This window comes from Sinohyriopsis cumingii, chromosome 12 (assembly GCF_028554795.1).
Source record: "Sinohyriopsis cumingii isolate HCF-2022 chromosome 12, ASM2855479v2, whole genome shotgun sequence".
NCBI lineage: Eukaryota > Metazoa > Mollusca > Bivalvia > Unionida > Unionidae > Sinohyriopsis > Sinohyriopsis cumingii.
The window spans coordinates 94,769,114-94,841,202 of record NC_142972.1 but is presented as its reverse complement, the minus strand read 5'-3'; the positions used below and the strand labels follow the sequence as shown (position 1 = coordinate 94,841,202).

Sequence of the window (72,089 nt, the reverse complement as noted above, 5' to 3'; positions counted from 1 at the left end):
CACGCCGACGTGTCCTCGACGAACAACACATTCTGTTTACTAAACAGTGCAGTAGAGGCTCCGAGAATTTTGGAGGAACCTGTAACAGCATCGCTTATGTTCGCAGTTAATCTGCATCAAGACGTTTGGGCTCATCTGCACTAAAGTCCTGATTTTCTTTTGCAAAAAAGCCATCAATACGCAATTCCAGAAACACGAGAGATCTTCATGAGAAGATACATAATTGTTTTCAAAGACTTTCCTGCACTCGTAAAGATAAGGCCTCTGAAGCTTGTTGAAAAAACGCAGCTTGTGCGTTAATCGTGAGTCCTCTGTCGCCTCTAAGCTCTATTACCGTCTGTCAACTTTGCAATCCATAGATTTTCAGTTATTTTATATTTGACGGGTCGGTAGAGGTGTAAAGAGATACGTGACGGGTGTGTTCCAGTCATGGAGGGGTTAAAGTTTCGTGCTGCTGACCTTGGACGCATTTGGTATCACATGAGTTTAAACAGTCCAACTTACTTACTCCTCTAGTCTGCCTATACTTTATCTGGCAGATACATTACAAATAGAACGAAACTAACTGGGACAGATGCAAACGTAAACGAAACTGCAGAATATCGGTAGCGAAAGAGTACGCACTCATAGAAAGCTCGATAACTCGCCCGCTAGGTTCGAAGCTCGAGATGGTTTTCATGAGGTCTGTGATGGAAGATATTCAAGAGCAGGTTAATGAAGCAAATGCTTTGGGATTGTAAGTATAAGGATGACATTGTTACTCAAACACTTCGTTGTTTTGGGACACCACAAATGCCAAGCAAGCTGCCTTGGAAAATACGAACACTGTGGCAGATCATGCCATTATGAGTACTGTAGGACACACGCAAAAATACGTAATGGCCCGGAGGTACTACCATGCTTGAAAAGTACCATCGGAGCCAAATCACGTAATCAATTTTGGCCCTCGTGTGGATCAGTCCTTGAGTACTATTGATTACGTAGACAGAAATCAATATTCTTAACGCTGTGGCAACCAAATTATAAGCACAGTATGATCCTGAATCTTTATGACAGCAGCGTCGTCATCGACACAATTGCAAGGGGCATTGCTAAGATTCTCCAATCGCTCGAAAAATGCATCAACGTAGAATCGGGACGGACGCTCAAATATATATTGCCATATCGCCCGTTTTGTTTTCCCATTTACATATCAACACCATAAGTGTGCTACAAAGGTCAAATTTTAACGTGAAGAATTTGGACTATAGTTGTTTTGAGTGGGAATTATCGGCATTGTATCCGGATACAATGCCGATAATTCCCACTCAAAACAACTATAGGACTACATAGTCCTCATAATTACCGGCAACAGGAGGATAAAAAAAAATTAGAAATGTCGTGTTTTCAGTACAAAGGACCAAATCCACACTAAATAAAATCTGAAACGCTGTACCAGGTAACGCTTTTAATGTTTTCACGTGCGACGAATGATTATTTCAATTGTCACTATCATTCATTGTTCGTCACAAATTAATTTTGATTTATTTGTTGATCCTGAGTGAATTAAACAAGAATCTGAGTCGGTTTCGCAATAAACATGGATCAATGATCTAAATCGGCCTCTTAACCGTCATAGCAGAAACAAAATTAAAACGTATGCATGTCTTTATTGATCAAGAGCGCCTCATCAGTTATGACTTGTACTGCGGCGGTATAAGTCCAAAACTACAAATAACAATCGTGGCAAAGCCAAGGAAAAAAAAAAACACCCTTAAATTTGATGGAGTGCAACGCAATATAAAGGCACCCTACATCATTTGTTCAGATTTTAAGAGTTTGAATGTGCCGTTGGATTTAGGCACTAGGGTTGGACAGAGAGTTCAAGTCGCAGAACAATTTCCTTGCGGATATTTTGTTTTGCTTCCATGTTATGGCCGATAGTTTTTATTGTGCTGAGAATGTGAGCAATCCAGGTACAGTGGGGTATTCCACAGATTTATTGAATTCACAGCGAAATTGATTCGACAACAGCTAGATTCGCCAGCATGAGTGGCAATGAGGGAGGGTAACATTTGTGAATCTGCTGCAGGCACTTACTGCTTGCTGGTATTGTGAAGAAAAAATATACTTCTGTCGAATTCACTATCTGAACTGATTCTTTAGGCTATATGCTTTTTTATAATGAGAGCCACCCAAGTCAATTTTGGTTTTCGTGCCTCCTTGGATGATCAATTTTGCGATTCTTTCTTCCAGTGTTTGTTTAGTCGCGTTCAAGTCATAAACGTGAACCAAGTAGGCAAGTGGACGTCCACAGGTACCCTTTGATTCGTGGTATGCAAGGTCATGTCTGTAAAACTCCGCATTGACTGTTGCTTCACCATTGTCTTATATTAACTTGGGCCATACAAACATAAACTTCTTTGCTCCAAATCAGGCATACGTTCGCATACAACTCAAGTTGTATTTAAGGAGCCTTTGTATCATGACACCGTACACAGTTTGAAGATATGATTGCATTATAGCAACAGACAATTATTCAATGGTGTAGTGCAACATGAAATTCGCAGACTACGTTTCAGTCATCAATATCTCTACAAAAGCTACACTTAGATCTTCAACTCATTATAACAAAAACGTCTTTCTGAAAGCAGTTTGTGCATTAAACACTGGCCCTGCTGGATCAGATAAACAAATATGTTGTAGTCTATGATTTTATGATGGTCATCCAGTGATCGGTTGTATGTGATTGCACCATCGGTCGATGTTCAACCGTATAATACTGTGCTCAATGATTTCCACAAAGTTTTGAGAAGAGGTAACAATGCCACAATTTCAACAAAGTTTTGAGAAGAGGTAACAATGCCACAATCGATTTCTTTTCCACTATCGGCGACCGCCCTACCATTGACAATTATGGATGTAAGCAAACACAATTTGGTTGTGTACGCCGATGTGTTGTTCGTGAAACAGGTTTATCAAGCGTAAATATTTTCACGAGGCTGATAAAGAAAACATTCGGACGTGATTTATTTGTCTCAGCAGATGATAATTCGTCGCATGGACGAGCATGGCCTTGGAAATATCCATTGGACACAATGCGCTGAATCAACTGCGTGAATTGTGTGCGCGGATTACTTTAACCCTTTTGATTGGGAACATCCATTTTACATGGTTCGCATTTAACCATTCGTGGGATCAACTACGTGACTAGTGTACTAGTTTTCTCACGAACAATTTGACTTGTGAGCCACGTAATTCGCGTGGTTTAAACGTGCTCTTTTAACAAATCATCTTTCAAATTTAAAAAAAATGTCCGGCCACGATACCATATAATCGTACGGAAGACGTCAAAAAAGGCGCAAAGCAATATATATGGAGAAGAAGGCCACAGCACAATCAAAAGAGCATTACAGTTTCCACAGACTGCACCAGAATTCTCACATCGGGGTTTAAGCAAACATCTCATTAATCCAAAAAGGAAAATTGTTGAATGCGCCGAAGACATTAAAGAGACTAGCAAAGCAACAGTGCAATAAATGGCAGTTCTTTCGGGAACAGACCAAGCCCATCTTCTAGGTCGTATTATAGCCAAGCACAAGAAGGATATTAAGAAAGACACAAGAGAAACTCCAGAAAAGATAGTTCGTTTGCCACAGGTGGTTGAGGAAGTCAATGAAGACGATGAGGAACATGGACAGGTCTAGAATATATTCGCCGAAGGAAACTAGGCACTTAGGTATTACGGAAAAAAGGCTCCTGGCAAAATACCAGATGTGCCACCGAGTAGGAGTCTGAGATGAAAACAATGAATCAATGTTTTAACGACGTAACTAACTCGTCAGGGAATGTTTGAAAATCCAATGCTTGTCGCTCTTGACAGATCTACCAACTGTAATGGGAATCTGACTGTAAAACAGAAAAAGGTGAAGAATTATCACTATATTCTTTTAAAAATTGCAACTACAACCGTAACAAATGCCAATGCAAAGTTCAGAGCTTCGTGCCGCTTACTTGACTAATTCCGGAACATACATAGGAAAAACTGGAACAATTATAAGCACCTGCTCAAGCACCTGAGAAATTTAGCGTGTCGCTGCTGAAACAATATGTCCGTCAATTTAGATCAAAGAAATAAAGAGACGAGTGGATAACTATGTGGAAAGTCTACACATCTTGGTCAGCAACCTTAAAATGGAGACAGTCGCAACGTATCTCCAAAGAGACACGATTTACTAGCCCAATCTGCATAAATAAAAGCTATGCTTGAACAACCTGCAGATAGACGTCCTAAGCTCATACCGGAAGAAATGGGACTGATGCGCTGCACATTCGTACAACGCACACTCAATTTGACAAAACAATTTGAAGAATATTGGACAAAGCAAGAACATAAAATATATTACCCTTGGGTTATTGCACGCCGATTATTGATCGATGATAACGAAGTTGCGAATTCACTGTCAATACTTGTGGGATCAGTTTGTGCGGTCAGCAATGCCCTAGAAATCATCGAGAGCCACTGATCTAGCTATGATGTTTCTGAAGTTTACAACTTATCATGCTGTCAGTAGAGCAAATATAATCAGCCAGTCTCGAAATCCTGATGCCGATTCTGATGCAGCTGTATAATTTGTATCGTTTCCTAATCCTGAGTTTGATCTTGAATTTGCACAGCGTCGAGCATATTCTTATGGAGACTCATTTTGGTTTTCAAGTGGTTGACATTACCTTCATGCAACATATTTGTTTTGCAGATATGCTTGCAAGGTGATTTCAGCCCAAAACTCGTTCACCTTGATTCGTAAAAGCACCTCCAACGGTGCCATTTGGCGCGATGTATTTAAGCCTGCCATCAGGTAAAGTTGTGTTGGGTGCACTGACGTTGTGAATGCACGTGTTATTGCTTTCATTGGGCACATAGTACCGCTCGTATTCCGCTTGGGAACCACATCAACAATATTGTTTTTCGCATATATCACAGACGCACACCTACCATTAGTATTACTGGGTAGTTTACCTGGCAGATACATACCCAACCGTCTTATTGCACTAAAACACTTCTCATTGTCGGTTAGCATTCAGCGCGAGATAGTGTCCGGGCAAATAATAAAATGGTACTCGACAACTTAAAAACCGCTGAGCACTCCTTGCGGTTAAACAACGAAGAACATCGGCATAAATTCTGCTTCATCAATCAGTTGCCAACCAAAATTCCCTTGCAGGTCAAAATATGTGGTCGTTCATGGACATCGAAATATGCCAAACGATTTCCCTGAATTAAATGTGTACCTCTTAGCAGATGTATTGCTTTTCACTGGAACATTTGGAGTTGTTCAGACAGTCCAACGTGCTATGTCGCTTCTTGAGAAGACGTTATTGATGAAGGATCCTGGTGAGGGAGACCAAATAACCTAGGTAAAATTCATAATTGAACCTTTAACGAATTTTAATAGTCATGTCCTACAGCAAAGTGAAGGCCGCCATTACTGGAAATCAATTTAAGAAAAGAAACTCACAATAAAAGAAATTGTGGTGTCCACTAAGATTAATTAAACTTAAAATTGTACTAGTCAGAGGTGGCGCAAATAGCGAAATTAGGAATATTTCCATTCCTTAAAGCGATTCCAGCATTGATGCCAGCGGTGGCCTCACAGGTTGCAAAAGCTTCTACGTTGGGAGCTGTCGGACCAGCATCACCATTAGTAGACTCATAAGTAAGTAAGACGCCTTCGATTACGACGTATTAGTCGTCGAGTATCCTCAGGCATAAGTCATCGATTACCCGGTCGATGAAGATCGCGCGCTTGCCAACCAAACTTGATTTCTGCGCAATAGCTATATCGCTGAAACATCTTCCTGTCTTTTTATGCAAGATGAACTTGCAACGATGACACTACACAAACGCAAATTAGGCATCGTCAATCTGGAACCATCCACTGGTCCTGGTACTCACTGGGTCGCATACATGTCAAGACCTCAACATAGTTTGCAGTTTGATTCGTATGGACTTGCACCTCCATTCGAAGTTGTAAATTATATAACTTGGGGTAATGGTTAGGCAGTGACAACATATTTGTCTACTGCTGGTTCATTCGATAATGCCTGTACAAACACAACTGCATGGTCCTGTATGCATTCATCTTGACGTTCAAGCGTTGAGTACACAGGAACTTTCACCTATCCCGAAAGCTCCTATTGTTTCACATTACAGTATGCGTTATGGTATGAATTAACTAGATATATCAACATTTACGAGCCATATCCTGCTCGGCGACATGGTGCTTATCTGGATCTGAGCCAATTTCTGAATAATTTATCCTCGTTTACCTGCCGCGTTGTATTTATTTTCGATCCATGGTAGATTTCGATTTTTCGTAACCCAGCTAGCAAACTGAAAAAAGTCAAAAATCTTACACATGCAAGATATTATTGTTAAGTTGAATGCTAACTTTGAGGTAACGATTCTCCCTAAAGTCACTAACAGCGGTAGCATTAAAGACTGCTGCGTGCTGGTTGGGTTGTAGTTATCAAAAAATATTTCGATAATACCAATGCTGCAACAAGACACAACGTGCAAAGACCTCCATTATGAACCATAGGTTTTGTATTTATCCAAGTATATCATGGATTAGGTGATCTTCGGCATGCGACATGAACATATTATTACAGTAAAGGAACCTAAGATAAATCTGCTGAAAAAGATACTCACGACCATTTGTTGTATGTACTGTCTCCTGGAATAATTTTCTTATGACCCACCAGTGATTGATCCTTACATGAAACTCCTTCCTTTGTTTAATGTATTACATGATCAGAAGATTATCGCCAGAATAAAATTGGCAAGGACCAGTAAGCGAATTCTGGTGCTAATTCGGCATATTATCGGACTGTGCATGGCGTACCTTAAAATACTGTTAAAGTCTTCATTGAATGAAGCAACTTAAAACAATGCTTTCGTTTATCCATATTTGTGAAGAAAACGTATCAGCTTCTTAGTACGCATCTATTAGAATCGGATCTAAAATATTTCCATCAATAATGGACTGCATTCTTTCCTCTGACCTACCTACTAGATTAATTAGGTTGATGTTTTCGTGCAAGAAAAGCATAATTATGTAAACCGTCTAGTACTTGAAATGAAAACTCAAAGTTACTACATTCGTAATGACATTCTACTAGTAATACAACTACAACATGTTTGTTGGAACATGACTACTTAGTCATTGATTTTGATACCATATATGGTAACAGAAGGGTGGGGAGACTGAAAATTGGCAACCTCAATATATGAAAATATAATCTGTTCAATATCATATTTGAGCAACCTATAGAAAGTTGTTATGGAACCTGTCCCATTGTAATATAAAAGCAATCAACTTTCATCAGTGTTCACTGCGTAAAAAAACACTTTGAAACAATGATCAAGGTCGTAAAGACAATATACTGACCGCTCCGGTTGCCTAGTGGTTAGAGCGTCCGCCTCGGATGCGTTTGTCGTGGGTTAGATCCTCGGCCGAGTCATAACAAAGACATATAAAAATGGTACTCACTGCTGTCTCACTTGGCGCTCAGCATTAAGATGTTAGTGTTAGGAGTGGTCGGCGTGTTATCAGGATAATGTGACTGGGTGGGGCATCATGCTACAAGTCTGTGGCATATTGCCCCAGTGATAGACATCACTATAAACTGTCACACTGCAGACATCGTAGCGATATGTCATAAAAATTGTTAAGGCTACGTTAACATTACAAATCACACACACATACACACACGCACACACACACACACACACATACACACACACACACACGCAATATACTGCTTGAAGCATTGCCGGGTTTCAGTCAAAATACGATATTTATGTTTCACACGCCAGAAAACTCAAGAAAATAACTAATTCCAGGATTTGATAGATAGATAGAAAGATCCCTGAGTTTTATAGGATATCTTATCACTAATATTTCTGAACTTAACACATAGATAAATCATTTGAGATTCACGGTGCATTTTATTATTTGTATTTCTAACATGACTATCAATGAATAAACTGCTGAACGTCGTCAAATTAGCTCTGTTAAGCTTCGATTTGAGAGTCCTTTGTTAAGCATCAGAGATCAGCATAAATGCATGAAATATCGGTTTATGTTATAGCTATGAAATGAGACTGTTGGGAAATTGAAGTGGCCCTGCTTCACTGTGTTAGTCGCAGTTGCAGGTAAAACCTACGTTATATACAAGTATTGCTGAAACAGCAATCATACAACAAGAGAGTGCTTCTTCTTAAATTGATCATTATCATTCCGCTACATAAATCGTAAATTACTTAACTTTCTATAACAATTCATAATACGTGATATAAGTTCTTACACTTTTCTATGCCAACAGACGCATTCTAGTTTAAAGTTAATTATTTAATAATAAGAGATCATACACAGATCCAAGTATTACCACAAGCCTGTAATTTTCCCAATATTATGTACAATTACTGTTGACAAGCATAGATTGATATCCCTTTCAAATGTTACACACGTCATTCGCAATCTCAAAACAAGAAGTTGGGTGTAAAACATAAAACACTATGGAAGAAACTTGACTATAAACTTCATTATAGACGGATAAAGGACTCATAATAATTGAATTGGATACTTCTCTCAACGGATCGGTAAATATTAAACGCTTACATACCGTAGTTCATATACGACAAAGGGAGATTTGGCAGCTAGATTTAAATAAGATGCAGCTTAGACGGCACCCTCGTGTAACATTTTGATAAGAACTTTGCCAACATCGGACCGACCCAGGTCAAAAGCTCTTTTTTCGGCATCTATAATATCTGTTGCAATATGTGCCATTGTGTCAGTCATATACATATCATTGTTAAGGGCTGAATCATTACTCATCAAAGAAAAGTCACTAAAGTGTTAATCAGAAAAAGGAAACTAAAGTGTTGAGAATGTCAGCCAGTTAATTACAATATCTGATAATTGATATATAATATATTGATGACATTTGCTTCATTCATCAAAATCTGATCCATATATATTATCTTGAGTTGACGATTATAATAACATGATCACCAGAGATAATAGTCATATTAGTCTATATTCCACGCTTTCTAAACATCAGATCAGAATTATGCCCTACAAAATAGTTACAAACTCACTCAGTCAAGAAGGTACATCCCATAATAAATCGTCATGTACCTTTCTCATTATGAAACTCATACCAGATCATCATGACAGTGGACCATGTTGAAATTTGATCAAAATTGGATAAAAATCGAGGTTTCAAAAATAGTGAGCTTTTGGGTAGATCATCTGAAGTCATCAATACTTTTGCCATTTCATTGGCAAATCCAACACGTACCATATGTTTATTGATTGCCTATAGCTTATATTTTTACCAATACCTGTCCTAAAAGCAATCACATTTGTAAATATGCTTCCAATTGCAGAGTATATGACTGACTTTATCTAACAAACCTAACAAGTTGATTGCAATTGTGCCAGTGCAATCGCAAGTGCCTGACCATTATGCGCTTCAGCTGTAGTTGGAAAACCAACATAAAATTCCAGCTACGTTGACGTCACTGACATTATTGAGGAAGTCGGCGGCATTGTGTCAGCAATGATCAGTTCCAGTCGTGTAGTTATTTATGTGTTCATTATTATATATACAGTGAATTCTAAATTTGGCGTTGACAATGATGGTAAAGTTATTGCTTGCACTGGTATGTTTGCGTTCTTTTGATACAGATAATAAATATCCCTAATTGCAGCGAATTTATTTTCGGATTACAACGTCATTTACCCTGCTGACAGGATCGTTGATATATCTATACACGCATATGTCGCCGCTGCGTTATTTCTGTGTGCTCCTGCATTTTTTTACCGTAATATGTAGATATATGTTTCACCTTAATGTTAAAGATATCAGCAACGCCGTCAAAAATAGCGACACCCGATTCCAACGATAGGCGAAATCACGTGCGTCGCTGATAACGAGCAGATTAATGTCGCTGTTTTAGCGACCAGCAATAAGACCGCATATACAATATTGTCTATGACGATGATTCATCTGAGATATCTTTTTTGTTTTGTCATGTGCTCAACTATGATTTCCTCCAGCTATGCCTTCCACACACATGCTTTATTGAACCAAAGGGACTGTGTGAGATTCGATATGTCATTTACTACTTCACTAAAACAGATGTTTAATCGACGAATTCCACAAACCACCAATACATCTCTGTGGATAGGGTTTTGTCTCCTGGATCCAATCTATCGATGGAACGACCCCGTGGATATGTTGTGATGGATGCTGTGTATACCGTGTTAATGAAAGAAGTTGTATAGACAATACCAGGGTAATCTGTTTCATGTTTTGGTCTCTGCCATTGAGTCGTGTGCGAATTTCGCAGAGGTTAACGTTAACAATATTTGGGTCTCCAAAGAATCTATTGTTGATTCCATTTATTTTTCTACGAAATCCGTCAAACTTGGTCATGTGATTATTAAATTCAGCTCTGAATATTACCCATCCATCAACATCGTCCAATTGTAGTTCTCTCAATTTAGCAATTCTATTTTCGCTCATGTTGAATTAACCAGTCATTGCATCGGCGGCCTTAGATCTCTCCTATGGTACCTCCGATTGATACTCTTGAGACTTAGATTTTTCTGCCATCTATAGACATCATCGATATTATTATTGGTTGTAACTTAGACTTGCAGAATAATATCGACTTATTTTACATTGTGTGTCTTCCACCCATGCTGATCTTGAGAACAACAACCTGATTTGCATCAACCCCCTGCGAGAGGCAAAAGATCAGGAAGTTTATCTCTTGTTGCGTACCCCGACAGATCAATGTCATCTTGGGCCTTGCCCTTAGTAGCTCTTCCTTTATATATCTACAACTATCAACCATTAACCTGTTTAAACCGACGGGCTGTATATTCGTGCACTACTTTCTGATGTGGAGCTGATGACTTTGAAACGGCGTTAAGTACATCGAGTACTTCTGGACCACATGTAGGTGGATCCGTTAATATATGTGTTGGTAATGTTAAATACCATAGAGGTATGTCACGGGCTAGCCATTGTATTTTAAAACTTCTTTCAGTGGCGCCAATCAATACGAATCGATATAAACAACACCGCGTGTATCAACCGCGTATGCACCCTAAGAGTACCAGCACCAGAACGGCCATCTAGAGTAATGATACCAGTTTCAACACGATTTTCCTTTTCTGGTAACTGATCACGCTTCAAAACAACTCCGGAGTATTTTATATTTGATCGCTGCTCAACATCAAATAAATACAAAATGGATATGGGGAGATTTATGGAAGTGTCTCCGGCATTCGCAGACCTTGATCGTACTACATTCTTGGTAATCTTAGATCCCGTCCGTTTCTTAGGTATTTATTCAGTGTCCTGTTGCCTAATTCGATGATATGCAGATCCAACGGCAACAACCGCAGCTGATTTGTTATGAGCTGAAGTTGAAACGGCAACCAAGGCTGGTGTATCCGCTATAGGCGGTTGTATAACTACAGTCGCTGATAGCATTCACAGAAAGATCAAGTCACACGCCAGTTTTGATTTCATGACCTCATTATAGTGTTTGTGCTGACACTCAGTAGGGATAATTTATCTGGGCCTTGCAACGCCTCTGATATCAGAGATAGTTTTGACGTGATGATAGGACATTATAATATCATGAATGAACTAATTAAATGTTTGAAAATATGACATGTTTGGAAAATACTTACACGTTTGGAAAAGATTTACTAGCTTTGTATGGGCTCATGAAAGGCTCTCATTCCTCAGTCAACATCTTCAAGCTACATTATTTTGTCTGGCAATGTAACATCACTTACACTGTAACCACCAGCTGGCGCAGGACTAACAATAGCAAATTGTAACAGGAGGTACTGCCTATTGTCAAAATAGTCAGTAGTGTACTACTCATACATTAAATGGTCGATAATTGTCAAAGTTATCGAGGCATGCATCCATTTCTCTACCATCAGTTATATTATACATGGCACTGTTAAGCAACGCCATAATACCGTTGTTAACGAAACAACATTGTTCATTTGCAGCGTATGTGTTATTATCATTTTTCACAAATTTTCCATGAACTTCAAAACACATTCCACAGCGGGAAAAATATATATCAATGTATCTTGGACTTGTAGTTCGCTTTGTCCACGATGGTCTGGTCTCGTTCTCGTCTTTCATATGAATAACGGTGATAATCACGCATTGACTCGTCTTTGAGTATACGTGCATCCATGTTCGATGCGCGATCAGATACACGCCTGAACATGTTAATATATTCGTTGTTCTCTACACCGATCAATAAGTGCTGCATCAGCAACGACGTCGAGCCAGGCCACTACCCTCTTTTATGTTTGTGGTTATCATGTGTGCATCTCTAATAAAGCTTGTATTGTCAGAGATGACCCACCAGGCAATTCTTTCAACCACTTATTTGCGGCTTGATGTATTATTTTACTGATACTGTCTGGTATCACTTCGTTGCTGGTAAGTTTTATTGAAATGCTTGCACTGGAATGGATCGTAATCTGCTGTGGTTTTCGTCGTACTAATCACCGTGAGTCTGTGTTTGGTCGCTGATAAGGCTATACCAGCAAAACCACCAGCCGTGTCAGTACCCTTTTCACGAACAACTTCGATGCTTTTCATCAATGTTTTTGCAATCGGAATAGCTGTTGCGGCTATCATAAAAAATAAATCTTTAATGACATCGCTGAGTCCAAACCAACAATCGCTGTTGTAACCGTTGGTAATTTCATCGATCAACTACCGACAAACGCTATTGTCCATGATTCCACCGGGAAATAAACATTGACAAATAGTAGCTGCTTCATTGATGATTTCGTTCGAATTGTTGCCGGCTCGTCTTTCACCAACCATATGTTCTAGTCTATCAAAATCTGCAATAATGTTATTGGGATAAAGTTTATCTTGAATCAACGGGAAGGTTTGTGTTCTACTAAATCGATCACAAGTGGTAGAAACATTTCCGGCTGCTCCTCAAGGTGAATTTTCGTGCGGTCGTGGATCAGAAAGCGCTGCTGGAGTTTCTCTGACTCAGCTTTTCCCTTTTCCTTTTTTCCAGATCTCGATTTAACGCCTAATTGTTTTCCTTTATTCTTTCTCTTTTTCAAGTTGACGCTTCAATTTTTCTTGTTTTGGTTCTTTTTCCAATTCAGATTGCGCAGCAAATTTATATACTGTATGTGTAAGATTTATATACCATTTTAGTCCTTTCTGAATTGCGAAATATTAGTAGCAGCATGATATACATCTTTGACCGAATCGGAGGATTTTTGACTGTAAACATGTCTGGGTTTTATATACTTATCACTGCTACACTCTCCAACGCAGCAATTTCAAATACTTGGCTGTATCCCTGATAACGGCAATACCTTCCGCGGTAAATTTATCTAATATGTTGGTTCTATCTCTTCCTGGTGGTGGTAGTGGTAGTTGAACTTCAGTGGTGGGTAAACGGTTTGAGGGGTTGAAGACGGTCATCAATATCATCTGGTAATGTCTCAAGAATAGTTTGTGTTGCGTCTGTTGCTGTAACATTTGTTTCGTGTTGGTTCGATAATTGGTTTAAATAACTGGTCTGTACCCTGTTTAAATTACACATGAGCTTCCTGGCGTTGTTGCAGCTGATGTATGACAAAATCATGTGCTAGAATATATTTCCTAATTACATTAAACCTTTGTCTGTTTAATTTGGCTGTAATAAATTCCATAGCAAGCGCAGAATCACTCATTATTATTACAACAAAAATATATTCATAATAGAGTCAGTGTCCGTGAAGTTAAGAGGTACCGACAAACTATCTATCGACCTGTGCAGACTTACCTTATGTTTTTTTTCCCAGTAGCGCGCGACTGACATATTGTCAGTGTTTAAGAACAGTTATTAAATAATGCAGAATGGTGCCTGCAATGGATCGATAAAAGATGAAATATCGTTAAATGGTTAATTGCAAATTTATAAAACTTAATCGAGTTGCTCTTGCCTTGGCCTCTTCCGAACCCCCAAAAGGGTATTCATTTTATAACACCCAGGTTCATATGAGGGGGCGCTTGAATACATTAATGAACTAAAACAGCCCTTTGAATCTCTTAAATTAGTTTCGCACTTCGCTATTCCTTAAGGGGTGTGTTCACACATAATTAGACAAAAAGAGCAACGAGAAAGGAACTATACAAAACTATGAAAATTCTCCAAGAACGTTATTCATCGTATAATCAACATCTATCAACCTGGTCTCAGCCATTTTCTTTTTGAACAGATTAAGAAATCAGCATTACCACAGGTAAATTTAACAATCTTACAAGCCTCGGATTGCCTTTTACATAACTGATCAGTCAACGCTGCTTTCCTGAACGTAACATTTTTGTCAAGTCATATTACGAAAACGGGATCTATTTTGTGTGTTTGTTCGTGGAGGTGGGACAAACCAACAAGTCGCCTCCCTTTTGCTGCTAGGAAACTTACGTTTGCATATGACACATTAAAACTGATCCATAGAGTGTGACAATGCAAATGGATATAATAATGCCAATCATGCAGCTCTGCGAATTTTCTCAGATGTACAAATAGTGTCTGACTTTCCATTCACTGGCTTGTATATCACTTGTTGTTAAATTACGTAACTTGACTTTACGTAAATACTGCTAAATATAAGTAGAAACAAAAACAAACAGCTGATTGATATCAAGGCATCGTTACTGCCAAATGGAGGATTAAATTGTAATAGCGATAAACAATTTTCTAATTCAATGCTATGAATATCAATTGCACATATTTACAGGTGAGACAATTTACCTACATACAAAATATGTCAAAAGATATGAACATATATGCCTAAGCAGGAGGTTGATTTTTTGAAGAAAGAGTAACCTTTTTCCAATGCATATATACTTGTTAATTTTGGCAGCAAAGATTTCTTCTCCATACATAGCACCTCGTCAATAGGTGAACGTTATATCATTATACTACTATTAAATCATTGCATATATACCGATCATCCATGATGAAAACAGGCCGAAAACACAACCACACAGTCTAGCAATCGCTCGCCATACACCCTATCTCCCACAACTCACAAATAATGGCTGCTGAAAAACACAAACACACACACAAATAACATACATACATATATGCATACATACATACATACATACATACATACATACATACATACACATTCACACATACATACAATACACACATACATACATAAATACATACATACATACATACATACATACATACATACATACATACATACATACATACATACATAAATACATACATACAATCATACATTCGTACATACATACATGTTAAAACCTATAACAGCAAGATAAACACATACATAAATACAGTAGTACGTTAGGGTTATTGTGTTACTAAATGCAGAACACTGATTTAAACAAAGTTTATAGTTTATAATGGACTATCATATATATTATTCCATCATGAGCTCTTGTGTACGATATTTTTGGACTCGAGTAACCATTAATATGTAGTTTTCTTTTTACTTACATATTATAGCATACAATGAATAGAAATATGACTTTACGTTAAGACATGATCATAATTGTTTCATTAAACGGCTTCATAATTCAAGGTTAACTTTCTTTAGGACAAGGCAGAAGTCTAAATAAGTATATCTGTCTCATATTTGTCTCTCTCTCCAGCATGATTTCATTTCTCCTTTACGTAATTTTGGAAGAATTTATCTTTATAAACTTGTGTCCATTCAATTTTTTTCCGTACTTTACTTTTAAATGGTACCGTGTGTTCCATTAATAAACTAAAAGCCAGGCACAAACACAATTTGTGGGCGACTCATCCAATCATTCTTTTCTAAAGAAACGACCTATTATGACAAGCCAACAAATCTATGAAGTTCTTTGTTACACATACTCCATTCTAACAGCACTTTTTCATTATCCAACTGAGAATGTGTTATATATAATACCACCGTTTATGTGGATAAATCAGGCTTTGCTATTGATAGATTTAAACTTCCTATTTCATTATCCGACTGAGAATGTGTCATATATAATACCACCGTTTATGTGGATAAATCAGGCTTGTATCTATTGATAGATTTAAACTTCCTAATATCTGAAGATTGGTGGAGTTTGAGAATGCGTATTGAGTTGTCTAGTTGTATTATTAGCTTCACTGACCTGATCCAAAGCAGTGATATTAACAAATCGTCTTTTTGGTACTGTGTTGAAAGGTAATTTAGTCTTTTCCAAAGGTTGTTTCTACTGGTACGATAATTGATCTTCTCTGTTGACCTGTCAGGTAAGTCTGAGACATTTTTATATGCAAAGACAAATACATTACTAACACAACCTGGCAAATTGAGGGGTTGGAACGCATGACTGATTATTAACTGCGAAAGAAAATGTGGTGTTTGAATGGTTATATCTTCTAAACATTTCGTAAGATAAATATCGCAAAACGTGTCATCTATCCACTTCACGAAAGTCACACATACAGATACAAATTATATCTATCTATCTATCTATCGATCGATCGATTCATCCATCTATCTATCTATCTATCTATCTATCTATCTATCTATCTATCTATCTATCTATCTATCTATCTATTTATCTATCTATCTATCTATCTATCTATCTATCTATCTATCTATCTATCTATCTATCTATCTATCTATCTATCTATCTATCTATCTATGTGTGTGTATGTGTGTTTGTGTTTGTGTGTGTGCGTGTGTGTGTGTGTGTGTATGTGTACTAGCTAACACAGTTTTTAACTATGTTATGTTTAACTGCCGACATTTACATTCATTATGTTATAACAGCATCATAGCTTAGTTAGGCAACTGGAAAATACATTTTCTCTAAATCATGCCGATCAGTCGATGAACTGTCTGTGTGTATATATATATATATATATATATATATATATATATATATATATATATATATATATATATATATATATTAGACAATGGAGACTACTTCCAGAAAAGGTAGGGGTTAACAGGTTGTCATGTATCGTGCTAACAGTTATGTGCTAAGAGATCTATTATCTTGCATAAGGTCAGTTGTACACAAATTCAAGTAACAATTAAAAGCCATTTTGTTATCTTCTACATTTAATTTAGTTAATGTTTCGATGAAATTATATTTTTTTATTTTTAAATCAGGTTACATGACCATTACTTTATTTTGCAACAAAAGAAGATACAATTATTTTAGACCGCCAGAAATTATCATGACACAATTAGATGGATACAAGTTGTTCCTGAGATGTGTTATTGTGTCGGATACAACTTGTCTCTATTACATTTATTCTGTCATTAAGATGTTACACTTCTTCTACATTTTCTTTGGACCTAATACATTCAATGTAGTTGTCGCTTTATCAGAAAATTGGCTATGTCCCTCCAAGATATTAGGATGGCCTTTGGTTCGATGTACATGACATTTCTCTGAGTTTATACGTACTGTGTGTCCAATCGTACTCCACTTACCTTCCTCAATGATGTCCAATATGGGATTATATTGTCTTTCAATTAGAGTGGCACGAGTGGGTGGACAAAACGTGCCTCCCACATTGACTCTGTCCCTAAGATTTCACGCTATGTTGGATTGAATTGGTATCTCATACTGACTCTGCCCTACGATATCACACATTGATTTATAAAATTCGACTCCACTTGACACTGTCCCTTACATGTCAAACTTCTTTAGATGAATTTCATATCTCATGCTGTCTCTGTTCCTAAGATTTCGCACTTGGTTAGACAAAATTTAATCTCCCACATTGCCTCTGTCCATAACATCATTGTTCGATTGATACAAGTAATAAATAAGATATAGATGTTTGATACTCCACAACATACAATTTGCCGTTATTCAATACCGATTACATTACGATCTTTGATATGTATGGTCTAATATATAAAAGACTATATGTACCACATGTCTTAATTGTTGAAATTCTGTCATGACTATTTAAATGCATAAAATTTTAGCGAATGTGACAGTTTTTAATAGTCGGCTTTTCTGAATCCATTCTCTAGTCGGTGTCATGCAAACAAGCATATGTGTTCATGGTCAATACAATAAGTGGCAATAGACAGTCAACCAAGCATTTAGATGTATAGCTAATTTAATAAGTGGCGGTAGACAGTCAACGAAAATGTTATATTGATAGATATTATAAGAATTGTCTACTGACTGTCAACCAAACAGTTATCTTCATGCCTAGTATAGCAAATAGCGCTAGACAGTCCACCGAAAAGTTCCTGGCTAATATACTAAGTGGCAGTAGGGTGTCAAAAAAAGTTTTATTCATGGCTAGAATAATAAGTGGCGATAGACGGCGACCAAAGAAACCCATGGACATGTATATTGTAAGCAGAAGAAGAAGAGGCCTAGTAGAGTGTAATTTTACTTACAAAAAAAAAATAAAAAATAAAAACGATAAAGGCATCGATAATGATTAATTTGTTTCTTCTTGAAGATGGTTTTTATGGTGATGTTGTTGATGAAGGTAATGTCGATTGATGCTTCTCTTAAAAAAGTATTAATGCTGTATTTTTCCACAAAATAATTACAGGTCAGTTCAGTTCCACTACAATTTTGTTGGTATATGTCTACGTGATCCTGCTGAATTTGTTTCGTAAATCGTACACGAGTATCTATGCAGGCACATCCTCATTGGCTACACATTACCTGCACATATTTCCTTTTGTGTAAAAGTCAACTCATCAGTGTTTACGCCCGCATTTAGATATTGACTTTATTTATTTCAAGTTCATTTCTTCTTTAACATCTGATATGTAATTCAATATTTGCTGGTTTCATACTCACGAAGGCCAAGCAGGTACTGCTGTTTTGGTGTGGCATTTGAAATTGCATTTAGCTCACATTCCTCGGCAGGAATTAGACAAAAACGCACATGACGTGCAGTTTAAAATCTGCCATAACAATTTGTTCTGAATGCTTGTACAATGGCCCTGGTGAGGGCGTTTTGTGGTCTCTTGCATCGGAAGCAAAGGGACAATGCCGAGGGCACGACCGATCTTGTGAGGATTGTTTAACAAATTCAACACGATGCTTTGCGGAATAATGTCCAGTTTTTTATGGGTTTGATGTCATCGCTGGAGTTCTTTCCATATTTGTATTTCACTGCTATAAGACGTCTGTCTTGAAACTGTCTGAGCAAAATAGTCGTCACAGAGGCCTTATGTGTGTCTTCCGTGTCCCTATGTCGAAATATTTCTTCCAAATATCCCACGAAAACTGCAGGCAAACATTTTAGCAGATTCTTTCCAAAATCAATTAACTTTAAATCCCACGAGTTAAGTAAAATCAGTTAGACGTATTTTGGTAGTTGATGAGAATAAGGTGAGTGGTATATCACTAAGATGGTTATTATGTAGGAAAAGTATCTCAAGATCGTTGTTCTTTGATAACATACATGAAACAATTGTCCATAGTCTGCATTTTGTGCAATTGATTCTTGGACAAGTCTAGTATCTTCAGAAAAGGAAAACTTCTTATAAAAGATGGTGATATATATTCTATATTGTTGGTTCTTTTTACGGAGAGCCCTTGAAACATTTTCTCCAGGAACAACTCTACGTCGAGAAGCTTTGATTCCAATTAAAGATAGGTATTTAAGTTTGCTCTGTTTTCCGTTCAATGCTGCATCAACTAAATCTGTAATGTGTATAGCATATATATAGTTTTCATTTTCTAAATGTCAGATATTGCTTGAAATAACCAGTAATCGTTAATATTAAAGCACTAGGTAGTTACACAAACATGAAATGGATCCACATTTACAAATGTAATTATTGTAGTTTGCGATGAGATAATAAATGGGGTAATGCAATTCAAAGAGAGCTGCATTTATTATCACATTGAATATCAAAAGGTTTAGTCAATGTGATAATTAATACACTAGATTAAAAAGTAATTATAATTATATATTTGCACATATATATTTTAATTTGTATATATGTATATAAAATTGGGCATATAGTATAAAACCGATATTAAAGTTTTGTTTTAATCATGAAGACTCAAAACATATTAGTTGATCTGGGACACTAATTTTGTTGTTAAGACAGTTATGATAATATAGCTTTTCTTTCGTTTTCTTGTCTGCAGAGACGAGCTGTAGAGTTTAGGAAGACCGTACGATTTTTGATTAATTGATATTCAGAGATTGTATCTATGGATGCAAATTTTGATTTGAAGTTATCGTAGATTTTGGTGTTGCTGTGGCTGTTGCTGTAAGGTGCTGAGACAGATGTAAATAAACTTAAGGTACATTGGAGACTGAATACATCCCACTGGATTACCAATTTGTAAAACGGTGAATTTTAAACGAGTGATTATCCAAAAGATCAGTCACTGTTTAGTACAAACAGAAACAGTGTTGATAAATTCAATGATGAATGTGACGGAAGGCAATCGAAGAGTATGTATAACTGCGTCTTAAAATATCTTTGACGTTGTTTGAATCACGAAGCGATAAGAACATCGAAAATGTAAATACAGTTCCAGGGCTTTTGCCTCGAAACATCTTTGCTATGATATGAGTGTGAGCTCACACACACGTCAAACTGATCAGGGCAAAGAAATATCGCACGTTTGTGTATCACTACACCATGGTGATTGTGCCTCCGTCTGATACCAATGGATGGATATTCTTCAACGGAATTTCGATTTACGCATACTGATACAAAGCCTACGGTAGATGCTCAAGTTCAATAAATAGACCTTGGTTGTAATTCTTTAGGAATGACTTACTATTTTCGTCTCACAAAGGATGTACTAGTTGGACATTAAGTTCGACTTTAAAATTATAAAGCTCTTTCGATTCCAGGAAATTCACATGGATCTAAACTTGTAAATGCATCGAGGGACGATACCAGGCCAGTAGCACCACACCTCCCGACTTCTAGTCCTACCGTTTACTACAGATGCGGAGGCAAATCGTTTTCAAAAGAGTCTAATACAGATGGCTGTACAACTGAATTATATATGACTGAGACGATATTCTTCCGGATAGGCACAGCATGTTTTAATGCAATTGTGTGTGTGATGTTATAATTCAGTGTTGCTTTGACTTATCGAAGCCATGCAATCCACTCGTGTGATTTTTATTTACGATGTATTAACAATTTATTGCGTGTTCTAATGTGTGAGTTACCGTTCTGCAAGTGTGTGGTTAAACCATTCCACAATGGTTTCATAACTATGTATGCCGACGTGTCCTCGACGAAGAACATATTCATTTTAGTTAATAGTGCAGCAGAGAATTCGAGAATTTTGGATGAACATGTAATTCATCTTTCCATTAATTGCGTAGACTGTAATGTTTCTCGGACGGTTTCTTATATGCTTTTGTATCTTTGTTTATCATATCAGTATATTTGATCTCAATCGGATGAATTGCTTTCTCCTTTGATGACCCATCAGGAAATTCATCTGCATGTGTGGGATTAATTGCATTCAATTCATGGATGAGACCTGCTTCAGCAAGTTGATGGGCACAACTATCACGTCTTGCATGGTACACGAGATCATGTCGATAAATATTTGCATCATTGATGATTATAGATGTTTCCAAGATTTGGCTGGTTTGTAGAATCAAGTTGTAAATCCATCCTTGCACAAGGCCCACGGTAGTTGTAACTAAGTCCCAGATTGTGCCACAGCCATTAATCACCAAGTTATTTGTCCCACGATACTCCGAGTAGTCTTGCTAATGTAGCTATGATTTCAATGGCTCCTATGCTTTCTCAATAAACGAGAACTTCTTTCATCCACAACTAATATAATTTTCAGTTATCACAATACCAATATGTGCTTGAACTCTAGTTGTATTTGCAGTACGAGTGATCATGCAGCATTGCACACGATAATAAAGTCCTGACTGTGTTTTTAAAAAACTGCTCCAATATGTAATTACGAAACACGAAAGATCTCCTACATGAGAAGATACCTATGTTTTCTTTCACTGTCCTTCTGCACTTGTAATGATAAGGCATCCTAAGCATGGTGACAAAACTCAGCTTGTGCGTTAATCGTGGATCCTTCCTCGCCTCTAAACTCCATTACCAGCTGTCCTCGATGTTGAGTTACTTTATTATTGAGGGGTTGGTAGAGGTGTAAACAGATACCTAACTCGAGTGTTTCAGTCATGGAGGGGTTAGGGTCTCGTGCAGCTGGATGTGGACGCATTGGGTATCAAATGATTTCAAACAGTCCCACTTACTGCTCTAGTATGCTGATATTTTATCTGGCAGTAACATTAGAAATAGAACGAAACTAACTGGAACAGAAAAACAGAACTAACACAGAACTGTAGAATATCGAGCGCGAAAGAGTGCATCCTCAAGGGAAACACAATAACTCGCCCACTACGTCTTAAGCCCGAGACGCTTTTCATGAAGTCAGTGAAAGCTGTTCAAGAGCAGGCTAATTAAGTGAAAGCTGTTCAAGAGCAGGCTAATTAAGCAAATGCTTTGGGATTGTAAGTATAAGAATGAATTGTAAATCAAACGTTTCTTGTATTGGGACGCGACAAGTACCAATCAACCTGTGTACTATTGATTACGCAGACATAAATCAAAATCTTAAACGCTGTGGCAACCAAATTATGATCAGGGGTGTCAAAGCACAAATAAAATAAACATAAATAGATGATATAATAATTAGGATCGAAGAGATCCAAGTTTCTGATCTTGACCAAGTACTAATAATACAAAAGTAAAACATTCCATCGACAAAATTTCACAACTGCAGCAGCAACAGCAACGGCAAAACAACTAAGACAATTGGTGCAAAATTTGAATACCTAGAAGAACAAGAACAATTAATATCCTTGCGATACTATATTGGTATGAACAAAACCGCCTTCTTGTTCAGGTATAAATAAACGTCATCTCGTTTCTGATATCGGTACTGAAGTAGATGGGTCTGTTGATCCAAAACGACAACAATCGCAAGTGCCCGAGCTCAAATTTCAGAAGCGTATTGGTGGGTTGGAAAATAACGTGGCCATTATTCCGCCCATCTACACTCCTGGCAAAGACGTTCGATAGCTTCTTACCAATCCGATTCGAGGTATTGTAGCGTCTAGCAAAGCAGTTGTTACGCTGGAGTGAAAGCAGACATTGTCTCAGTACTCGTCAGTCTATGCCTCTTAGTTAAGACAAGGATGGGTTTAAAATTACTTCTCCATTGATTAAATGTGGTTCCCGTATGATCCTGAATCGTTACGACAGCGCGTCATCATCGATGCAATAGTCAGGGGCATTGAAAAGATTCAGAAATCGCTAGAGAAATGCAACAATGCAGAATTGGGAGCGACGCATGAAAGATTTTTTGCCGTATCTCCCGTTTTGTAGATCGATTTACATAGCAACACCAAATTTGTCTGCAAAGATCAAATTGTTAAGTGAAGAATTTGGACAACCATTGTTTTGAGTGGGGATTTACAGAATTATATCCGGAATTAGACAATCAAAATAGTCCTCAGACGTACGGGCGACACCAGGACAAACCCAACATTGGTGATATCGAGTTTCCAGTGCAAATGACCCAAGCCACACCAAAGAAATTGGAAACACTGAACTCAGGTAGAGCTGTTAATGTTTTCACGTACGCCGAAGGATTGTATAAATTGTCACAATTATTCATCGGTCGCCACAAACGAATTCTGATTGATTTGTTGATGCTGAGTGAAACAAACAAAACTCTGAATCAGTTTCGTATTGCATATGGATGAAGGACCTATATCGGCTTCTTAGCCGTCACAGCAGATATAAAATTATAACTTTTGCATGTCTTTAGCGATCAAGAGGTCCATATCAGTCACGAAATGTACTGACGCGGTATCAATGAAAAACTATAGATAACAATCGTGGCAGAGCCTAGTAAAACACCCTTAAATTTGCTGCAGTGCAGCGAAATATAAAGGTTCCCTACATCATTTACGTGGATTATTAAAGTCTGAATGAGGCGGTGGAAATAGACACCGAGTCTGAGCAGACAAGTCGCAGATCAATTTCCATGCGGGTATTTTATGTTGTGGTTCGATGTTATGGTAAATCGGAGATGACAGTTTTTTATTGTGCTGTGAGTGAGTGTGAGCGATCCAGGCACAGAGATGTATTCCACAGATCGATATAATTCACAGCAAAATGAATTCGACAGCAGCTTAATTGGCAAGCATGCATGACATTGAGGGAGGTTAACATTTGTGAATTTGCTGCAGACACTTACTGCTTGCTGGATTTGTGGAAAGGCTTTTACAGACAAAGAACAAAGCCAAGCTGGCGATGAAAGAAAAAGTTCGGTTTAAAATGTTTGCGATCATTTTAAAATCATAATAGCAATTATGACTTTGGAGGGCTACTTGACTATGCAAAAAGTAGCCACGGCGTTCAAGTTTTGAGTAATTCTGAACAACATTGAAAAATGCATGATCTTTTGGCTTGGTCAGATTCATTTCATTGACTGTTTAGTTTATGAACTCTTCACTGGAAAAGCTACTGAGTAACCTGACAACGGAGAACTTCAAAATTACTTGTGTTGGATGTCTCGGTGTATAAATCCGTACGCTTTTGCAAACACTTCGAAGGATAATACTAGGTCAGTGACTCGGCGTTGTGGCCAGCATTCCAACTCGACAGGCAAATACAAATACCAAACAAGTTTTGGATCTGTCGGCTTGTAACGGTGCCGGCTGTGGACATAATTGTTTTAGCAACAGTAATGGCCTTCCGTCGAATTCACTATTTGTGCTGATTCTTTAGGATTGATACTTTGTATTTATAATGAGAGCCAGACAAGTCAATCTTGATTTTCATGCCTCTTTGAACAATCCATTTTGCGATTCTTTCTTCCAATGCTGGTTTAATCGCAATCAAATCATAGACGTGATCCAAGTCGGCAAGTGGACGTCCACGGATAAACTTGGATTCGTGTTATACAATGTCATGTGTGTAAAGCTCCGCATTGATTGGTGCTTCACGGGACTTGGACTGGTTCCAAGTATTGAGTCGTTGATTCAGTCGCGTACCAGGCTTGAGATAACTGTAACTAGGCAGATGCTACTCCCAGAACATTTATTCCACTGTGTCCATGGTAACTTTGTTGATGCAGTCGAGATGTCACCGCCACCAGTGACTTATTTTAGCTTGGACCATGCAAGCATAAACTTGTTTGCTCCAAATTAAGTATAAGTTCGCGTACCCCCTGATTGTTTTAACTCGAGTTGGATTTATAGAGCCTTTTTCTCACGACACCATACACTATATGAAGATATGCTCTTATTATGGCGATCGATCATTATTCAACGGTGTCATTTAACAGGAAATTCGCAGACGACGTTTCAATGATCGATATCACTGCAAAAACCACACCTAGATCGTCAACTCTTTGTTACAAAACCGATTATCTAAAAGCAGTTTTGGCACTAAACACTGGCCCTGCTTGATTAGACAAACAAACCTGTTGTTGATTATGATTGTACGATGGTCATCCAGTGATCGGTTGTACGTGATTGCACCATAGGCCGATGTTCTTATACTGTGCTCATAGATTTCCACAGCGTTTTGAGAAGATGTAACAATGCGACAGTCGATTTCTTTTCCATATCGGCCCTACCATTGACAATGTGGATGCAAGCAAACTCAATATGACGGTATACGACGATATGTTGTTCGAGATCCAAGTCTATCCTGCACACATAATTTCACGAAGCCGATAAAAATGTCGGACGTGATTTATTTGTCTCAGCAACTGCAGAAACGATAATTAGTTTGCCACAGGTGATTGAGGAAGAACTTGGAAAGGTCCATAATATAGTCGCCAAAGGAAAACAGGCCTGTAGCCAGGAGGAAAAAAAGATTCTTGGCAAAATACAAGATGTGCCATCGGAGAAGGACACTGAGATCAAAACAATGACTCAATGCTTTAATAATGTAACTCGCCAGGGAATGCACGAAAATCGTATGAGTGTCGCTCTTGGCAGACCTTCTTACTGGAAAGTGTATCTGACGGTAAAAAAATATGTAGGTGAAGAATTATGAAGATATTCTTTTTAAAATTGCAACTACAAGTTCAGGGTTTGTGCTGCTTAATCGACCAATTCCGGAACATACAGAATAAAAACAGGAACAAGCATCTATACCTGCACCAGCACCTGAGCAATTTAGCAATTGGCTGCTTAAACGAAATGTCCCTCAATTTAGATCAGACAAAGAACGAGACGAGTTGATAAAGAAACAAATAAAAGAGTGAAAAAAGTCTACATATATTGGCTCAGTTCAAAGAGCTTTTCGATTCTGAATTTAATATGGGAGAGCCCGTCTTACTAGGCCGAAGCAAACTAGATTTCCAGTATTACTCATACCTTGCCTGACCCCAATCCGTTAAAAATATAATTACAAATGCAAGATACCTCTCTGTTTTTCCTTCCCTGTGAAGCATTTTTGGATGTGGAAGGCTTGTAACAATTACAATGTCAATGCCCGACTTAGATTTTAGTGGCAGCATGGCTTTGTTCAACAGTACACGTTATATCGATGGAATGGAACTTGAATCCATTCTGGATGATGTAGACTTAGCCACAGCGATTCTCGGACTCGCCCGATATAGTGAGTATTGCACGAGAACCGCTGTTCCTACCACGATGTTTCTCAAGTATGGAACATATCACGCTCACAGTTGAGCAAATATAATCAGACAGTCTCGAACTACGGCTGGCGATGCTGATGCAGCTGTATAATTTGTACCATTTTATACTCCTGAGTTTCACCTTGAATTTGAACAGCGCCGAGCATAACTTTGTGGAGATTCATTTAGGTTTCTGTGTGTGTGCCATTTCCTTCAGCAATATGTTTGTTTACAGAGATGCTTGAAAGTTGGTTTCAGCCCAAAACACGGTCACCTCGGTTCCTAAAAACAACTCCAACTATGCTATTTGGCGCGATGCAGGTACTCTTGCCATCCGATAAAGTTGTGTTAGATGCACTGACTTTGTGGATGCACGCGTTATGCCCCTTCATTGGGCACATAGTATCTCTTGAATTCCGCTTGCGAACCACATCAACAATGTCGTTTTTCGCATATATCACAGACGCACACGTACCACTAGTATTACACGGCAGTTTACCTGGCAGATAAATACCCAACGGTCTTATTGCACTAAAACACCTCCTCCTATCTTTTAACATTCAGTGCGAGGTAGTGACCGGGCAAATAATAAAATGATACTCGACAACTTAGAAGTGACTAAGCTCTCCTTGCTGTTAAACAATCAGGAACATTCGGCAGCAATTCGCATTAACCACACAGTTGCCAACCAAACTGCCCTTGCATATCAAATTGTTCATGGACATCGGCAAATGCCAAAGGAATTCACCGCAAGACTTTCGTACTCTTTACCAGATTTATTACTTTTCACTGGAACATCCGGATGTGTTCATTTAGTCCAATGTGAAATGATCCTTCCTGAGAAGACGCTGCTGTTGCAGGATGATAATGAGCGTGATCAAATCACCTATGTAAAATTCGTCATTACACCTGTAACGAATTTGAATAATAATGTCATACCACGAAGAAAAGGTCTGCCTTACTGAAAATTAATTTGTGAAATGAAACTCGCATCAAAAACAATTGTGGATTCATATTAAGACTTTCTGAAGCAAGCTTAACTGGAAGTGTTCCTGATTGGTTGAAAAAACTCAATTCACTCAATTTAATGTTGAAAAACACAATATCGCTTCATTAAACGTAGCATTATCATAGTCAGAGTTGGCGCAAATGCAAGCGAAAGGAGGAGTATTTACTTTCATTCAAGAGATTCAAGCATTATTGCAGCGGTGGCTAAAGCGGTTTCAAACGCTTCAACTTTAGGAACAGAATCACGAATGGCTTTTACAAACGCAGTCGGTAGACGCATACTTAAGGATAAAGCCTCCGATTACGATGCACGAGTCGTCGAGTATCCTCAGTCATATGTATTCGATTACCCGGTCTACAAAGAGCGCGCGCCCGCTAACCAAACTTAACGTGTGCGCGATAGCAAAATAGATCAATCAGTTTCGTGGTGTTTTTTTTATGCGAGATGAACTTGCAGAGACGATGCTACGCATATGCGATATAGGCATCGTCAATCTGGAACCATCCACTGGTCCTAGCACTCACTGGGTCACATACCTGGCAAGACCTCAGCATAATCTGTATTGTGACTCGTAAGGACTAGCACCTCCAGTCGAAGTGGTTAATTATATATATATCGGGACGTTGTTTAGGCGCTGAGTACAGAGTTGTCTACCGCTGGTTCATTCGACTATGCGTGTACGACTACGGTTGGATGGACCTTTATGCATTCATCTTGTCGTTCAAGCGTTGCGTGCACTGGAGCCTTCAACGACTCCGAAACCTCGTATTGATTTCACATTAAAGTATGTGCTTTGGTATGACTCAACCATTTATGTTCGTTACTCTGGTCGGCAACATGGTGCCTATGTGGATCTGAGCCGATTTATCAGCAATGTGAATCTGTTTTCGTTTACCAATCGCGTTGATTTTGGTCTGGATCCATGGTAGATTGTGATGTTTAAAAACCAATCTAGCAAATTGTAAACAGCTAAAACGTATATATAAAACATATTATTGTCAAGTTTAATGTCAATTTTGAGGTAAATGAATCTCCTTAAGGTCACTAACAACGGTGTATTTAGAGACTGCGGCGTGTTGAATGTAGTTTTCAAAAACTATGTTGATAACATTAATCATTCAGCAAGACAAAACGTGCAAGATGACTTTCACTATGAACCACAGTTTTTGTTTCTCCTAGCATATCATGGTTCAGTTGATTTTAGACACAATACTTGAACATATATGACAGCAAAGGAACCTAAGATAAATCTGCTGAAAAGGATCTGCACGATCATTACTTGCATGTACTGTCTCCTGGAATAATTTTCTTAAGATCCACCAGTTAATGAACCTTCCAGGAAAATCATTATTTTGATTAATGTATCACAAGATCGTGAGATTCTCGATATAATAAAACTGGCAAGGACCAACAAGCGAATTCTGGTTTCTAACTTAGCATATTATCGTTCTTTGCATCACTTACCTTAAAATAATGTTAAGGTCTTCATTAAATGCAGCAACTGAAAACAATGATTTTGTTTTTCCAATTTTGTTTAGAAAAAGTATTAGCTTCTTAGTACTCTTTTGTTAGAATGGGATATAAAATATGTCTGTTAGGAATGGACTGCATTCTTTCCTCTGACCTACCTGCTGAATTAATCAGGTGGATGTTTTCGTGCAAGAAACAAATGCTGATTCAAACCTACTATTACTTAAAGTAAAACTTCAAAGCTAATACATTCGTAATGACATTCAACTAGTAATAAAACTCCTAAATGTTTGTTGGGACATGACTACTAGGTCATTTATTTCAACATCATACATGTGAAGAAAAGGGTAGGGAGACTGAAAATTGCAATCTCAGGTGTTTGAAGTTAGAGGCTTTTCAACGCGCTTTCATTTTCCCAAATTTGTCATCTTCACTCTAGTTCAGATGTACGGCACTTCTCTCTCCCTCCCTTCCTCTCTCTCTCTCTCTCTCTCTCTCTCTCTCTCTCTCTTTCTCTCTCTCCAATCCAGAATACAATGGCATACTTAAAAGACCTAAAGAAAGTTACTGTCCCATTGTAACATAAAATCATTCATCTTTCATCAGTTTTAAATGCTGAACCAATCACCTTTGACAAACCATTCGTTTGTAAACGACAATATACTGCTTAATGCACTTCTGGGTTTCGGTCGAAATACAATAATATTTGTTTTACAATTTCACATGCCATAATACTAAGGACAATAAGTCATTCACAGCTTTGATACAGAGAAATATAGACATATCCCTGAGCTTCATGGGATATTTGATCACTAGAATTTCTAAACTTAACACATATATAGATCATTTGAGTTTCATGGGACATTTCTAACCTGAGTAGCTGTGAATAAGCCGCTAAACTTCCTCTGCCTTCAAAGTGGCTCATTCAAACTTGTATTGTAGAGTCCTTCTCCACTCGTCAGAGATCAGTATAAATTCAAAAAATATGGGTTAAATTTTACCTATGAAAGAAGAATGTTTGGAAATTGAAGTGGCCATGCATTACCGTGTTAGTGAACATTGCAAGTACAATCATCGTTATATAGAAGCATTGCATAAACTGCAATCATACAGCAAGATAGTGTTTCTTCTTAAATTGATTATTATCATTCCACTACAGAACGAATAAATTAATTTACTTTACTTTACTCCGACCAACCCAGAGACAAAACTCATTTTGTCGGCATCGATGATAACTGTTGCAATGTGAGTCATTCTTTCAGCCATGCATATATCATTGTTAACGGCCGTATCATTATTCATCGCAGAAAAAGTGTTGATCAGAGAAAGTACTAAATTTTGAATCATAGAAAACACACCAAAGTCTTAATCAGGAAAAAACAACTAAAGTGTTGAGAAGCTCTGTCAGTCACTTACAATATCTACTCATTGACATATCAGATATTGATGATATTTGCTACACTAGGCACAGTCTGATCAATAGCTATTATCTTGTGTTGATGATCATCGTAACACGACCACCAAAGATAATAATTATATTAGTCTATATTCCAAGTTTTATAAACATCAGAGCAGACTTATGCCCTATACAATAGTTACAAACTCATCCAGTCAGAAGGTATACCCCATAATAAATCGGCAGGGACCTTGCACATTGTCAAATTCATACCAGATTATCATGCCATATGCCCGTGTTACAATTTGATCGAAATTGTATCAGGATCAGGGCTTCCAAAAGTGTGAGCTTTTGGGTAGGCCATCTGAAATCATCATTTGATTGGCAAAACCAACACGTACTATATTGTGTATTGGCTATAGCTTATATTCTTACCTATATATGGTGCTAAAATCAATCACGTTTGTAAATATACTTCCAATTGCAGTGTAAATGACCGACCTTATCTAACAAGTCTAACAAGTTGATAGTAATTGTGGCAGTGCGATCTCAATCGACCCTCCATTAGGCGCTTTAATTGTGGTTCGAAAACCAATATTAAATAATGGCTGCGTTGACGTTGCTGACATTAGTGTGGTAGCCGGCCGCTCTGTGTTAGCGTTGTGTTAGCCGTGATCTGTTCAAGTCGTGTGGTTATTTTTGTGGTCATTATTATCTATACGGCGGATGTGGAGTTGGCAACATTGGCAACATTGTTTCCTTTACTAGTATGTTTACGTTATTTTGATATAGATAATACATATCATTGGTATGTTTACGTTCCTTTGATATAGATAATACATATCCCTAATTGCAGCGAATTTATTTTCGGATATTGCAACGTCGTTTAACTCCGTTGGCTGTATGGATTATATCTGTATACACGCATCTGTCGCTTCTACGTTATTGTGCTTGTGAAATTTGTTACCGTAATATTTAGGCATAGTGTTCGCCTTAATATTAAGAATACTATCGACAAGAATAGCGACACCCGATTCAAACTACGGGCGAAATCACGTGTGTCGCTGACAACGAGTCGATTAACAGCGTTGTTTCAGCGACCAGCGAGTAGACCGCATATACAATATTGTCAATGACGATGATTCGTCTGAGATATGTTTTTCTTTTGTCATGGTCTAGTCGATTATTTCGTCAAGCGATGCCTTCCACACACCTGCTTGATTGTGGGATTCATTATGTTATATTCTAATTTACCACCTGTGGTGATTGAAAAACGAATTCCAGACATCAGGAATACGTCTCTGCGACTAGGGTTTTGTCTTCTGGATCCAGTATAATCGTTTCCTCTACATCTTGATTTAACAAGACTGACATGGTTCCGGAAACTCTATCGGAGGAGCGACGCCCTTGATATGTCGTGATGGCTGCTGTGTATACCGTCTTGATGATAAGAGTTGAATTAACAAAATCAGCGTTAATCTTTTGAAATTTTTTTGTCGATATCATCGAGTCGTGCGCGAATTTCAGAGAGCTTAATGTTAACAAGATTTGGATCTTTAAAGAATATATCGTTGATTCCATTTTGTTTCAACGAAATGTATCAAACGCGGTCACGTTATTATCATATTCAGCATTGAATATGTCCAATCCATCACTGATTGTAATGAACGAGGTCCTTATCGCGACATCTTACATTATCAACATTATCCGATAGATACGCTTGATTCTTTGATTTTTTGCGGCGTCTATAAACAAAGACCGCTGTTATCGTTGGTCGCCGACAGATGAAGCGTACAGATCAATGTTGCCCTTACCTTTAGAAGATCTTTCCCTAATTATCTACCATTACTAACCATTAATCTGCATAAACCTACGGGCTGTATTATCGTGCAGGACTTCATGAGGGTTCGCTGATGACTCTGACAGGGCGTTAAGTACTGCTAGCCCATATGGACTACATATTTGTGTACCCATTAATGCATGTGTTGGTAACGTTGAATACCAAATTGGTATGTCGCGGGCTAAGTCACTATATTTTAAAAATTCAAAGGTGGCTCCAATCCATACGAATCGAAATAAACAACGTGGATCAACCCCGTACGTAACGCAATGAGTACCTGGACCAAAGCGTCAAGTGAGAATAATGATTCCAGTTTCAACTCGGTTTGTTATTTCCGGTAACTGATCACGCATGGAAACATCTTTACAGTTTTTTTTATGTTTAACCCTTTAGAAACAGCAAGTAAACCAATTTTGGACAAGGAGAGTTTTAACGAAGTGTCCCTGGCAGACTCAGACTTGGCCGTGCTATATTTCTGGTAATCTTAGACCTCGTCCCGTTTTTAAGGTATTTATTCCGCGTCCTGTTGCATATTGCAATGCCACGCAGATCCAACGACACCAAGTGCAGCTGTTTTTGCAAGAGCTGTTGCTTCAGCGGCATCAAGGCTGCTATAGCAGCTAGAAGCGGAAATATACCGGCAGTTTTTGCTGTGTCGCTGTTCAATTCGCAGAAAGATCAAGTCGGATGCCAGTTTTGATTTCTTGGTTTCAATATAGTGTTTGAGCTAACCTTCAGTCAGCGATAATGCATTTGGGCATTGCAACGCCTCTGATATCAGAGATATTTTTGCCCCAGAGTTTATTCTTTGATGCTAATTGCATCTTTTTATCTTGACTGGGTGTCTGAGTAACGACGATGTGATGATATGACATTGTAACATCATGAATGATCTAATTGCATGTTTGAAAAAATTGCATGTTTGGAAAATACTTACACGTTTAGAAAACATTTACATGCTTCCTACGGGCTCATCAACGGATCTCATTCGTCCTCCAGCACCTTCAGGCAACAATATTTTGTCTGACAATATAAAAGCAATTGCACTGTAACCACCACAATGTCCGAATAAGTCGAGGTGTTCAGAAGAAAAGTTATAGATCCGATTCAACGTTGAGAAATCCCGCTGGGATATCTGCGACCAGAATCGACATTCTGATTACGCCCCGAAAAATCGCATCAAGCTATGATACACCCATGCAACGTTGTTTTTCTCAAAAGTTTTTATTTTGTCTTCAGATGGTTCTTGATTTCCATTTATCATCTATCAAACACCATTTGGTTCGCTGTCTCCTCGTTATACCTCTTGGCACGCCGAAATGCCACGAATATATGTCGTGGTGCTGAATTTCCTTGCTGTGATGCGATCTGCCATAAAAATGTTCCTGTTGTGCCCAGGGCTGTGTATGTGGTCATCGTCAGAAACGACAGCGTATACTTACCACCAATATCTATGAATGATAACAACCGCGTTTCTTCTGTCACTAATGGAATCATCGTTGGCATCCATAATGCTAGTCTTGTTAGTGTTACTTTACTAGCATCCATAATGCTAGTTTTGTTAGTGTTACTTTACCAGCACCACCCAATTCCTGTATGCCGAATTGTATCGTTGAATGTGGCCCTTCGAACCAGTGTAACCGTATGTTTTGCTGTGAAGATAACGTTTTCAAAATGACTGCTGAATCCGAAGATATGTGACAGTGGTATCACACAGAAAAATCTACCATCAGCATTAACCTGAGATCGTCGTGATGCAAATCCCATGCATAATTCTGGATTGGCGCTCTTCAGTGTCGCCAGATCAGCGGCGGGTCGGGCTATCACACCGGCTGGTTATAGATTAACAGATATTGCCTGTGTTAATTGTAGCATGAGGCTGTGCATATCGTCTAGGTGGTCAGTACTGTCCTTCGCGAACATCATTGATGACCCGGTGGAACGTGAATAGTCATCGGAGTATCTTACAGGGCCAATATTTGCATTAGCAATATCAAACTTATCGAGACATGCTTCGATTTCTCTACCATCAATGATATATCTGGCACTGTTAACGAACGCCCTAATACAGTTTGTAACGAATCCGCGTATGCGGCACCATCTTTTTTCACAAGTTTACCATGAACTTCAATAAATGCCGCAGCGGGCAAGAAATACCTTGATGTCACCTTGCCTTGTTGCTCGATTCATAAGAATACTACCGATAATCACGCATAGACTCATCCTTAATAATACGTGCATCCATGCTTGAACATGTTATTATATTCGTTGTTGTCTACACCGATCAATTAGTGCTGTATCAGCGACGACAACGATCCAAACAACTACCATCTATTAGGTTTGTGGTTATTATTTTTTCATATCGGCTTGTTTTGTAAGAGATGGCCCACCAGTTAATTCTTTCATTTGTGGCTTGATTTTTTAATTTACTGATACTTGCTGACATCACTTCGGTACCTTTTTTATTTGAATGCTTGCATAGGAATGCTTCACATTCTACTGTGGTTTTCGTCGTACTAATCGCTCTAGTCTGTGTTTGATTCCTGAGAATGCTTCACCAGCAAACTTACCAACCGTCACAATACCTTTCTCACGCCTAATTGCTTTAAAATCGGAATAGCTGTTGGGGCCATCCTTCTAAATAAATCTTGAATAACATCGTCGAGTCCATTTCCGTAGATAGCCTGGTAATCGTGAATTTATCACACTGACGCTTTTGAGGTCCAGGTTTATCATTGTGTATAATCATTTTATTTTGCTATAGCCGATCTAACTGATCACTCACTGTTGTAACCGTTGGTAATTTCATCTATCAGCGCTCTATAAACGCTACTGTCCATGACGCCACCGTAAATAATCGCTGACAAACAGTAATGATTTTATGTGAATTGTTGCCGGCTTATCTTCCACTAATCAAACTTTCTACTCTATCAACATCAGCGATAATATTATTGGTACAAAGTTTATTTTTAATTATCGGCGAGGTTTGTTTTTTACTACACCGATCGCGAGCAGCAAGGCCACTTCCGGCTGCTCCTTTAGGTGGTTCGTCATATGGATCTGGTCCTAGATCAGGAAACCCTGCTGGAGTGTCTCTGACTCAGTTTTTCTCTTTTCCTCCTTTTTACCAGACCTAGGTGTGACATCCGATTTTCTCCTTTATTCTTTCTCTATTTCAAAATGACGCCTTATATCCTTTTGTTTTCGTTCTTTTTCAAGTCCTGACTTTGCATCATATGTATCTATTGTTTGTTTAAAGATTTCAAAATCATGGTATTCCTTTCTGACTTGTTAAATATTAGTAGCGACAAGATATACATCTTTGAACCAATCTGTGGATTTTAGACTGTAATCATCTTTAGTTTTTTTTTTATTTATCTCTACCAAACTCTCCAAATGCAGCAATTTCATATACTTTGTCTGGATCTTTGACAGCGGTATTACCTTCCACAGTAAATTTATATATGATGTTAATTCTACCTCTTCGTGGTGTTGATGGTGGTAGTTGATATTCGGGTGGTGGCTAAAATGGTGGGGTGGTCAAGACGTCCGTCAGTATTAGCGGGTAATGTCTCAAGAGTTTTTGTGTTGCCTTAGTTGGTGTAACAATTGTTTTGGGTTGGTTCGGCAATTGTCTTAAATAACTGCTCTGGACCCTCTGTAAATTACGCATGAGCGTCATGTCGTTGCTGCAGCTGATGTATGGCAGAATCACGTACTGGAATATATTTTTTTAATTACATCCAGTCTTTCCTTAGCTAGTTTAGCTGTACTAGATTCCATAGTAAGGGCAGAGTCAGTCATTATTATCATTACAGCAACGATTTAATTACAGATCATTAAGTCAGCCAATGTATAATATTATACTACATGCAGTTGACGTATACTGATATAACATCACCGCCCGTAGAGTTCATTTGAATTACTTTAGCCAAATATTCTTAATAGAGACAGTGGCTGATAGGTTAAAAAGTGCTTTCAATCTTTCGATCGACCCGTGAAAACATACCTCATGTTCGATCCAAGTAGCACGCGAATGACATATTGTCGGCGTTTTACACAGTTTATAATAGGGTTAAGATGGTGCCTGCGATGCATCGAAAAAAATGAAATATCGTTGAATGGGCAATTGCAAAATTATAAATCTTAACCAAGATGCACTTGCCAGAGCCCCTTCCAAATCCCCAAAAGGGAGTTCATGTTATAGCACCCTGGGTTCATTTGGTTGGTGCTTGATTATATTAATAAACCAAAACAACCCTCTGAATCTCAAAAAATTCGTTTCGCACTTAGAGATTTGTCAGGGTAGAGGGTGTTCACACATAATTGGAGAAAAAAAAAAGAAAGCAAAAGTAATGGAAACAACTATGAAAACAATTACCCAAGAAAATAGTTTAACATATAATCCACATCTATCGAGCTGGTCTCAGCCATTTCTTTTTGCACAGATTAATAAATCTGCCACAGGTAAAATAACAAATCGTACAAGCCACGGATTGGCCTTTAAATAATTAATGAGTCAACGCTGCTTGGCTGAAAATAGCATGTTTTCATGACATATTACGAAAGGTGGGTTTAGTGTGTGTGTGTGTGTGTGTGTGTGCGTGGATAACCACAAAGTCGTCATTTTTTGGGGTCGCTCGACCCCCTTGTGCTGCTAGGAATCGCAGATTGGCGTATAACCCATTGAAACTGATCCATAAAGTGTGGCAGTGCAAAAGAATATTACAATGCCAATCATGCAGCTCTGAGAATTTTCACATTTGTACAAATAGTGTCTGACTCTCCATTCACTGGCTTGTGGCTAAAATACGTAACTTGTCTTAAGTAATTACGGCTAAATATGAGTAGAAAAACAAGAAAAACAGCCGATTAATATCAACAAATCGTTCCTGCTAAATGGAGGATTATATTATCACACCAATATACACTTTTCTAATTTAAGGCTATCAATATCAATCGCGCAGTTTAACAGGGGAGACGATTTACCTACACAAAATATATATCATGCAAAAGGCATGAACAAATATGCCTATACAGGGGGTGGATTTTTTAAAAGCAATAGTACCCTTATTTCAGTTATATATACTTATTTATTTTTGGCTGAAATATTAATTATGAATCAACTGTAGTAAATCATTGCATATATACTGATCAACCATGATACAAACACGCAGATAACACAACTACAGCGTCTAGAATCCACACGCCATACACCCTCTCCCCCACAACTCACACATAATGGCTGCATAAAACGAAAACACACACATAAAACATACATACATACATACATACATACATACATACATACATACATGCATGCATGCATACATGCATGCATGCATGCATGCATACACACACATACATACATACATACATACATACATACATACATACATACATACAGACAGACAGACAGACAGACAGACAAACAGACAGACAGACATAATACATAAATACATACATACACACATACATGCATACGGGGTCCCGAGTAGCCAGGTCGTCTAAAGCGTTCACCGTTGCGGATGACTTACATCTTACCTCTCTCTGCGTGGGTTCGAGTCTCTGCTCTTCCAATTGGGTAGGTGAGAAAGCTTGTCAGTAGCTTCTCGTGGGTCGGTGGTTCTTTCCGGGGTTTTCTCGGGTTCTCCCTCCACCATTTATACTGGCCGCCATGTATAGCATGTCTTGTGCTGACAAATATCGTGAAACCATCTAACAACAAGATAAAAACATACATACGGTAGTACGTTAGTGTTGTTTGTGCTAATAAATGCAGAACTGTTTTTAGTTTATACCGGACTATTATTCATATTATACCTCCATCAGCTAATGTGTACGAAATACTAAAACTCGAACCACCAAGAATAGGCGGTTTTCTTTTGTCTTACATTCAGTATAGTATACAGTGAATGGAAATCTGACTTCACATTAACATATGATCATAATTATTTTATTAAAAGGCTATATTATTCAGTGTCAACCTGCTATCTGCCGAGGCTGAATGAGTCTCTGTCTCTATCTGACTCTGTTTGTCTGTCTCTCGTTGATTTTAAATGTTGTATCACAATTGCGTTAAACATTATACACACACAGAGAAACACACACACACACAGATATATATATATATATATATATATATATATATATATATATATATATATATATATATATATATATATATATATATATAATTTATCTTCAAAAAACTTGTGTCCATTTCATATTTTTATTACTTTGCTTTCAATTGGCACCATGTATTATTATATTATTAAACTCTCTCTCTCTCTCACACACACACACACACAACTAAAGGGCGTCTTATCAACCCATTATTTTCTAAAGGCACGATCCATGACGACAACACAACAAAGCTATGAAGTTCTCAGCCACACATTCACCATTATAACAACACTTTTTCCAAACCTATTTCATTATTCAACTGCGAAACTATAGAATAATACCACCGATTATGTAGCTAGATCAGGCTTGTAGTTATTTACAGCTTAAAACTTCCTGATATCTGAATATTGGCGGAGTTTGATAATGCGTATTTAGTTGCGTAGCATATTATTGGCTTCACTGACCTGAACCAGCGCCATCCAATTAACACAACGTTTAATCTGTTGCTGTGTTGAAAGGTAATTTACCTTTTCGAAAGGCTGTTCGTACTGATACGGTAATTGCCCTTGTCTGTTGACATGTCAGGAAATGTTGAATCATTTTTATATGCAAAGGCAAATACACTATTGATACAACCTGGGCAACGTGGAGGTTGGAACACATGACTGATTATTAACTGCAAAGGAAAATGTGGTCTCTGAATGCTTATATATTGTAAATATTTCCTAAGAAAATTATCGCAAAACGTGTCTTCCCTCCTTTTGTCGAAATACACACACACACAAACACACACACACACATACACAGAGGCACACATACACAATATTATTTTTTCTAAATATGCAACTTGCGCCAATCTATTTTTTTAAAAATGATCCAGATGCCATCATTCCTGTGGGCACACTTTAACATACATTATAATTCTTGCAAACCATCAAAAACACAATATGCCCAAAATACTGTATGAAGAAGCTACATTAAGCGACAAGTCCTAAGTGTATGTATGTATGTATGTATGTACGCTCGCATGCATGTACGTACGTGTGTATGTGTGTGTGTTTCTGTGATTTGGATTGTTAACGTAGCTTTAACAATTGTTCAGTATTATCGCTACGGTGTCTGCAGTGTGGCAGTTTATAGCGATGTCTAGCACTGGGGAATCATGCTCCAGCCATGTAGCATGGTGTCCCACCCAGTCACATTATCCTGACACCAGTCCAAACACTAACCTTTTAATGCTGAGTACCAAGCGAGGCAGCTGTTAATACCATTTTATAAGTCTCTGGTATAACTCGGCCGGGAATCAAACCCACGACCTTCCGCATCCGAGACGGACGTTCTAACCACTAGGCCAGTGGAGCGGCCCGTACGTATGTACCTACGCATGTATGTATGTATGTGTGTATGTATGTATGTATCGACCTTTCCGGTGGCATAAGTGGTTAGAGCGTCCGTCTCGGTATCGAAAGATCTCGGGTTCGAACTCCATCCGAGTCATACCAAAGACTAATAAAAATGTTACTAGCAGCTGCCTGACTGTGCGTTGATCTTTAAGAGGTTACTTTTAGGACTGATCGGCCTGGTTTCAGCTGGTACATGATGCTAGATGTCTGCGGCATAATGTCCCAGTGCTAAATATCATTATTATCTGCCACAATGCAGACATCGTGAAAAGTTGTTAAAGGTATCTTACATATCTATGTCACAAACACACACACACACACTCACATATATATATATATATATATATATATATATATATATATATATATATATATATATATATATATTTATGTGTGTGTGTGTGTGTGTGTGTGTGTGTTTGCGCGTGTGTGTATATATGTGTGTGTGTGTGTATGTCTGTGTGTGTGAAGGGGAAAATTTCTGCCGATCTATGACGAACACATTAGTTGAGACCAGATTTATGGGAACAGGCGTATCAAATCGCCATACTGCCATGTTCGGTAATGTCTTTTCGAGGTGAGAATTTTATTCTTAATTAAGCATTCGTTTATTTAGCCCACATAAGACTGGTAGATACAAAATCTAATTTCGATTCCATAGTGTAAATGTCAAAACTGAAAGATCGCAGAAACGCTGTTACTCAAACTACAAGGTCAAGCTGATCACGACTTTGGCGCCTCTAAAAAAAGTCGGCATATATTATTTATTCTGATTGGTTACGCTAAATATGGGGCGTGTTTCCCACACTAAATTTCCTACTTTTAATATCGCCACATCGAATATTTTAATCAGTCTAAGCTTTTCTGCAATAGAAAATAAGTGTAGAAGACTCTGAAAGTAACTTGGGAGAAATTATGTCGGAAAAGTGTTGTCGATAAAAACCGACGAAAGAATTTGGCGGCAGAAGCGAGGAACGCTGAAAGCTCAAAGGGAGAAAATAGCTCCTGCGACGTATTTTCTCTGAGACGTATCCTTTGTCGTATATGTGAATCTATATGCTACGCATAGAGTTGAGGACCGAAAGAGGCAAAACATAGTTAGGTGGAAGGAACAGCTACAATGGAAGTGGAGTGAACTGAGAAGCAGGTTATACAATTGCACAAGGCATTGACTTCGATTGTTCACTCGATCCTATGATGAACTAAATCTATCAGTAAAACAGAGTGGCTACTTTATATAAATATATGTGTGTTCTTTGTAGTTCGGTGAAAGTTTTATTTCTAGATGCAGACTATATTCCTGATGTAATGAATTCTCACAATTGTTTTATGTAAATAATTAAATTGTTGTTTACATGTACGGGAGCTCGTGTTGGTCTGTTCTATATCTCTGCTCAGATCACTATCTATTCCACCTATAAGTTTCATCACTTATATTTGAATTTACTTGAACGGGGCAATAACACCGAGGGTGGTCAATCTCTAGATAACGAGAACCAAATTAAGCGGACACCTTGAAAGAAGGTACAAACTGCCAACCCACACACCTCTTGCAAGAAGAGGAGACTTTGTGTAAAGTTTCTACAAAGTGGACCTGTGGGTACCCTTACAATATATATTACAATATATATATATATATATATATATATATATATATATATATATATATATATATATATATATATATATATATATATATTTATGTGTGTGCTAGTTAACCAGGTTTTTAAATGTTTTCTGGCAGAATTTACAGTCATTTAAATTATAAGAATATTTCAACTTTTTGTATGAAATGGGCATGCTGTGTTAATTTAGTTAGGCAACTGGAAAAATACATTTTCTCTAAATCACGCCGATGTTAGTGGCTGATGGCGGTCAACCAAACAGTTATCTTCATGCCTAATGTAGCAATTTGCGCTAGACAGTCCACATTAAAGCTATATTTCTGGATAAAATACTAAGTGGCGATAGGCAGTCAAATTTATATTTATGGCTAGTATAATCAGTGGCAGTTTACTGATGCATCATGATTACGTGGACGCCAGACTTCTGGTTCGCCTCTTCCATATGAAACAAAATTAAAAACAACCGGCTGTAGACGACTGAATTTCTGCAAAGGGGAGGGGGACGATAGTACTATATATTTCATACCATTGCAATGTAAATTGCGGATATTTATTTCTGGATTATTGACGTAAGTGGATTTATTATATTGCTTGGTAACCAAAGAAACCCACTGAAACGTATCGTGCAAGAAAGGAAGAAGAAGTAGGCGTACTAGTATGTAATATTACTTAAAAAATAACAATGGTACAGGCAACGATAATAATTAACTGGTTTCGTCTTGAAGATGGTTTTCGTGGTGCTGTTGTTGATGAAGGTGAGGCCGATTAATTCTTCTTTTAGAGGAGTAATGATGCTGTATTTTGCCACAAAAAAGTGCACGTCAGTTCAGTTGCACTACACTTTTTTGGTATATATCTATTTTGGTATATGTCTACGTGATCCTGTTGATTTTGTTTTGGTAAATGTACAAGCTTATTTCAGCAGGCACATGCACATTGCTTACATATGTGTTTTTTTGCACACAAAAAAGCAAATCATAAGTGTTTGCAGCCGAATACAAAATTTAGACTTTATTTATTTCACTTACTTCTTCTTTAACATCTGATATGTAATTCAAAATTATGACGAGTTTTATACTCACGCAGGCCAATCTGGTTCTGGTGCCTTGATATAACCTCGGAAATTGCGTTTAGCTCACATTTCCTTCAGCATGATTTAGACAAATAAAGCACATAAAATGCTGTTTAAAACCTGCCTTCAAAACTTCTACTGAATACTTGTACAATGGCCCTGATGAGGGCGTTTTGTGGCCTCTTGCGGCGGAAGCAACCAGACAAAGCGGATGATACGACCGATCTTGGCTAAAGAAAATTGAACCCGTGCGCAAGCTAAGGTCTTTGAACGAATCTGATGCACTGAGATGCGAATCAAACTAGGTATTTTCATGATAGGTTTGTATGCTATCCTATGCCAAGGGTGCTATAGTATATTTTCTTTATCATTAGTTCCCTTTTCAATTACCATTTATTGATGGACACAGAATGTCATCCGTTTAAATCACAACTTGTGCTAAATCATGTTGTGCGTCCTCTTGTAGCCGATGCAACCAGACACAGCAGATGAGTGTGTGTGCGTCATTTGGATTTTTAACGTAGCTTGAACATTTTTTCCAGTCATATCGCTACGATGTCTGCAGTGTGGCAGTTTATAGTGATGTCTAGCACTGAGGCATCATGCCGCAGACATGAAGCATGCCCCACCCAGCCACATTATCCTAACACTGTGTGCTTATGAATCTAGATCAATGATGAATTTCCACACATTGATCATTTGTGACGCATGAAAATAATGATACAAGGTATTAATAGTTCTCGTTGTATGAATGCATTTAATATGGTACACAATTTTATCGCAATCCCTCCTGTATTCCGTCCCCTTATCTCATGCATTCATGAATACTCGACAAAATACGCATAAATATGAAGCGAGAAAGAAAAAGAATTCGGACTGGATGAAAACCTTGAAACTGAACTAACACAACGTAAGCTACAAGAATACAGTTCGACGTAACTATACGTGTACACTTTCCTTGGGATTTATCTATAGTGTTCATATAATCGACGATAAAATGTTACAATAGACTGTGGACATCATACGGTAAATTTCTGGATTACATGGCACACATACTGTAACATATATGGGGCCTAATGCTTTATTTTTGTTGCTGTTGTTGTAGTTAATTAAACCTATTATAATGTTCTAACAGTCGATTATTATTAAATAAATATGACAATGTCTATTGGCCCCCTTTCTGTCTGTATGTCTGTCTCTGGACCATTCTACCAAAATAAGGGCGAAAATCCATGAAAAGACGAGAGTAGAGGATTTTCCTTTTGATTCTCGCTTGTGTCATACGACTATATCTCTAAACCTATGAATGATGTTGAAAGTAAAGTCAACGAGACCAAACCAACAGAGACAAATAGACAGACGGACAGAGTGACACAGAGACACAAAGAAAGAGAAACAATTTCGCGCTCGGTAGCAATGTTAATCAAAGCAGAATAATGACAGACCAGCTATAAATGTATTAAATATTGTAATAACCGATTGGTTGTTTATCATTTCACTTTCTTTCTACCCACACTTATTTCCATGCGCCGGTACATGAATGGCTGAACGATCAGTGTTTGCAGTGCTCTATTGTCTTTATTAAAACCATCGTTCATGTTTGAATCATAAGTGTTTCTTATATTGATTTAATCTATGTGAATAAAAATAGAAATTCAAAAATAAACCAATGAATTTATCAATATGCAAATGTGCATGTGAATCGCCAGAAAGGACAAAGAACAACAGTTTGTAGCGGAAACACTCGGCAGGGATGTGATGTGTTCATTCACTCGGGCAATATATAGATGCCTGCAGTCAGCCTTAACTCCATTCAGATGGCAAAGATGTGTATTTGTATGTGGTATAGCCTCGTTTCCTTTTACTGAAGCATTTATACATCTCGACGTGACAGTCGCGTGTCTGCCGCATAAAAGGCAAATTTTATTACATATACATTACATACCCACAAAGGGTCTGGCAGTTAAATGAATATCACGCAATCTCACTTCAGAACGCATCACCTTCTTCACATCCTGACGTCATTGTAGCCGCTGGTATACGTTTTGTCCTGAACTTTCAAGCTGCTCACAAAGTGTGAAAAATTGGAGGAATCTAAAATTGTTTTGCCTGCATTGTGAAACACTGTCGTATTCAAGTACTACCAACTTTGCTTTTAATGAGAAGTATAAAATTATGATTTAGAAGAATGAAAATTGCATTTAATAAAAAAAATCCTAGAAAAGGCATTCATTATACTCTGACTCTGTTATCCAGGTCATCATTATGCCGAACATAACTTGAATTCCAAATGATGCATGCAATTCACGAAAAGCAATTAGTACTGTTTTTTTCCTAGCACATAAAAGTACCTTCAAGTCCTTCATTTACTCCCCCCGCCCAGTCGAAACGTTATGCATTCAATTGTCTGTCGAAATTTTATCTTTTATTCTATAATTGTTTGACTGTTACCAGAATTTTAGCTCGTCAGATTTAAAACTAATACATTTCTATGTTGCGAAATTAAAAGCAAAACATATATCATCAGTGAGTGGCCGAAACCTCTGCGATGGCTATTAAACCCCTTATTGCAAACTCTATGGTGGATCTAATATGCGGGAATATAATCGCTATGATGGATCGTAAACTCATGCCTGGAATCTATGAAGTGGATCTAACACATTTGGGTGGAATCGTTGAAACAGATGTTAAACTCGTGCCTGGAATCGCCCTGGTGCATCTAAAACAATCGGTTGGAATCTGTAGAGGATCCAAAACACCTGAATAGAATCTATTTGTAGGGTATAAAACACGTTGATGGATTTCGTACAATACCTTATGACGAAATTATCTGGCAATTTGCTTAAATTATTTCGTTTAAAAACATTATTCATTCGGATTAAATGAATTTAGACCTGTCAGGAGTATTAAACATTTTTTTTTTAAACCATGCACATACGTGAAGAGAATGTAAACGGGTCTCAAACCTTGTTCTATTCTATGCACATCAATACTGTTTACTTTAGGTAATAAGCTCTGCGAGGTTTCGCTTGATTTTTTGGAGGTTTGTTAAGTACCATATTAGTTACTGCTGATACCGGGGTTAGGGAATACCTCACTGATTGATGGATTGACGTCTAGATTGGCTATTAAGTAGATGGATGAATGTATAGACGTATATGTGGGTTAGTGCGTGGATGGATGGAAGGGTTGACGTATTGGTGGTCGGTGTGTAGATCGATATTTTGATTGACGTACACGTTGGTCAGTGAGTAGGCTAATCGATATATTGATATTTTGAGGACTTAATGAGGACATGGAAGGGTTGATTAAATTATGGTTGTGTAAGCGGTTAGCAGGATGGATTATTTGAGGTATAGTTTGGTTAATACGTATATGGCTGGATATATTGACGTAATGTTGGGTCGGCATGGATGGATAAGTTGACGTATAGTTGAATTTATATATATATATATATATATATATATATATATATATATATATATATATATATATATATATATATATATATATATATATATATATATAACTTGAGGCTACATTCAAAATCGATGACGACATAGGTTTAAGTTCTGTCTACACTCATGAATAATATAAGTTTATTAATTAATCGCGTACCATTGTCTCTGATTCTTATCTCATATTGCTTTGCATGAGAAAGGGAGAGATAGAGAGAGAGGTAGAGATCTTCATTTGGATCATATTAGGATGGACTAATAGGCTCACTGACCAGCCAATATAAAGGGAGACAGACCTTCAATCCTATCCATTTTTGGGAGGATTTGTTGAAGACTTTCGCTCAGGTATAAAACTAAATGAAATATTATAATACACCCAAGGTGTATACTGTATGTATTTACTTCTCCATTTATAGCTTTGTGAGATGTTGTGTCTATTTCCCGATAATGGGAAACCTGTGTTGATAATAGGGATTCTTTGTCGATATTGAAGGTCTGTATTGGGGAGATATTTCTGTGACGGTCATTAACAAATTATTAAAGATTTATACAATATTCCTTTCTTCATAGATTAGTCAAATATACATATAATAATATACAAATTAAATTCACACACAAAGATGTATTATGAATGACAAACAATATACACAAAGCAACAGAGAACTTCTGCAGATTGGAAACTGCATTTGCAACAAGATTATATGTTCCCTTGATGTTAATGGTGTATTCCTGCAAGTCTAAACACCATTTCAACAATATATGATTGACATGTTGATAATGAAAGCAATACGCTTGTGATTCCTGAAGACAATATTCGGCGAAGGAACAGAACGAACATAAATTTAAAAGAGTTGCAAAGCCGATATTAAAGCCAATCATTCCTTCTTGATTGCATAATAGTTTCTCTGGTGTTTATTTGGTACATGGGAGGTATGCAAAACATTACGTTCTAAAGCGTTAATGGACAAGGTTGGTTCGTGTCCTTTAAATATATGTCCGACTGCAATATTGACTGCAAAGGCAGACGGATAGTACTATGTTAAAATATATACCAATGGATCAAAAACAAACAACCCACCAAGAACAGCAGCAGCAATAGTCATCCCTGAATCTGAATTCAATATACAAACGGGATCCAGATTACCTGACTATTGCTCCATTTACACCACTGAAGTCTGGGCTATACTTGAATCACTACAATGGATCAAAGACAACCAATTACCTAAAGCAGTCATTATAAGCGATTCCCTAAGCGTTATCAAATCGATCCAAAATCGCAATACACACTCTAGGGAACAATTCATCGACAGAGCATGCCAATTAATCGACGATATCACCACAGCACATCAATTAGTCGAGCTCATGTGGATACCGTCGCACATTGGAATCTCTGGCAACGAAACACCAAACAAAGTTGCAAAAACCAAACTAGGAGATCAAAACTCTATCAAGCTTAACTATAGCTCTACAGAAGCAATAAGCTTCGCACAAACATATATAGATCAAACATGGCAAGATTTTTGGAACTCCTCCACAAAAGGTAAAAAGCACCATGAAACCCCCAAAAGCGTAGATAGGAACATACAGCTACCTAAAGGTACATATTTAGAACAGAAAACCATAAACAGGATAATACCCAGAAAACCTAAACCAGCAAACAGTTATGGAAGTTTTTATAGGACCCAAACCAGCAACCATTAACTGCTTTAACTGCCACACCACCGAAGATCTACACCACCTATTCAGTATATGCCCAAAATATCAACCCGCTCGGAAAATATTTATCAAAAACCAAAAAGAGATTGGATCTCCTCACACATACCCAGAGTTGCTTGTGGACTCTAATAAAAATAAACAATCAGCATATAAAAATATAAACAAATTGATAGGCTCAGCAGGACTTAGGAACAAAATATAATTACTATCCCCACAAAACCAAAAGACCCAGTAACTAGCTAAATAAATTTAGAAGCCACCACATAAAAACTCATAACATATCATTCAATTTTATAAAAGCATTAATAAATAATTCACTTAGAAGCAACTATAAAAAACTAAGAAAACCGCAAAATCGGATGTCCTAGATGTCCTTAACGAACTGTGTAATCGGCTAGGACTCCGGTCTCTTGCTAAATAAAGTATAAATAACATTCAATCTCTAAAACCATTAATTAATAAATGACTTCAAGAGGTAATATTTAAAAAATTATAAATAACATAACGTATGAAGCACACCCTAAACACCTCGACTAGTAATACCATAATAACATTGAAAATCTCTCTTCATACATGATTTCTACTAAAAACCTCTATAAGCAGCATAGAACATCCCCCTCCTTTTAGAACATTTTGAAGAAGAAAAAAAAATCGAAAAAAAAATCGCAAGAAACACCAGGCAAATGCAACAAGAAACCAGCGATGTAAAGCAGCAGGACCGTTCCCGAGCTCTCCTTCCCACTAATGACAGCCAACCATTCAACTGTAAGGGTCCTTTATGGACCCACAGATTGAGGCCAAACTATCAGGGTTCCTTGAATCCATAAAAGCCTGGGGGAGGTGGCACCATCTCCTTACCCAGGAACAACTAGCAGGCTGCGGTGCAGTCAGAAAAAAGGGGCACATGCACAATTGTGCGCACGCCACTATAATTGAACTCAACAAAAAAAATGTGTTGCCTTTATTTGATGTTTGTTGATCTACAACTTAATTATGATTTTTTGGGTGCTATGGGTAGTTTTGATTGGATTACATAATCGAAGTTGTGTGGGTGAGATGGGTAGTGTTGGACTGACTACATACTTATGGGTACAAGATAAAACCTTTATTTAGAATATCTCAAAATGCTTGTGATACATTTACTTGGACACCAATTTTAAATTGTCGTTTGAAATGTACTTGTATATGTGAAAGTTAAACGCTTTAAACGAAAAGGAAAATAGTAAGCTTAAAATTAAAGGTAATACAATTCATCATGCTGAAAATATTAATTGTATTTTAGTGATAAACCGAAATAAGAGAAGGCTTAGAGCCTGATGGAATAAAGCTTAGAATCAAACTTCCTACATTTTGTGTATGTCGATTTTCCGTTTTATGTAATTAGGAGGATTTTTACGTCAAAAAAGTGATGAGAAAGAGGATACTTTTTTGTTGCTAAATATATGTCATCATCAGGGACATTAGCACAATCATCGTCAGCCCACTTGTCTTTGTCAGTCTGATTAATGGTCTAACCACATTTGTTCGCAACATCCTCATTACCTTTATGCTAATATTTAAAAATCCCTCTCTTCTTTGTTGCATCCAGCTTGTTGTTTATGTCGTCTTATAAAGCCCAATGACAAGCATTAACTTATGTAGGAAAGTATGATTTATAGTTTTAACTACTTCTCATATGTTTTACAATTTGTATCCATATCCTGCCTCTGTTCTATCTCCCTCTCCCTCACACTCTCGTACTCTATCTATTAGCAAAGAAAAAAATGACCATACCACCTTTATTGAAAAGAAGGAAATGTTTTTATCCGTTTGGCCTTTGTCAAGAAATGATGCCATTTGCCTGCTATTCACGTATTTCAAATTGCAATCGCTTATTCACCTCTAGATCACACACAGGCTACACATAAATCGTTTTCAGATATATTTTGCTTTTGTTGTATCACAAAGCTGCATTAAGCAAAAGAGTTTTGCCGCACAATCTTCATTGTAGTTTGATAATAACCTAATTTGTCATTTAAAAGATTTATGGAAAATGCATTACATTATATAAACAAACGCATTTGTTTGCTCTTGTCGTTTCCACCCTTTATACTTTTTATGTATGTGTTTTGTGAAACAACATCGTCTAAATCTAGGTAAATAAAGGGACAATAATATGCGTACATGTTTAGAACTGACGAATAATTCCAATTAAATCAGTCTGATTGCGGAATGCATATTGTTTAGCTATTGAAAAACGTGATAATTACGGATTGATATATTGATCACGTATAAGACTTAAATGTAAATGACTTTTTAAAAATATTAAAATGTAATGCAGCATATGCGAACAGCACAATTCTGGATATATTCAGCAGTGGATAGATGAAAAGAAACACTAATATTACAGAGAACAAATGACGGCATTGGGTACTAAACAGCAGCAAATGCACAATTTAATTTAAAATATTTAACATAAAGACACCATTTTGAAAATATACCCATGTGATTACAATGCATCCTTGTATCAATTATAACTGTCGTAGCAAAATGTATTCAAATCAAAAAGTTTATTTTCCGACTAGATCCATTATTCGGAAATTCAAAGTCATGCTAAATCAATCTCGCATTATAAACAAAAACCCTACTTACCTTTCCATTTTAGGCAAACAGAGAAGCGGTTAAAGATAAAGAACATTCCCTTAAATATGGAAGCAACGCAAACTAAAAAATATTTTAATTAATGAACAGAAGTTTAGTTAATGAAAACCATCCAATTATGCAATGGGTGATATGGAAGGTTTATGATAATCTAATGTTTATATGTTTTCCTTCAGTTGAGAAAACTAAGAGACCTGAGGCTAAGGGACATATTCCTAAGCTCAGATTCATCTAACCTACTACTACTACTAATAATAATAATAATAATAATGACACCATTGTTTATGAGACCAATACAGCGTACACTAAATCTTGTTATGAAATTTAAACAAGGCACCTCGACAAAAAAGGACTTAAGAGGCAGTTGTCATTTAAAAACAGTTTTGACATTAAATTTCATGAAGGTCATTATTTAATGACATTTATAATTCCAAAGTCTCCAACCACACCTTCTCAATATCAAGTAGTAACGGTAGGCAAGTTTTGCTATACGCACAATGGTGTTTTTCTGAATAATGCTCACGTGTTTGTGCATATAAAATCCAGGTATATTCTACGCGAGATAATCGATGCAGAAGTGAACACTGGGGGTTGATGATATTGAGTAGTATATTTGAAAAGTTTAAAAGCAAGCATTGTCTTGTGTGAATAGTTTTTAATTTTTAAATCTCGAGCTAAGGCTCGTTCGATCATTCCATATTGCTAAATGGTTGTCTTTATGTGACTGAAGGAAGTGTGAATGTATGCGTCTTCTTGCGTTTGGTCAACAAGTCCTGGGATTTTATCTAACAGACAAATTGACTTTCACATTATTTTTAAGTTATCGTTTGAAACGCACATGCATATGTAAAAGGTATATGCTTTAAACGAAAATGAAAATAAATTTAAAATTAATGTTTAGAGAGTTGCATTACTTGTATTTTAGAGAAAAACGAATCTCACCCCGAAAAGATAGAAGGCTTAGAGTTTGATGGAATAAAGCTTAGACATCGACGTCAATCACCCGTTATGCGTTGAACACTTCTAATTTCCAATGGTTTATTCATCTCATGTACAATGTTTGAATGATGCGAACGTACACATAAGGAGCTAGAACTCTCTTCAATATTTTTCTTGCTTTTGTTATATCAGGAAGCTATAATAATCACAGGGAGTTCTCCGTATAAAGATATTATATAGTTTACAGAACCTTAATTACAAAATGTTATGAAAAATCCAATACCTGTATAACCAGCGCATGTGTTTGCTTTTGTTATATTTGCTCTTCCTTCTTTATATGTTTGTGTTTTCTGAAACAGCTTTGATTAAAACTATACAAATATGGGGACAACAGAATGTTCAAATGCTTAGAACTGATGAATAATCATATTGCAATCAGCAGATTGCGCAATGCATATAATTTCCTCATAGCCAAACGTGATAATTATGGATTTATATATTGATCAGGTATAACAGTTAAAGAAAAATGAGTTCGTAAATATTTTAGAATAGAAATGCAATCAAAATGAGAACAGCAAACTCCTGGATACATTCAGCACTAAATGAAAGGATATAGTAATATTACAGACAGCAAATGCGTATTAAGTTGGCATTGTGTATCAAACAACAGTAAGATTATTCCACCATTTTGAAAATATGCCTCTGTGCACAAAAGGGAAATGTTTATTATAAGATAATATTTGGTGGACAATATGTGGATAATCAGAATTGAACTCTGTGGGATATTCCAAGTTCTAAAATTTGCACCTGCCATTTCACTTCATAGCAATGGTTTAATTATGACAAAATTCGACAAATCGACAGTTTCATTCTCTTGACTATTATTTAGACGAGACATTTAGTCCATATAAACATGAAATCAAAAACACTTTAGTTATTGAGTCTGCGATTGTTACGTTCTTAATTACGTTCTTAATAAATCCATAGGACACTTCTCAGAATTGTGTTTTTCATCTGATGCATTGTAGTGTAGTATCACATTTTAAGCTGTGAACAAATTTAAATCTAATGTTGTTTTACGATTTCGTGCAGTCCGTATCTTTCCAATGTCGATACACTGGCAAGTTGCGCAGTTGTGCGATAGTTATTATTTGTTTTGGAGGGATTGAATACACAATGATGAGTTGGTTGTATTAGATGTTTTCGACGGTCAACTTAATTATGGTTGTTTGGGTGCTATGGGTAGTACTGAATGGATTACATAATCGTAGTTGTGTTGGTGAGATTGGTAGTGTTGGACGGATTACATAATTATGGGTACAAGATAAAACCTTTATTTAGAATATATCAAAATTGTTGTCACACGTTTATTTTCGGCGTGTACATAATAGTAAATTAGGATTACACCACTGATGTCACTAATACTACTTATCCTGTTGTGCCATCCTATATATTCTTAAATGCTATGCAATGTGAGGTAATACAACTGATTGAGTTCGTGTTGTATGGCATTGTATAGTGATGTTTACCACCGGGGCATCATGCCGCAGATATGTATCATTTGGTCCCACCCAGTCTTATTATCTTGATATTAAGCCGAACAGTCGTAACACTAACAGACAGCTGCTTGTCCTATTATATATGATTTTGGTCTGATTCGTCAGATGTTTCTGAACCTACGACATTCCGCATTCGAGACAGACGCTCTAACCACTTAGCTCACTGAAGCAGTCTATTGAAATGGTAAAAATGCATAATTATATCAATGATAACTTTGGGAGGAAACCTTATTCAAAGGAAGTGTTGGCAGCTTTCAATACAACCACTACTCAGTCTTTCAAAGTCGTGTTCTTTCTGTCTTCTATTTTGAAAAACAAGCTATCCAGCCTTTAAGTTTTAAGCAAACATAGAATAGATACAGAATAAAAAAACAGTCGATTAAATATGGAATCAATGGAAACTAAAATATATATAAATAATCTAGAGAAGCTTTGTCAGTAAAAGCAAATCTTATATATAATGGGTGTCATGAAACAATTTATGAAAATCGTACGTTTACAGGTTTCTTTTCACTTGGTGTATATGTCAAGAAACATGAGGCCCCTGAGACGTACATTTATATCCAATAAATATATGAATCTCACTTACTAGCAAAGATTTGACATTAAATTGATGACGGTCATTTTTCTAATTAGGAAAACGTTGATTTCGGAGCTTATCAAGTTAATTTCATTAATTCATCTGCAGAGAAGCTATGCTTACATTGACCTTAGCCGCATTCGATCACTAGTCCTCAGGTGCATTCATCGCAAACTAATGTTGGTTCTTTCCACTATACCACATGTGTACATTGCACACAAATACGGCTTAATTGGTGATGACATAGCTACATTGGCTTCGACTGCAGATAGGCATCTAATCATCCTCAACATGTGTATATAATTTGTATTACATTTTCATGCGTAGAATGCCTAGCTAGAGTGAATCAACATTTAACTCTATTGTTTTAACATATAAGAGTTAGCTACTTAGGAATCATCTCTTGTACTGTATATTATTCGTTGACGTAACGTCCTATGATCAACATATATAAGGATTCTATTCAATATAATACGTGACTGTTTTAGGGAAATTAATTCTCATTTACCCCAATTGCAATCTGATATTATTCTAAATATTAACATAGACACTGATATGCGGTGCTCTATTAAAGGTGAATCAGTATACATTCATATGCAATAACGTAAGCCTCATACACTTTAAAGTGCTTAGCTTCGTATATTCTGAAAACATGCCATTGTTATTTTCTTTATTTGTTTCTGTCATTTAGGGAAGTCGGAAATGATGCTTCTGCAGCAGAAATCGCAAGTCCTCTTTCTGTTAGCGGGTTTACATAAAATTATCTGCATAAAATGTTAAAATTAAATTGTCACTTGAATGGAATCGCTGAAAACATTTGCTATCATAGGACGCAGGTTGTTTAAATTGCTAACAATTCATAATTCCCTTATTCCTGTTATGTGACTGGAAGTTCCTGCTGCAGAAATTACTCACCGTAGACTTAACGGAAGGAAGTCACATCACCAGAGCTACAGGAATTGCAAGATACAAAAACGTATTCTAAATGGTTATAAATCTCAAAAAATCCAATGAACCAAGATACTAAAATGATCAGAACCATACACGTATAAATAAATAGTGCATCACTTTGTGGAAGTATCAAAGGAATGATAAGGCCTCAGTATGCACTTTGCTAAGTCCAAAAACCAGAATCTCAACCAATACAAGCACCACCATGTTTAAAGATTGCTGATCCTGTATAAGACGGCAAAGTTTCACTATAATGCGCGGAAATGTAACACCTGTATAGGCCGTAATAGGTATACGAAACGGTAGAAATGATATTAAAATTCAATACCTATACGAAATTTCATTTTCTGACTTTCATTGCGGCAATACTGTAGGTTATGGTATTGCTGAGTCAAGTAACCATGATTCTAATATACATCTCCTAAATCCAAAAAAGCGAATCAACGAATTCTGTTAAAGTAACGTACATGAAGCATATATATATATATATATATATATATATATATATATATATATATATATATATATATATATATATATATATATGACTTTTCGCAACGTCCAGCTACGGAAATAGTACAATGCAATTAAGCTGACACTGTCAAGACATTATTATTCAAACATTCAAAAATTTCTCATCAAATTCTCACTTTAATTTTTATATAAGGATTATATTTCTACTTCAATTCCAATTTTACGCTACGGTAGGCATGGTATACTTACAATTCCATGATTTGAAAAAGATGTCTCATAACATACTTGAATATAAGATTTGAATTTATCTCTTGAAATATTGTAACCTTTTGGAAATGATAATGCGAACAGTATTCTAATCACTTCGAACTTGTCTTGTTTCAGAAATAGTTACCACTTTGGAATGTAACTAGGATATTGATACGTTTCCTGGATATCACAATGGACGTTAGTATATTAAAAATCTCAAAAGTGCTGCCGTGTGGATGACCGATCATGGACCCTTACTATTAGAAGACTTTACGGATTTCATCCTTAGTATTAGGAAATAAGATTTCGATTCCGAAATGTCGCGAGGAAATATTTTATGTTCAATTGGTCTTCTAATTGTTCTTACTATTGGAATGAGTGAATCAAGGTCGTGTAATTTGGAGGGCACGTCTTATATATGTACAAATATATCACATATAGAAGATTTTCAACTTTACTTGCCAATCCTTGTACAGAAAGTAACGCTTATTGGAACGAGGACTATCAAAGAGTCCTTTCCTAATGACCTTTTCCAAGATATCAGTTGGACAAATGTATCGGAACTTTCCCTTCATATGTTCACACGTATACTTTCAATTGATAAATCCTTTTTGAAAGGACTGAACCACTTGAGATCTTTATCGATATCAGAATGCTACTATCTTCAAGTCATTGATTCTGCATTATTTGACTCTACTCCTGATCTTGAAACATTACATCTTGATGGGAACCTCATGTTGAGATTATCTGCTGTCGAAAATGCTCTGAAAGGAAAAGTCAATAAATTGAAGAATCTGTCATTACATCATCTTCAAGCAGAAGTTCATGAAGCTGGTTTCATCGGTAAAAACTTTATGAATGCTCTTGAAGGAAAACAGCTTCTATACCTTGATGTCAGTTATGCCAATATAGCGGGAATTTCTTCAAATGATAGCTTACACGATGTATTATACAATTTAAGATATTTGAATATATCACATTCCAAACTTCCTTGCTATAGGTTAATGCGATTTGGGATCCGTGGTCCCCTCCCAAATCTTGAGGTGGCAGACTTTAGTGGATGTCCAACGTACATAACGAATCCTAGGGTAAACACAGTCAACATTCACAAATGTAGTTTGCCTCCAGAACTGAAATACTTATTTCTTGAAAATATTTTCTCATATCAAAGAGAACTACGCTTACAATTTGAAGAGCAATATACTAATTGCAGCTTGTGTAATCGTTTGGAAGTCCTTGATTTTAGCAATAACAGACTTACTCATTTCAACGTGACAATAACAGGAGTAGAGTGTTTCCTTAGACTGGTAAAGTTCAACCTTTCCAAGAACGGTATGGAGTACATATCACCATCAGTGGTAAGTAGTGTCTCAGCACTGAAGGTCTTGGATATGTCTGAAAACCAGCTGTATAAAATGCAACATATGGGTGATTTCAATAACTTACTGCGGAAGAACTTGATGCTGGAAATACTATATCTTCGAAATAACCAACTTAGTTTTATTCCAAACAACTTCCTCATTTCCAATACCAGATTGCTGCTTCTTGATTTAAGAGACAATGACATTAACAAATTTAGTATCAACTTTAGACATTTCTTGAACTTGAAGATCATAGATTTAGGTAAAAATCGGCTAGGAGGTCTGTTTTCTAGTATGTATCAAACATTGGAAGTACTTTATTCATATCAAGCAAACAATAACGGAAGCACACTTAGCTTCTTAAATAATAATCTTATTTTGCAGTCGCTTGATAGGAAAAGTATTACAGAAAGGTATAAATATGGTAACAATATCAACGTGAGTTTGTGTCTTGAAGTCAAATGTAAGACTATTCCACAATACCTAACGATTGATTTATCTGAAAATCCCATCGACTGCAGGTGTGAAAATGAAGGCTTTCTGAAATGGGCTGTCAATACAAAAATACGATTCGTCAATTCGGAAAGTTTGGTTTGTAATTATGGAAATAGGAATTCTCTCCTTGACAGGAAGTTACACGAAAGCGTTGAATTTGATTGTCTGCTTCCTGCCCTTCTCATCAAAGCTATTTCAGCAATTCTTTCCGTCATTGTGATTTTCAGCATTGTAATTCTCGTGGTTCGTAAGATTCACTTGAATCGTCGCAAGGCTCAAAATATTGAAATTCTAAAAAGGGAGATTAGAAACCGTCATCATAATTTCAGGTACGTGGCATTTATTCCCTACTCCAGTCATGATTACGATGTTGTTGAAAATAATATATTACCAGCTCTTAGGACCTCCATAAAGAAAAGACTGGATACAGACAAGGAAGTTCTTTGCACTGGAATGGAAAATTTCATACCTGGTATGCTCATCATAGATGAAATACACAGATGCATCGATGAATGTTTAGTTGTAGTTCCCATTATAACATCAGGTTTCATTCAATCGCCATGGAGCCAGAACGAATGTTCAGTTGCGATTCAAAAACATAGAAAAGTATTGATTTTGATGGAGAAACAGACAGATATATCACATGCCGGGACAACGGTTACAAATCTGATTGAGAATTACACAAGAGCAACATGGTCGAATAAGGAGGGGCAATTTGTGATTCATCCGCCGTTGAATGTTGTTTGTGATAGAATAATTACTGTAGCTGCTGAAACCCTAAATAAACAAAAACATTATCAACGTCAAAGGCCAGGTAATTTAATTCCATTACTTGAGGAGAATCCACCGTAATAGCCCCGACATATATGCACAGTAAAATGTATCTGATTGATGGACAAGTAGAACGTTTTCTTAAGGTGTTTTATTCGATATATTACTGACAATTCACCCCGATCCTGAACGTTATCAAAAGTTTCATATATGGATGGAGAAGACCGTGTGTAACAGAGCAGAATAATGCGCTGTGTTTTTCAGACTTCACAGCTTCTGTTTTGTCTTCTTTCTTAATTTGCTACCTTCGCATAGATAATAAACAATGTCTTTGAAAAGTTCGTCATAATTCTGCTATAAGTTTACACAGACGTATTACCCTGAAGTTTTTTATCGCATTCGACAAGGTCAGAGAGCGCGGAACTGAGACTATGTAGTTGAAACTTTGTCTCCTACTTGTATCATGCGCTTGTTTTATTAATTATATATACAACAACTTCACGTCTGTGGAATGTTATTGCATCAGAATGAAAAAATTCTTCCATTGTTGTTTCACACGTGAATAAACATTTTACTGTCGTGAAGATCGTTGTTTTATTTGAAATATGATTTCACAGGTAAACTTAAGTTCCTGATCTGATGAGACTGTTTCATATTATAAAAGTATATTCCCGTACATTAAAAAGACATAGTTTTGCTTTTTACGTTTCCCCACACCTAAAGCCATATCCAGGTTACATATAAATTTTATCCTTTAAAATCCACATGTATCATTGCAATCCGTGTATAATACGTTTTATTCGTTTTGTTTCAAAACATCTTGTTATGGTGTTGGTGTTGTACATGTAACTCGGGAATTCAGCATGATGGTAGAAGATTAGTTTCTTTCATTGCGAATAGTCTTCAACACCCGATCCATGATTTAGCATTTGAAGAACTAATACTGTTTGGGCGAAAAGGCATACAAATGATAGCAAGGAAACAAAGATAAAAATATTCACAATACCCAGATTGACAACTGTTATATCAAACATGTATAAGTAAAACATTGTCAGTTGCGAGTTTAATACATTTAAGCCACAAATCACACGGCAAATATCACTATTTCCATAGACATTGGATTAAAAAGTATGTGAGAGTTAAAAAAATATTTGATATTACAAAACAGATTTATAGGATTTGTTTTGTCGTCTGTCTTAATTTGCTACATTCACCTAGATAAACTTGCACATGTTTGCAGCCACATGTTCCATCAGTTACACAGACTTAGTACCATGAAGTTAATATCGCAGTCGTTGAGGACAGAACAGGTGGAGTTAAGACCATTTATTGACAAAACGTCTCTTCCTTGTATCAGACACCCATCTTAATAATTAGACTTGGTTTAACTTCACTCCAATAGAATGTTATTACATCGAAGTGAACTAATTCTTCTAAACGTATGAAACATATGTGGAAACATTTCGCTGAAGTGAAAAGCTAAATTGAAATTATTGGCCTGTTAAAAATATTTATATTGTATTTTTTTCCCCTTACATTTAGAAAAATAAACATTTTATGCTTTAAACTGCATGCAAAAAAATACATATTTGTCACTTTTTATAGCTTTCTGTGTTTTTGTTGCCAAAATGTTACTAGGATCGATGTTTTAAAACTTTTGTATCATTATGTAATCCCAATTTTATAAATTGACCACATCTTGTACGTTTTGATAGAACGTAAGCGGCCATGTGATGCTGATCTGGAAATAGTTAGACATCGATAAGTTATGCTCATTAGTTTTGCTTCACTATTTCCAGATCATTTGATGTGAAGTTTTTTCTATATAAACCCCGTGATTTCCGTGATCGACAATTAGAAGTTAAAACAATGTAACTGCACATATCTTTCTGCACTTCAAGCTCACCTCTTTTGCCTCAGGAGAGATATGGCAGGTTTCAGAAGCCCATCTTCGGAAATTATTGCTTTTCGCCTGGTCAAACTGTTTCAGCAGCTGTTTTTAAAGGTCAGTGTCATATGTCAAGCAAGGAATTCCCATAATGGACAGGATTTTGCTTTGTAAGAACGAAATGGTTAGTAAATAATAACAAAGAATGCTGCAACAAAACGTGTCATACGCAAGAGTAATTCTAGAAAAGAAGAATAGCCTTTTACAAACTCCATTAACCATGTCATATATATATATATATATATATATATATATATATATATATATATATATATATATATATATATATATATATATATATATATATATATATATATTAAAATAGTGATCATAATAATATACCACTGGCATGACCAGCTATAACACTCCAGTATTAGTATATATAGAATCGAATGCTCTTGGGTGGCGAAGATCGGTCTATGTAATCCCTTGCAGTTAAGAGGCTAATGAAAGAAAACTTCGATCTACATAACGGTTAGTGTTCTTTTGACGTAATCTGCTGTTCTAACGAAAGAAGGGAAATAAATCTGAATTATATGGATAAAACGATAATGGTTGGTGATTTACTGATGTGTACATTTACGATTACCACATTCTGTAAAATTTTTATCATTCAGCTTGTTAGTACATTCTTTCGTGTCCAACAAGACGAAACATTTGGATAAAACGGTTCAAATTAGTGAGGGCAGATTTGCACTTCACAGGTTATGGATGAAACAGGAATTTGTGTTAGCATTTTGCGGGAGAGAAATGACCAACGAACTTCAACAATTTGTCATCAGTTTTCCAACAGGGACATTTAAGATTTCGATAGGTATTTGTAACGATATTACAAGAAGAAGAAGCAGTCCATGCATATGTCCCAAAGAAATTACACGAGAGAGAGAGAGAGAGAGAGAGAGAGAGAGAGAGAGAGCATTTAAATAGGTTTAAACTCAGAACATATTGTCTCATGTTGTGTGTATATACTTGCTTCAGACAATTAATAAATTTTATTCCTTTACGCCAGAAGCGCTTGTGACACACGTTTTAACTTAGCATGTACAGATGATAAATAAATAACCAGCAATGAAAACGCGTCTACTTTTCAAAAAGCCAGCTCGGGTTTTAACATGTCTTTGCCAGTGTAAAGCAGTGTGTGCGTGTGAAAAAGAATGTCCTTTAATGTTGTTGTAGTTGAGAACAGTGTAGCTTATCACAGGTTTATGGACAAATTACAATTGAAGGTACCGCGGCGGTGGCCTAGTGGTTAGAGCGACCGCCTAGGATGCGTGAGGTCATCGGTTTGATCCCCAGCCAAGTCATATCAAAGACTTATAAAAATGGTACTAACAGCTGCCTCTCTTGGCGCTCAGCATTAACTGGCTAGTGTTATGGACTGGTCGGCCTGGTATCAGGAAAATGTAACTGGGAGTGACATCATCCATACAGTGCGTTTTGGAAATGTTATTGGCACTTGTCGCCACAAAAATTAATTTTATTATGAGAAGCAAAAACGGCATGTATTAGTTTGGGACTTTTAGATTTTAGTTTATTATTGGCAAATTGCAGACAACCAGCATTTTGATTGTGCAGCCAGAAGATTGTGTCAGAAGCGGTTCTATCAGAAGTTGGTTTGAAAGGCGCAATTTCTAATTCGAAGCAGGTATTTTCTTCAATGTTATGAATGTTTGTGCCATTAATTTGTGCTAGTAACACGTGGCTTTTAAATTTCACATCTTGAGTTTTCTTTGTGCCCAAGTTTATTTTTTCGGCAGTAGTGGAAATTGTGCCATCTTTTATCTCCCGTGTACTTTCTGCAAGGGCATATAGCAGTGCACCAATGTGGTGACATGCCTCGCCCTCGCTTAAAAGTTGAAGTTGCAAATACGCATTATATTGAATTTTGTCTTAATGAAAGATTTATGAAAAACAAACCCATATACTGCAGTCAAGGTTTTGTCTCTATTGTGATTTGGGAATGGATGGAATCACTTTACATCTGACGATACAGTGGCCGCATTACTCTAAAATATTCCTAGACTCCAAAGAGTGTACATGTCTATCTCCTATATAGGCTTTCGATCTCAGCTGATGTTTGCATTTCATAGTAAGTACCAGGTAATTGTAAATGTCTTTGTCAGTAAACGCTGGAATGGCTAAAACATCACTTGTCCAGTTTCCGAGTGACTCTATCTCGGTACTTTGTTCCCCTAGTGGGGTTGTCCTCACGCCTGTCTTATCCATTCATCTAATTCGTTCAGTTTCAACCTGACCACACCTTTTGGCCTATTAATCAATTCATTTTTGTTACCTGTTAACAACTGTTCATGTATACGAAATTAACGTTTCAGCCCTTTGATTGCGTAGCTACCAGTTTCTTCTAGAGGACAGGGTAAGAAACTCAGTTTTCACATTTGTCTATAGTGGTTCTTTGAGTTAGAGGAGTTACACAGTATAGTCAGAATATCAATGTGCTTGACAAGGCACATACTCTGATTAACAGATTAATGCAATCCAACTGTTCATACCTAACAAATGCACACACTTTGATTAATATAGACAAATGAAATTGAAGAGTACTTGTGCTTAACAAATGTATATACTCTGATTAATAGTCTAATGAAATTCAAGATTGCATGTATCTAAAAATGCAAGCCCTCTGGTTACTATAGACCAATTACATTCGAGAGTAATTGTTCTTAAAAAAAACACACTCTTATAAATAGACCAATGAAATTCAAGTGCATATGTGCTTAACAAAGGCACACTATGATTAATAAAGACTAATGAAATTAAAGAGTACATTTAGCTTACAAAGACAGACACTGATTAAGTGATATCAATGACACTCAAGAGTGCATTTGCTTAACAAAGGTACACACTCTGGCTAAGAGTAAAGACATTCAAGATTACGTGTTCTTTACAAGGGAACACACTGATTATCATTTCTTTTCTTTGAACTTTCATGCTTTTGCATGTTTAGATGTTTCATAATTTTATAAGACTGCATACATTTGCTTTTGATTTTACTATAGCAACATAATCCATTAATGCAGATCGTCCAATTGTATAAAAAGCATGATCAGTCAATTTCCACTGTTTGTCATGTTTTATGAACATATCACAACGTATATTTTTCAACACTTAATATGCCACTGTTATTAAATCTGACACACAACTTAGTCATGCCTCACATTCAGATATGGGAATGGGGGTACTTTAAATATGTAATTATGAACTTGATACATATTTCTTAATTCGGCATGAAATTCATGGTCTATCTGGCCCAAAAATAGAACAAAATTTAGTACTCCACGTATGTACGGTTATTCAATATGAGTATACACACACACTCACACATACGCGTATTTATATACTTGTAATTCCTTGACATATGACTACAGTTCGAGGACCTTAAGAAGGAATGAAAGTTTATGTTAGAAATTTGAAAGTAAGTAATGCAATATCTGTATCACTTCATTTTTGCCGTATACTTCTTTAAAAATTATGAAACTATATAATTATAACTATATACAGACATATACACGAACTTAAATGTTCAAATCGTATTAAATATAAGTTATTTTCGAAAAAACAAACCCTTCGGCACTGTTTTGCAAATTTGTAACCTCTTTTATTGACACAATCAAAAATTATCATCCAGTTGGTAAGTGTGAAATAACATTTTATAAAAAGATGCATCAAGTCTAGATAGTGTAAAATAAAAGCTTAAGAATATCAAACATATAAAAATTGTCAAATCATCTATCAAAATAAAAAATGTGATTTTTAAAAATTTAAGTTGACACCAAAGAAACGCTAATGTTATAACTCAGTTTTCCCAATCAAATTCACTGGAACTGAAGCTGCGATTGGGAAATATGTGCTTGACTCACTATATGACAATATATCACAACTAAAGTTTAATTATTAGGCAAACTAAAACGGGGGGTTAAGGACATTGCGTTCAATTCGTTTTACAGTTAATTTTTATATTGTTTATGCCTGAAAATCATATGCCGTTATTAAATTCACATTTCTACTATTGTATATGCTACGAGATGAACATGTACAGTAATGAAAGCTAGACTATATGGAATACTATTTTGTTGTTAAAACAAAATGAGTTGAGAACACTGACTTATCCATTTGCTTAACAATAATCATCTAGTCACCATGAAGTCGGCGACATGCATTTAAACTCTCTCTGACGAGCTGACTTTTGAGAAGGAGTTACATACACTTATCTTAATTCGTTTACTTCTTTTTCAAACAAGAGATAGTTATCAGCCTTCTGTAATTTTCATGTAAACAATTATACAAGATATGATAAACACCGATGGGTTAGTAGTGTTTAGGTTGATTGATTGGGCATTTAAAGAAATAGAAATGGCTATAATAATTATGGATACGTTCTTGACTAAGTATGCCTGTAAAATAAATCTCACACGATTTACATTATTAACATGTACAAGTATTACCTAACTACTATAAATAGGCGACATACATCAAAATAATGTCTGAAAAGCCGATTGTTTAGGGTCAAGAATCTCGGCATATAATGCAGCCCGCTATCTTTCCATGGTTGTGTTTGGGCTTGAAGTCCGCGTACCACGAAATTTATACATTTTTCATTTAAATAAAAAGAGGCTTGTCGAACATCCTTTCAATAAAAAATGAATACGAGTGGTTTATAATTGACACAGCGTACATACTGTACATATATTATATTTATATCACCTGCTAATATATGGGTTTGCACTGTGAATGGAGTTTAAGATTGATACCAGTCAACTGTTTACTGACCGAGCGAATGAGTTACTCGCATCCTTACCAAGCGTATCCACTACAAAATGCAGTATGTGCCTTTTATTGTTATTTAAAATCACCCTAGCAGTTTTATAAGCTGAGTGTTTTCTTTTTGAGTTTCTACTTTCTACATTGTCACAATTAATATAAGAAACATTTATGATTTAAAATTGAAAGATGGTATTAATGAAGAAAGCAGAGCACTACAAACACATGACTAGCTCAATCATTGACATGAACGCTAAGCCCTTCAAGGACCAGCATATAGAAATTAGTGGGGACTAGAAACATGCGAAATGATGAACAAACAAGACGTAATTAAAATATTTTAATATATTTACAGTTGATCATTATTCTTCTTTAATAACTGTACTAACAACCATACGCTCTCTCGGCCTCTCTCTCTCTGTCTCTCTCTCACCGTTTGATCGGCTTGAATTAACATTTAAAATCACTCTTTAGTCCAGGGGCATCTTGGGATGACACAAAACGAAAATTCTCCTGTTAGATCGTTTTGCATAGTTTTTCTCCCGTATCTTGCTATTATGGTCTAGAGAGAGAGACAGAGACAGAGAGAGAGAGAGACAGAGACAGAGAGAGAGAGTGGGGGTGGGGGGATATTTTCATATTTAATTATTAATACTCGATTTTAGAACACTATAATAGGTTTAAGAAACAAAAACTAAATATTTTGTATATGGACCGCCTCGGTGGACTAGTGCTTAATGCCTCCCAAAGTCTTTATCTCCCTTACTCCAGGTTTCTGGGTGCGGAAAGCAGAACGGATTGCAGTGTATCCATTTAGAAAACGGGGATTATCAATATTTTTATCGTTATTTTCATACGTAACTAGTGAATGGTAAGTGGACAGAACACAGTAGCAACGGAGCCGGTGCAAGAATGTTTATATATGCATATCATTGCTTCATGGGCGGATCACAAATTAATATACCAACATTATTGTTATATCAAATTGCCAACACTATAAAAACAATGTTATTTTTAATTTATATATGTATAACTGACAAGGTCAAATATAAACATATAGTACCTGTTGTCAAAATTTGCTTAAAATATTCATGTTATGTCACGGATTACAATATGGGAATTGAACACTTTAACAGGATAGACTGATTATATGAACTATGGACCATTATGTAAAAGAAGATTGAGATATATGTAATTATACACAAAAAGAATGATATATGTGCTTTGGGGAGATCACAAAATATAAAAATTGCAAATCATAAAGAAATGCTAATTCTACGCGACCTCTCTTATTTATGTTTCGACTTTCCTGCGAAATAATGCCCGAGACTAATATGAACTTCTTCCTGGCATCAAGCAAGTAGATTCTGAAAGTCTTAATAACAATAATACGAGTGTGTATTATATTTTGTATCAAATTGATGACTTGTGCTAGTATCTGATGACGAGATTTACAACTATAGCAATTGTACGAGATAGGTTAGGGGAAGAGCATAAAATCAAATTCACTTATTTTTATTCCTACTTTGTGAACATCTGACATTATCAATATTCAATTGTTTACATGTGATATATTGGATTGAAACAGTTTCAGATCACATATCGTAACACGTTCATGATCTCTCCTCCAAGAATATCAAATTAATAGTATCAAAACAACACTGTTGAATCCATATTAGACATCATATCAGCACCATTTTTGTTTAGAACATATTAGACTTTATACGTTTTTCTGGCTGTATTACTTTCTATTTTGGAGCAGAAAGCGATTTTCAAGATGCCTACCATGGTGGCCACACTTAACATCAGATCGGCACTGTTTTAATTTTGGACTATCCACTCAGAAGTAGCGAGAATAATGGATGCTGTGTTGGCCATGTTGAATGTTTAAGTGGTATCATTTCCATTTAGAACCAATTAGACTACGTGTGGCAAACATTCATGGCATTCCTCAAGGTCGAGTCGTAGCAGCAGACAGTGCTTCTTTACAATGTTATCTTCACATTTTTGTATGATAAATCCAATGAGCATAGTTCATTTAAAGGGATCGTGCATGTGAATATCCTGGACCAAAGATGGGAGCGGAGTTCTGTACAGTTAAATTTATATTCACTTTCTCAGCTATCCTTGATTAAAGACATACTCTATTTAAGTTTGAAATACATCTTAAGACCAATGGTAGCAGGATAACCCGATAATGCTGTAAACTTTACATTCGTTTTAACTGTTCTCAAAAGATCCATTGTTACAACGGTTTTTTTGCAATAAAAGCAAAACTGGTGTTGGTTTGTCCTTGTACGTATTATACAGGTGGTACAATGCAAGGATTTTATCTCTCAATACAAATGTGGGAAGCAGTCAAGACTCTAGATACCGCTGACATATAAAAACACAACTTTAAGACCAATTAACAACGCTTGTGGTATATATTTAATTTGTATTTGTTTGCCTTTATGATTATTTGTTACGTATCTCTAGATTGTGATATTGACCTTGGTCAGTAATTGAGTTTAATACCTACCTGACAAAACTCTTATTTTTGTGTAAACAATATAATCCATAACTAATATGTATCTATGATTTTAGACTATATATTAAGATAAATATTACTCGAGATGAACCTTTACTAGAGCTTTAATTTAAGACACTCGTGTTCCTCTTGGGAATTCCAAGTGTACTTGCTGCATTACATGTTCTTAACTGAAGTTTTAGCAACAGACATGGCCTTGTTTAAAACTTAAAATATTCTCAAAATAACCTTCATCCTGGTTCTGTTATCACAATTTTGCTTTTTTGTTACAGTGGGAGAAGTAACAGAACGTCTCTAGTGCATGTCTTAACATCAGTTTCTGAGGACCCAATTTAGGTTGCATTTCAGTTAATATTTGAAAGAATTCATTTCTTTCAATTATTCACTGGAATTTAAAGGTACTCATTCTTACTATATAGACTAAATCACTATTTTGGAAATGTACTGAATTGATTTAAGACGTTTTGGATTATATCACCCCGATACATGAAGACTGTTGGCACATTAACACATTCTAGGCTATTTACCTATCAAGTTCAATTTTGGAATTTGCATCACTACTGGAATTCATTTGAAGAAGAGAAAGACAACCGCAATTTCAGAAAGAGGAGAGAGAGAAAGAGAGAGAGAGAGAGAAAGAGAGAGAGAGAAGGAGAGAGAGAGGGAGGGAAGATATGCAAATGAAGTGTGTGTGTGTGTGTGCGATTTGGATATTTATCATACTTTTACAATTTTACAGTCATATCACTGCTGCTGTTTTATCGAGACACATTATCCTAACACCAGGATAGCAAGTGCCAACATTAAACTCTTAATGCTGAGCACCTAGCGCAGAAAGCTGTACCATTTTCATATCTTTGGCATGACTCGGTCAGGGTTCGAACCAGCAAAATCTCCCATCTTGGGCTAACGCTCTAGCCACTAGGCCACCGGAGTGGTCAATGGGCAAATGGAAATAAAATAGAAGAGATTAAAAGACAGAGAGAAAAGAAAAAAGGGGAAATGCAATTTAGATTTAAACATTAGAGTTGAAAAGTGAAAAGCGTCCCCTCCTTTACATGCACGCTTATGTTTTGATGCTATCATAACAATAATCGGTTAGTATCAATTGTTAGAGAAGAGGACGTAGATCAATATGGCCAAGAAGGCATTGAAATATATTTGTACAAAGTGTACTTACTGGCAAAACTAATTAAATCTATACTTCATTTTCATTGCAACATAGTATTAATTATGATGTGGTTAAGAATTGTTACCTGACATATATCATCACAGGTTAGGAATTTCAAAATGGAAACTGGATAGACCTATATTGGAACATGAAAGTGCATGCTATTTCTGATTGCTAAATATTGAAAAATAAGCAACATAATAAAGACAGACATTCCAACGGTTCCTATTTTAAGAGATCATGGTCAAAGTCCTGAACTGAATGCAATAAATTGGTCGGATCAAACAAACCAGTCTGATTTTATTATTGAAAATTATAAGCCATTTCTGTTGAAAGGTTCTATATCACCTGTGGGCAATTCTAACAAACCTATCCCGTTTAAAATATTAAGGGACACAGGAGGTTCTCAGATTCTTTTATCAGGTACATTACCTCTATCTGAGAAAAAATCTGGTCACAGCATTAAAATGCATTATAATTTAATTGAGCCAGATATGCATGTATAAATATGACATATATTTCACTGCATACAGTAAATGTTCATCTCCACACATATGTTTAATATAAAAGATGCAACCCAAATAAAGTCATTTCAGTCAATATTTATGTCATTATAGAATAAATACAAGAAACTGGCCACAGCCTGTATATTGAGTTCACTCATAAACAACATTCAAAAGGTTGGTTACAATGGTATTAAAGTGAAAATAGGTAAAAAAAAACTGTACCATTGAGGGTAATCAAAGGGTGTTGACAGATGAACGAAAGGACATAACTTCCATCTAAAAATGGCATCAAAGGAAGACATATGCAATACTGCTGCATTGTTACATGCAAACATCATATTATATATCATTCCTGTCTGCATGGACAATCTCTAATATAATCAGATAATTCTTTTTTCTTCCAAACTTGAAGAAGCGTCACACTGTCACAATTTCCTTTGTAAAGTGTAAATGTATTTGAGTAATTCAAATAATTTCATCTTTACAGATTCAGAGTAAGAAGAAACAGAGTTTAAGTTATCTGCGCTATAATTCCAGTTTGATTTTTTTCGTTAAGTCCAACAGAATGATAAAAATGAGACGTGGGCAGTCGACCTTTGAACACACTTAAAGAAGGAGCATAGTACAAGTCAAGGATATGTATGTGACATAATCTCATCGATTAACATTTTAAACATCTGACAAACAGAACAATCGCATAAACAGATTCATCTGAAAGATGATTAATAGGTTTTGCCTTCAGAATATTCTGACAAACTTAGGTTGTAGCAATAAAATTGTACTAAACTTGCATTAAAGGTATGCATTGTCCCATTAATCTGGCTCTATGGACACCTTGCCATAATATGTTACTTCATCTTTGCCTCTTCCTTGTAGTGAATCAGTTCTTATAAATTGTTCCAATTGTCTTTCTACAGCTGCCTTCTCCTCCATGTACCATGTTTTTCTAGTAATTTTCTTCCTTTTTGTTTTCACACTTGACTTGCTGTTTTTACCTAAACCAAGATATTCCCTTTTACTTTCTGATCTTACTTTCCCCAAACATTGATACCATTTGAAATATGAATTGTTCAACTGTTTACCATTTAAGAGCTGTTCCATTAAAACATACATGGAATGCAGGGAAGGCACGTTTAAAGTGGTTACTCACCCAAAGGTGCAATTTAGAAATTTCTTTTCATTTTAATATGAACTCTGTGAAATCAAAGTGCCGTGGTATATAGTTTTATAAAACTGCCTTCCCTGGTTACGATTTATGCTTAAATGGAACAACTCTAAGCAATGTAAAGAAACCAATACTGACAATAGGAAACATTAATATTAGTATCTTGAATGCACACTGACAAATATATTATTGTAGCATACAATTTATTTGTTTTAACAGCAACAGCTACCAGTGAATATCACCTACAAGCACAGTAAATGTAAAAGGTTTAACCTCAGTATCAAACCTATAAAGTTTATGAGTTGTAGCCAGTAAAAAATGTAGACAAGGTTAATTGTTAAAATCTCTAGCAACATATCAAATCAAAAATGGAATAATGCGATTCAGATATACTGGAACAATTAGTTTTGACATAAGATGAACTCAGTTTAATATTGTAAGATATAGTCATCGCCATTTGTTGTTAAAAAATTTTGAAAGTACAGATGTTAGCATTAACAGTGATTTCTTTATTTTCATGTCAACGCTTGTAGTATGTAATAAATATATTTCTGATGGTGCTTTAATTTCTGAAATATAATTACTTTGATACACCAAAAGGTCCAAGCAATCTAATATGATACATTTAAATAACATGTTATAATCATGTAATTTCAACTTCTAGATGTTACTAAGTCAATATCCTTAATACATGAACTCGTCTTCCAATACAGATTATCACGGGTTCTTGCAATTAGTTGTTTGTGGTAATCGTCAAGAAAGGAATTCAATGCCTTAGTGGTTTTTCTGATCACATCTTGTTTTTTATAAAGCATTGAACATCAATTTATTTCAAGTGTTAAACTCCAGGGGCAAAAGGTTTAATATATTATCTTCACAAAATTCTGCTGTCATGTAAATTTAATTTGCAATGCTTGTTGTTTTTTTTTAGCTTTGTATTTCATTACATGCTATTGTAATGTAACATCGTATGTTGGACTTGACCTTGTGCAAAATTGAGTTCATCTTCTGCTTGAACTGAACTGATTTTTGTTTAATACATAGTAATACATAGCTAAAATATTATCTATGTGTATAGGCTTAATATCAGCATCATTATTAACAAAGAAGTAAATATGTTTGATTGGGTCCGGGCCTAGGTTTTGAAAATCCCTCAGTTTAATTCACATAATCCAGGTTCTGCTTTCTAATAATAACTAACATTTTTATTTTTTAAGCATCAGGATCATTCTAGAAGGTTATTGTCAATTAGGTATTAGGTTTTGTTTTAGAAAATGCAAATAGTGACCTGAGGTCAAGTAGAGTACTATGTAATCTTGTAACTGAGATGATTTTTCAGTCATGCTTTAAGATCTAGCCCTTTCAAGTTGAATTATGAGTTGTGTTCAGTACTTTATTCCGGGCTGGAATCTTTCTCTTCATATTATTGAATTGAAGTGATTATTTTCTCTGGAAATACAGAAGTGCTCTGACAATAATCTTGGATTGAGACAGTCACTGGAATACATAGTGAAAACTGGAATTGAACTACTATGATTCAAGAAAAGGCTGTTGGAACGTTGACACTCAACAAGCTACTGCATACACATATGCACCTCAGTTTTGGATTTAACTTATTCAGGCCTTTAAATGATTATGACTTGAGTCTGTAATTATAGGATTATTTGGGATTTAATTCATAATACAATCAGTTCTTTTTAATTATATTTTCACTTTGTATTCTAGGGAAATAAATTTTTTGTTGAATTTTACAAAGCTTAATGCTTTTCACTCTTTTCTGTTACTTATCTTAAGAGCATATATCTTATATCTTGCTATCATCTGACCTTTAAAATTGGGACCTATCAAATATGTGAAAATGGTGAGCTATAATGTATATTTGCATGTAGTTTCATCATCATATTTCAAGAAGCTAAAAACAAAACTTTTTATTGGATACGTAAAACACATCAGACAGGAAATGTTTCGTTATGCATGACACTCTGTCTATTTATGATAAATATCTGGGTTAAATGTCAGTAAAAGGACATATGAATGGATCAAACAAAACTGCAGAATAATCAAACAGACGTTTGATAGCACAATGACAACATCATCCTTCCAGCTATTTTTAA

The 72,089-nt window shown here is 36.3% G+C and overlaps 1 protein-coding gene across 2 annotated transcripts; it reads left to right on the top strand.

The window, feature by feature from the left end:
* The first annotated feature begins 16,202 nt into the window (after window positions 1–16,202).
* On the top strand, window positions 16,203–58,455 carry LOC149787009 (toll-like receptor 1). Of its 2 annotated transcripts, none has more exons than XM_089977557.1 (2): window positions 16,203–16,298; window positions 55,385–58,455. In XM_089977557.1, the coding sequence occupies exon 2, from the start codon at window positions 55,567–55,569 to the stop codon at window positions 57,955–57,957; it is 2,391 nt and encodes a 796-aa protein (XP_089833683.1). In that variant the 5' UTR covers window positions 16,203–16,298; window positions 55,385–55,566; the 3' UTR covers window positions 57,958–58,455. The 2 variants fall into 2 exon arrangements, with proteins under 2 accessions (XP_089833683.1, XP_089833682.1); XM_089977556.1 differs by having other exon boundaries at window positions 16,228–16,366.
* Window positions 58,456–72,089: the final 13,634 nt, after the last annotated feature.

What these genes read in the sequence shown, in the direction of transcription:
- LOC149787009 (XM_089977557.1), top strand. Translation starts at nt 55,567, where the DNA reads ATGTCGCGAGGAAATATTTTATGTTCAATTGGTCTTCTAATTGTTCTT.